General features: G+C 37.0%; 1 protein-coding gene across 4 annotated transcripts; it reads left to right on the forward strand.

Annotated features, from left to right (window-relative positions):
* Positions 1-39,321: 39,321 nt before the first annotated feature.
* On the forward strand, positions 39,322-58,931 carry LOC114281487 (oxysterol-binding protein-related protein 4B). 4 transcript variants are annotated; one of them, XR_014366032.1, is made up of 8 exons: positions 39,322-39,759; positions 45,348-45,545; positions 46,762-47,007; positions 47,456-47,552; positions 48,732-49,023; positions 49,194-49,296; positions 50,060-50,391; positions 58,614-58,931. XR_014366032.1 is itself a non-coding variant. In XM_028223945.2 (7 exons), exons 1-7 carry the CDS (start codon positions 39,586-39,588, stop codon positions 50,312-50,314), a joined length of 1,365 nt encoding a protein of 454 aa, XP_028079746.2. In that variant the 5' UTR covers positions 39,322-39,585; the 3' UTR covers positions 50,315-50,509. The 4 variants fall into 4 exon arrangements, 2 of the variants coding, with proteins under 2 accessions (XP_028079746.2, XP_028079747.2); XM_028223945.2 differs by lacking the exon at positions 58,614-58,931 and having other exon boundaries at positions 50,060-50,509; XR_014366033.1 differs by lacking the exon at positions 45,348-45,545 and having other exon boundaries at positions 39,503-39,759.
* Positions 58,932-72,089: the final 13,158 nt, after the last annotated feature.

The following is a 72,089-nucleotide window of genomic DNA, read 5'->3' on the forward strand; positions in this document are numbered from 1 at the left end:
TTTGTAATAAGATTCAAAATTCTTGATCAAATGTGTCACAATTAAAAAATTAGAGATTAAAATGACGCAAGTCTCAAACTATAAGACCTAATTCGTCATTTTTTTATTTAAGCTTGATTTTTTCTCTTTTCAAGACATAAAACAGGCATAAAACAAATTCACTTTTCATTAGGTGAATTATACATAAAATTATTAATTTAAGTGAAATATTACTTTAGTTCTCGCTGTTTTAATTTGAATAATTTATATTTTTAATTTTGTTGTAATGCAGTACTTCTGTTATTCAATATGTTAATGTTTTAAACGGAAAAAGATGACACGAAAAATTAGAGTGATCAAAATAGAATTCAAAAGAATCTATAAAAACCATCAATGTAATTTAATAATTACACCAGTGGTTTCTATAATTTCTTTTAAATTTCACTTTGGTCATGTTAGTTTTACATGTGATATTTTTCCATTTAAAATTCTAATGACAAGTGCAAAGAAATCATATTATAACAAAATTAAAAATGTAAAATTCCAATTACTTAAATTAAATTAAAATAAGGGCAAATTACACTAATAGTCCCTATAGTTTGAGGCTCATGTCATTTTACTTTTTAATTGTGACACATGTGACCTTAAATTTTGAATCTTGAATCTTGTTTCAAATAAGGACAATTGAACATACCATTGCTTAATTTCAAGGGCAAAATTGTCAATTTGATAAAATATAAACTAATTTGACAAAAATAAATGTCAAAAAAATATTTTAAAATTTTTAAAAATTATTTCTATCTACCAAAGATAAAATTATGCAAAATTGATAAAAATCAATAAAAATTACATGATTAATTTTTAAAAATTAATTTTAATTAAATTTACATGATCATCATCCAAATACGTAATAAAAATTAATTTGGTAAAAAAAATAAATATCTAAAAGATTTATCAATTTTATATAATTTTATCTTTAGTAGGTAGAAATAATTTTAAAAAATTCAAAAATAATTTTTTGATATTTATTTTTGTCAAATTAATTTATATTTTATCAAATTGACAAATTTACCCTTGAAAAATCTAATAGTATCTTTAATTGTCCTTATTTGGAACAAGATTCAAAATTCATGATCAAATGTGTCACAATTAAAAAATTAAAGACCAAAATGACATAAATTTTAAATTATAGAGACCGTTGATATAACTTACCCTTAAAATAATTAAAATAAAATTTCACTCAAACTAAGGACGGACAGTACAATGTACCCTTAATTGTTTTTCTAATACATTTTAAAATTAATAATATCACTAGCAGTTGTCAAATTCACCCGATACAGGGCTGCCGTGGAATGCTCAAGAAAATGGTTGAGGAAATCAAGGAAAATAAGATGTCTTCGCTACTAAAAAAAAAAAAGAGCGTTTTTCAGTTGGGAACGTGACGTCACAAATAGTATAATTATTGACATAAAAAGTTTTTGTGACAGCACTGCGATATAATGACTCGAGGGACGAAAATGGTCGGGTCGCAAAAAGTTTTTGAATTGACAAGTTACCAATCCAAAAAGTTTTAATTTTTTAAAAAGGTAAGTTGACAATGCAAAAAGTGGTTAAATGTTTTAAAAAATCTAACACATGATTTCCTTATTGAGACTCCCAAGATTCAAACCCACTTCATCCGAGTAACTTGAATCCAACGTACCACACTTATCTCATTGCACCACAATACTTCTTTCTAATTTTAAATGAGATATGTATTATTTATAGTGTATACACTCAATATTAATTTAAAAGTATATGTATAAACAAATATATACACAAAAAGGTCTAGCTTTTTGCGTCGGTACGAGTTTGCGGACGCAAAAGGTCTATCTTTTGCGTCAGTAAATTCAATCGACTCAAGTAATGTTATAAAATATTAATTTTTTGTGTCGACTAACGGTGTCCACGCTAAAATTTGATATTTACATCGATAACTCCGTATCGTCGCAAAAAAATTAATTTTTGCGACGACAAAATCTGCCAACTCAAAATAAAGGACTCAAAAGGCACTTTAATTTGTAGTGCTTGTAGCATTTGTGGGCTTTAAAGCATACAAACAATAACAAACATTAGGAATAGTGCCAAGTGCACAGAATTAAAATATAAAATGTATACAAAAAAATATATCATATAAATAAAATTTATTTTAATTATGATTTATATAATACATTTATGTACACATAATATTTTGTATTTTAATTATGTACACTTATATTAGTCAAGATTTTTATTATGAAATGATAACATATAGCCAGATAAAGTGCATTGTTTGTTCTTGTTTGTTATCGCTTGGAAAAAATTTCATTGGTTATATACTTTTAGATACAATTGGGTTGGTTTGGTAATTTTCATATTTTGTAATTTTATATTTATGTTTACTTAAAATAATTACAAATAAGAATTTATTTATTGTCTATTTTGTTTTTATAAAAACAAAATTTTTAAGTAGTTTACAAAATTTATAAAATTCTTATAACTATAAAGAAAATTGTTTTATTACTAAAAAGAATTCATTCTATCTCAATCTGCTGGGAAATTCTATATCCACACATCTATTTATTTCTGTGGACATCATCTCTCATTGTATATATTTATTAATTTGGTTATATGTTATTATTCTCATTCCACATGCCAGATGTTCCAATTATACCCTTAACTCATGTCCTTATATACATATCAACTAAACCCTCCTACATATCTGCTCAAAATTCTAGACCCATTCGGTTCCATCCACATTGAAGACACAGTGAAGACCCTTATGTTGCATTGTTGAAGGTGAGTATCTCTTTCCCATTCCAAAACTTTTTTATCCCAATTCATTATATGTTATATGTTATTTTCCATAAAACTCTCATTTTTTCATAGAAGATTTTTGATTTTGTGCATTCAGCACTGATTTTTCGAATATAAAAGTATTATTTGGCTTTTTACTTCCGAAAATTTTGCAAATTTTTGGAACTTGATTTCGAAATTTAATTGTTGCATTCAAAACTTGAGTTTTGACAAAAAAAAAAAAAAAATTTTGCCTCTGATTTGCCAAATGAAAATAGCGAACCCAAAAAAAAAAAAAAAAAAAATTTGTACAAAAAAACTCACATTTTTATCACTGCATTTGTTGTAACTAGGCATATTCTTATTTGAAGTTGTCAATGAACAATAAAGTAAGTGAGAAACACCGGAGGAAGTGAGAAACAATGGAAAAACTAAGATTTAATTTTTTTGAATCAAAATATGTACACTGAGATTTTATTTATTTTTTAAATGTGTATAGAGAAAATTTTGATTTAAAAGCATATCTTGGACCCATTGGGTGTCTTACTTTTATAGTTAACAGTGCCCTCGTCCTCTAGAAGTCTCACAGAGATGCCTTATTTTTATAGCTAGCAGTGCCTTCGTTCTCTAGAAGTCTCAGTTCATAGGACTCAAACACAATATTTATTTCGGACTCTTAGTTAGATATATACGAACTTCTCAAAAGACTCATCTTTATCCGAACTGAGCATATCACTTATTTAGGATTCTTATTCCTTGTCCAAATATCTCGGGATTCCAGTATTTTTGCATTATATCTCAGTAATACCGTAACCACCTCAGCAATCTGACTCGTCCACGTGACACTTTGATCAATACATCAACCACGTGGCATGACATGACACTAAAAATACATTCCCAGTGCCGGCCCTAGGCATGGGCCAACCAGGCCATGGCCTAGGGCCCCTCAAAATAGATCCAAAAAAGGGCCCCCTCCTATTATGGTATAGTGTAATATATTAGGTATGTTTTAAGTTCAAAAAAAATTAAAGAAGACCTAACTAACTTAAAATAAATTGACCCATTAAAAAATTAAAATGCCCATTCAAAAACATTACCATTGTTATCTATTGAAAATAGACCCAAAAAAAGGGTCTCCTCCTATTATAGTTTATTGTAATATATTAGGTATGTTTTAAATTCAAAAAAAAAAATTTAAGGAAGACCCAAACTAATTTAAAATAAATTGACCCATTAAAAAATTGAAAGGCCTAGTTAAAATAATTAGCATTGTTATCCATTAAAAACGATTTTGCAAAAAAACTAAATTATGCAAGTATGATTGATTTATTTGCTTCTAAAAATACAAGAAAAGCGAGAATCAAGCGACACTTATTAATTGTTGATGTAATACTGAGTATTTTTTATGATTTTGACATAAATCTTTTGTCTTTTATCTTCTTTTTTTTTTCATTCAATGAAAAAAAATGTGAATGGCCCTAAAAATTTATTAGTTGATTATTAACTTTGGACCCCAAAAATCTCAAGACTGGGCCTGTACATTCCCACAATTATATTTCATGTGTGGGTGATTTTCTGACCACACTGCCCGTTTAGTAATAAGCTAGAGAGCACCGGCAGAATAGATGGCTTCAGTTAACCTGTAACAGAAAGAAAAGGCTCCGGCGGTGGCTCTTCCACCCGGGGGCACTCCGACGATCAAGTCAGTATATCTCTCAAAGATAAATCAAGTGCTAAACTCACTACTCAAAGCATAAATTGCGTACCTTAGACCCACGGCGGTGCCTCTCTTTTATAGTTTACTTAATCCTAGTCCCACTAGAAGCCTGACTTCTATGGACTCCTGTTCGGTACTTACCTTGGACTCTTCAAGAGATAAAGATAAACTCTCTAAGAGATTTATCCTTATCTTGGCTAAATCTCCTCTTTATTCTAGGACTCTTGTCCCTTATCTCTTATCTTCTTATCTCGGATTTCGATATCTTCGGAGATAACCTCGACCTTGCTGAGATAACCTCGGCTTCACGATCAGGACGTGTGGCACCTCGACCGAAACGTCGGCGTCACCTTGCCACGTGTTGGTACTCAGAAAATATATCCCCACAACTGCCCCTAGGTTCTATTACCTCGGCATTCTGAGGTGATGGAACCTATATCATTCCGTTTTTCCAGTACGTCGGTTTTCAGTATCTCAGCCGAGATCATTATTTTGGCCGATATCCTTTTATTGAAGAACAAGAACTTCAAGAACCCTTCCACGCGTATGAGCTGTCATACACCATAACTCAACCGTTTTTAACCACGCGTTTCTTTCTCACTGGTTCGCACCTGTGACGCGCCCGTAAGCCGTCTCTTTCTCACGTGCGTCGTCTGACGTATACGTTCTTCTAGGCGCATTGATTATTTTTTGCCGCCGTTTTCATTTTTGACAAAATTTCCCCATTTCTTCATTTTTCCACTTTTGCATCTGATTTCTCTTGCTTTTTCTCTCTCTAAACTCTTTCTTTCGAATCCACCATTGCTCAAGCTTCAAGCTCTATAGTTGTCTTCATTCGTCTTTCTGGTAAAGCTTTCGCTACTCTGTTACTCCTGCAGCCATCGTCTGACTTCGGCGAACCTTATTTCGGTCTTACTTCTTCTAGTAAGCTACTGTTCCTTTCGTTTTCAATTCTGTTGATATTCTTCATTATTTGTTGCCTTTACTGCATCTGTTGAAACTTTTAATTTGCGATTCATACACATGAATGTGTCCTTCCCATGATTTTGCCCTTGCCCATATCTTGAACATACGCATTGTTTCACTACTTCCCTGTATCTTTGTCACTAATCTTGGCCCTGTATTTCTTGTATTCTTTATGCTCTTGATAAACCATCTTTGTTCTTGATTCTGAAATTCCATTCTTGCTTTCTGTTTTTTGTGTCTTTTTCAGATCTGTGCCTTTGATCTTCATCTCCATAGTTTTAGGTTTGGGATTTGTTTGTAGAACCCACGATTTAGGGCAAAACTGAAACATTCCTTACAAATTTCTGTACCAGCCCAAACCTAGGTTTTTGCCGAGGTCCCATCAATAAGAAACATCTTCTTTCTGAATTTCAACCCTTCTAATTCAAGCCGATATCATGGGTATGTGGAGACATAGGGTAGATACCCCGACCAAACTTGAGTACTTTAGGCAAAAGTTCTCCATCCCTGCCGATGTCCATCTGAGGCTGGCTGGGGATGATGACTCCATCATGCCTACAGAAAACTCCATGCCCTTTCCCATTGTAGCTTTTACTGAGTGCGGACTCCGGCTCCCACTCAACATCCTTTTTCGCGAGATTCTTCACTATTATAAGTTGAACCCTATGCAACTGGCAATCAATTCCTATCGAGTGATCTTTGGCATTATTGCCTTAGCTAAACAGGAAAACGTTAGGATCACCCTAGCCGATATCCAGTACTGTTATACCATGTGTGTCCTTAATTTGAAAGAAAAAGGCTATATTTATTACCTCAAGCCAAGGTCTACAGAATTCAAAATCGTAGCCAACCTCCCAGACTCTAACAAGAGGGCTAGAGATGACTATCTCATTACCTCGGGAAATTGGGAGTTTGCTCCAGACGAGGACATCCATCTCTACCCTCTTCCCCGATCAATTTTAGAAGGCAAGGGTAAGAGCCCAGTATTCAGCTTTGCCTGTTTTCTTTTGAAGTGTTAAATACTTTGTCTGTTTCTGACGTTTGTTCTTCTTGTAGTTGTTCGTTAGCCACTGAAAAATTTTCGCCAATCCTTTGTTTCCAGCAAGGATTTGAAGAAACTTCTAGACTTTCCAATCCACAAAAGGAAAGCGACTGTGCTTCTCAATTTTATTCCATCATACAAGTCAACTTTGCCCGACGTTCCCAAAAGGAAGAAAAAAAGCCTTTCTTCACCCTCTGCTACAACTCCGTTGACTGCATCCACATCACGAACAGATCAAGGATCAACATCTGATCTAGCTAATCAGCCATCAACTTCGGCTTCATACCTGGTCCCAATATCAGAACGAAAACGTCGGCGACGACTTGTCCTTACTGCCGAGATGGGTCGTCCTAAGCCTGTTGCAAAAGATCTTTTGGCCAGTATTCCATCATCTGTTGATGAGCAGCTAACACAAACCCAACCTCCACCGAAGCCGAAAAGAATAAAGAAGGCTCAGCCAAAGGCCAAGATAGCTCAGGTTGAATCTGAAGACACCTTGCCGATCTCAAAGTTGGCTGAGAGTGATAAATCTCAGCCATCTGCTGGGAAGAGGCGTTCTGAGTCTCAACCACCAGAATCCCAAAACCCAAAAAAGTCGAGGTCTTCCTCTGCCACAACCTCGGGATCAAAAAAACCTGATGCCCCATAGACTCCCTCAATTACTCTGGAAGACAAGCCTGTTATGGCAAGTGATAGCGCCGATGATATAAACGTCGGCGTCACACTCAGTACTGCTCTGCTTCTTCCAGGCAATTTGGAACGAAATGCCCAGTACAGTGAGTATGAGAACTACGCTTTAATGCTTCAGCACTCCGTTCAGGTAAATGTTTTCTATGTGGTAACTTTCTTCTTTCCTTCCCTTTATTTCATACTTTGAATATTCTCTAATACTTCTGTTTCTTTCAGGCCATCCAGCATGCCCACTCTTTCTCCATGCAGTCTTTTGAGAATCGGGAAAAGCTTGTCGAGATGAAGAGGGAGTTCTCTTCTCTCCAAAAGATCAATAAAGGCCTTCAATCAAAAATGAAGAAGCTGGAGGATCAAGCTGAGGCTGTAATTAAAGCTCAGAATAATGCCGAAGAGAAGGTTGAGGCTGCTGAAGCTATTAGGAAAGTGGCTGAGTCCCAAAGAAAGGAGGCCGAGGAGAAGATGGCCCAAGCCGAGAAAGAGCTTCAAGAAGCCTTGGCCACCAAAGAGGCTGAAATAAAAGATGCTGATGAAAAGGCATATGCCCAAAGCATGGCCGACGTCACAGATGCTTACGAACAGCAAGTGAAGGAGGCATGCAACAAGGGTTTTACCCTTGGTTGGATGTCCCTTCTGAAGAAACTTAACGTCCCAGAGGACTCGCCATTAAGAAAACCTGATGCCATTCCTCTGCCATTTCTTCCAATTCAACCTCCAAATCAAGACGTCGGTGAATCCGAATCCGAGGAAAATGATGAGGATGAGGATCAGGCCTTGGTGAGAAAATCCAAGGATGTCGATGGGGCCAAGTCCCCTCCTCAGAATGAGCAAGTCCTAGACTTGACTCAGGATGAGGAAGGTGATGAGGTTCCCATAGAAGCTGTTCCCGAGAATGCACTAGCCGACATCTCTTCTGCGGACAAGAGTGTTGAAGAAACTCTGCAAGAAATTGATGCCGAGATAGCGGCGGATAAGGCTGTTGGGACGTCTTCTTAACCAGCATCTGATCTTCTAATTCAACCAACTGATGGAGAGGAGTCTTAGCTTCATGTTTTTCTTTTGCTTACTTGTATTTTGTTACTTCTTTATCTCTTGGAACAATGTATGCTTTTTTGTATGGCCGATGTGCCCTTTTCTTGGTGAATGAATATAATTTTTCTTTTCTTGTCTTCTCTTTATTGCTTTGTGCATCATTCTATACTTAGAACATTTTGCATGTCTTATGTACTCTTCTTTCTTTGTGCAATCTTCTCGGGGTGACACACCTCGGTTATGTCACCTGACGATTTACCTCGGCAAGTACCTGTCCTGCAAGTTGCTTATAAATTTCAACAAGGATAAACTTATACTGGTTTAATCTCAACTTTATAAACTTTTCTAAAGCTATAACAAGTGTTAAACAATGATCTATTTGTAAATTGCTATAAATTTCCACAAGCGTTAAACAATATATATTGGCTTAACTTCGACTTGTAAATTGCTACAAATTTCAACAAGTGTTAAGCATTACTTCGGTTTAACTTCAACTTGTAAATTGCTACAAATTTCAACAAGTAAAGATAAACAATTATCTCGGCTTAACTTCAACTTGTAAATTGCTACAAATTTCAACAAGCGTTAAGCATTACTTCGGTTTAACTTCAACTTAGAACATTTTGCATGTCTTATGTACTCTTCTTTCTTTGTGCAATCTTCTCGGGGTGACACACCTCGGTTATGTCACCTGACGATTTACCTCGGCAAGTACCTGTCCTGCAAGTTGCTTATAAATTTCAACAAGGATAAACTTATACTGGTTTAATCTCAACTTTATAAACTTTTCTAAAGCTATAACAAGTGTTAAACAATGATCTATTTGTAAATTGCTATAAATTTCCACAAGCGTTAAACAATATATATTGGCTTAACTTCGACTTGTAAATTGCTACAAATTTCAACAAGCGTTAAGCATTACTTCGGTTTAACTTCAACTTGTAAATTGCTACAAATTTCAACAAGTGAAGATAAACAATTATCTCGGCTTAACTTCAACTTGTAAATTGCTACAAATTTCAACAAGTGGAGATAAACAATTATCTCGGCTTAACTTCAACTTGTAAATTGCTACAAATTTCAACAAGCGTTAAGCATTACTGTCTTCTCTCTGCCCCCAATGTGAACTTGAGTTCCACTTGGGTTCTCATTATTAAGTGTTCCAGGGTCTTGGCAATGCTTTGCACTCATTATCTTCAAGCCGGTATGCCCCATTGCCCAATACCGAAGTAATTCTGTAGGGTCCTTCCCAATTTGGGCCAAGCTTGCCTTCTCTGGGATCCTTCCTGTTGCCAACAACTTTTCTTAGGACTAGGTCGCTGACCTGGAAGTCCCTTGGATTGATCTTCTTATTGTAAGCTCTAGCAAGCTGCTGCTGGTATGCTGCGAGCTGGATTGCAGCTTTCTCCCTTCTTTCTTCTAAGAGATCCAGATCTTGGGCTAGAAGTATATCATTAGTCCCATTCTCTACTCCCTGGGTTCTGATCCTTAGGATGCCGATCTCTAGTGAGATGACTACTTCTGTGCCGTAAGCCATGGCAAATTGGGTTTCCCCTGTTGATCTTCTCGGCGTAGTCCGATATGCCCAGAGTACATTGGGCAACTCGTCTACCCACTTTCCTTTTGTTGCCTGCAGCCTCTTCTTTATCCCATCCAAAATTACTTTGTTGGATGCTTCGGCTTGTCCATTGCTTTGGGGGAAACTTGGTGTTGAAAAGTAATTCTTTATCTTGAATTTCGCACAGAAGTTCTTAATGAGTTTGCTATCAAACTGTGTTCCGTTGTCGGCAACTATTGCTCTTGGAATGCCAAATCTAGTGATGATGTTTCTCCATATTAAGTTCTTGATGTCCACATCTCGGATTTTGGCAAGAGGTTCTGCTTCTATCCACTTTGTGAAGTAATCTGTTGCTACCAGCAAGTACTTCCTTTGCCCAGTTGCTTGGGGCAATTGCCCAATGAGATCCATGCCCCATTGGGCAAATGGCCATGGACTGGATACAGGGTTCAGGTCAGCAGCTGGCTAGTGTATCAAAGGTGCGAACCTTTGGCATTGTTCACACTTCTTCACGTAGGCTTCTGCATCTTTTTGCATGCAGGGCCACCAATACTCTTGGGTAATGGCCCTGTGAGCTAGTAATCTGCCCCCAGCGTGGCTTCCACAAATCCCTTCATGAATTTCATATAAAAAATCTTCAACCTGCAAAGGGTGTACGCACCTTAAAAGGGGTCCAGTGAAGGACCTTCTGTAGAGATGTCCGTCCGCTGTCAGACTGAATCTTGCCGACTTCAATCTGACCTTGTGTGCTTCCTTATGGTCTTCAGGGAGCTTTCCCTCTTTTAGGAATGCAACAATTGCACCCATCCAGCTTGGTCCCAAGTTTACACACATTGCTTCTTTTTCTGTGATCGGTGGTTCTATGCTTGGGCTTGACAAATAATCAATCATGATTGTCCTTGTTTTTCTAATTTGTATTGAACTTGCCAAGTTAGCCAATGCGTCGGCGTGGTTGTTATTATCTCGGCTAACTTGCAGAAGTCGGCAGTTGCGAAACAAGGCCGCCAGTCTAATGACTTCTTTTGCGTATGCCGACATCCTTTCATCTCGGGTTACAAACTCCCCTGTTGTTTGATTTACTATAAGTTGTGAATCACAAAAAATTATTACCTCATCTGCTTTCGCTGCCACTGCCAGCTTTAGTCCTGCAATCAATGCTTCGTATTCTACCTCATTGTTTGAGGCCTTGAACCCTAATCGAATAGATTGTTCCAATATCTCCCCATCAGGAGATATTAACACTACTCCTGCCCCCGTTCCTTGTCGGTTTGAGCTCCCATCGACAAACAGGCGAAAAGAGTCGCCGATGTAAATGCTGCAAGGTCTGAGTTTTTTGTTTCCTTATTCTTTTGCCTTTGGCTGGACTTCTCCTTGTTTGTTTGGACGTCGTTCATTTTGGCTCAACAGAGCCCGATGTTCGATGGATTCTGACGTGAATTCGGCCACGAAGTCGGCCAAAACTTAGCCCTTAATTGCTGTTCTCGGCCTGAACTCCAGGTCATACTGGCCTAAGGCCACTGCCCATCTCGCTATTCTTCCAGTTAAGTCTCCTTGTTGCAACAAGGACTTCAGTGGGTGCTCTGTTAGCACTATAATCTTGTGATCTTGAAAGTAATGGTTCAGCTTCTTTGAAGCCATTACTAAGGCCAGCATTAATTTCTCTAGTGGTAGGTACCTTGTTTTTGCATCGGCCAAGGTTTTGCTTACATAATAAACAGCCTTTTGATCCCCTTTTTCCTCTCGGATTAGCACTGCACTTACTGCGTGTTCTGAAACTGCTAAATATAAAAATAGTTCTTCACCAGGTTCAGGTGTTGAGAGGACTAGAGCCGTGGTTAGATATTTCTTTAGGTCGGCCAAAGCGGCCTCACATTCCTCAGTCCATAGGAAGTCCGTGGCCTTCTTCACCAGGTTGAAGAAAGGTTTACATTTGTCTGAGCTTCTGCTAATGAATCTGTTTAGGGCTGCGGCCCTTCCAGTTAGCATCTGCACCTGTTTTGCCGACGTCGGGCTCTTCAACTCTATGATGGCCTTGATTTGATCTGGGCTGGCCTCAATGCCCTTTCTTGTTACCAGGTACCCCAGAAACTTACCTGATCCAACTCCAAACGCGTATTTCGATGCGTTGAGTCGGAGCCGGTATGTTTTGAGTATATCAAAGACCTTTTTTAGGTCGGCAAGATGACCTGCAGGTTCCTTGGTCTTCACGACCATGTCATTGATGTAGACCTCTATTGTTCGGCCAATCAGGTGTTTGAACATTTTGGTTACCAGCCTTTGGTAAGTTGCTCCTGCGTTTTTCAACCCAAAAGGCATTACTCTGTAGTAGTACAGGCCTTTTGGGGTGATGAATGCGGTTTTTTCTTCGTCTGGGGGGTACATGGCGATCTGGTGGTACCCCCTGTAGGCGTCTAGAAAACTCATTCTTCCATGCCCTGAAGTGGCATCTACTAGCTGGTCAATTTTAGGCAGGGGAAAGCTGTCTTTGGGACAGGCTTTGTTGAGGCTGGTAAAGTCTACGCAGACCCTCAATTTACCGTTCTTCTTCTTTACCACCACTGTATTGGATAGCCACGTTGGGTAGTGTACTTCTCTAATGGCCCTGGCCTCCAGAAGTCTGTCTACTTCTTCTTCTACTGCTTCGACGTGTATCAACGTTGGTCTTCTGGCTCGCTGAATTACAGGTTTGGTCGACCTTTCGACATTCAGTTTGTGGCAAGTGACCTCGGGATCAATGCCAGGCATTTCGTAAGGTGTCCAAGCGAACACCTCAATATTTGCTCTTAAAAAAGTCTCCAACTCTTTTTCCTCTTCTTTGGCTAAGCCCGAGCCGAGAAGAAAGAAGCGTTCTTCATCCTCACCCTGGACGAGGATTTTCTTTAGCGCCTCTTCGCTCTTCTCGACTGGTTCTTTGCCGACGTCTTCTAGGACTTCCACGTCCTCATCTTCAATTTCTGCCTTCTTTGGCTCTCGCACGGTGCAGGTAGATTTCATTGCTGCCATGGAGCAATTCTTCGCCTGTAGCTGATCGCCTCTAACTTTCTTTATCCCATGCTCTGTTGGGAATCGCAGTAGTTGATGCAATGTTGAGGGAACTGCCCCCATTGCATGCAACCATGGCCTTCCCAAGATGATGTTGTAAGGGGAGGGTGTGTCAATCACCATGAATTCTATCTTGATCTTCTTAGTGCCGCCTTGCACTTCCAAGCTTGTTGCACCCAGTGGCCACGTCGACGTTCCATTGAAGCCGACCATCGGGCCATTGGATTGCTCCAAGTCATCAGGATGAAGGCCCAACTCTTTGTAACATCTAACATACATGATGTCGCAAGAGCTGCCTTGACCAATCAGGATGCGTTTCACTTGGCACTACCTAACCTGGAGGGATACTACCAATGCATCATTATGTGGATGTTGGACCATCTCTAGGTCGGCTTCAGTAAAGGCTATCGTTGGTCCCTGGTATTCTTCAGGCCGAGGTCTTTTATGTTCGACCTGGTTTACGTGCTGTAGGTGTTTTACCTTCTGGGTCTCCCCTCGTATGTCGTTTTCGTTCACCTTTGAGTGGATTACATTAACCACCCGTGGTCCTCCTGCCTGCGGTTACTGTGCTGGAGGAGGCGGAGCTGTTGGTGCTTAAGGCAATCTTGCCTGTTCTTCTTTTGTCCTGGCCTCATCGACAAGGTCCCTCAGATGGCCTTGCCTCACCAAGTCTTCTATGTGCGCTTTTAGGGCTCTACAACCCTGAGTTGGGTGCCCTTCTTCATTGTGGTAAGCACAACGCCTACCGATGTTTCTTCCCATAAATTCCCCTGGTGTTTTCGCTGGTGCTCTGAAATAGGGTTGGTTTCGTATTTGATCCAGGACTTTGTGGATTGGGATTCGGAACACAGTCATCACTGCCTGTTTAGCCCTCAATTCCGTTTCTTGTTTGGTTGATCCATTGTTACCTCAGCTTTGCTTCGGCGAGCCGTTTCCTTTCTCCTGCTTTATCTCTTTGTTGCTCGACGTATCCTCCTTAGCTCTGGCGTACTTTTCGATTCTCGCCATGAGTTCTTCCATGCTTTTTGGCAATGTCTTTGCCAAAGATTTCCGTAGCGGGCAGTCATCATTCAGGCCGTTCTTGAAAGACACAATCGCCACCTCTTGGTTGCATTCGGGTATTCGATTGAACACCTCGTAGTACCTTTTTGCGTAGTCCCTAAGGCCTTCATCCTTGGTGATTCTTAAAGCCATCAGAGCGTCGACCCTCAAGGGCTGTAGTTTGTTTGTCACAAACCTGACCACAAACATCTCGGCCAGGCCTTCCCAAGTCTTTACGCTTCCCTTCGGCAGTTTATGGAACCAATCTAATGCAATCTCTCCAAAGGATGAGGGGAATACTTTGTAGAGCAACGGCTCGTTCCCACTATATAATGCCATTGAATTCAGGTATAGTCCAACGTGAAAGTTGGGATCTGACTTACCGTTATATATTTGGAACCTTGGCATACTAAATCTCTTTGGTGCTCCAAATTTGTCCAGTTCCACCGAGAATGGTGTCCTCGGCTTAACCAGGGAAGTTACCTCAGCTTCAGCATTCTGTTGTTTCCTCTTGAGATAATCTCTCAAGTCTTCTTTACTCCTCCCTAGAGCTCGGCTATCTTTGGACTTCAATCTTTCCAGCACACTACTTTCGGTCTCGTGGTGGGCCCGTTTTGATCTTTCTCCATGGGTTGTGTCAAAGCAGAGCGCGTGCCCTTGAACATGCCGATGTTCTTTAGGCTCTGGGTCCTTCGTGTGATACGTCATTCGGGACTCCTCTTGTCTCGGCTTCTCTCGTCTGACTTCCCTGGAAGGTCGGTGAGAGGGCCTTCCGCTCCTGGTGTGCTGAGGAGCTTCGGGGATTGTTTTCTTTCCTCCCTTCTGGGTGTTAGTTGCTGGAATCGGCGTGTCGTGCAGCGGGTACTGTGGCTGCATGACATTGTTTTGCATCATGAAGTTGACGACCGACTGCAGGTCTGCCAACTTGTTTGCCAATTCTTTTACTTCTTCATCCCTCCGTAGGCACTTATCCCTCCATACATAGAGGTTATCTTCGTTATAGTACCTGCTTTGGTCTGTCTTCTTCGAAGTGTCACCCTCCTGGCTGACGTCTTTCTCTCCGTGGCCCTAGTCATCAGTTTCTGCATTGTAGTTGTCTCCTTCAACATCAAGGTCTATAGGTCTGCCACTCCCAGCAGGAGTGTCGTCCCCTATCTTTTCCTTCTGTGCGTTACTGGCCATCTATTCTTTCTTCTTCTCACAGACGGCGCCAAATTGTGTGGGTGATTTTCTGACCACACTGCCCGTTTAGTAATCAGCTAGAGAGCACTGGCAGAATAGATGGCTTTAGTTAACCTGTAACAGAAAGAAAAGGCTCCGGCGGTGGCTCTTCCACCTGGGGGCACTCCGACGATCAAGTCAGTATATCTCTCAAAGATAAATCAAGTGCTAAACTCACTACTAAAAGCATAAATTGCGTAGCTTAGACCCACGGGGGTGCCTCTCTTTTATAGTTTACTTAATCCTAGTCCCACTAGAAGCCTGACTTCTATGGACTCCTGTTCGGTACTTACCTTGGACTCTTCAAGAGATAAAGATAAACTCTCTAAGAGATTTATCCTTATCTTGGCTAAATCTCCTCTTTATTCTAGGACTCTTGTCCCTTATCTCTTATCTTCTTATCTCGGATTTCGATATCTTCGGAGATAACCTCGGCCTTGCTGAGATAACCTCGGCTTCACGATCAGGACGCGTGGCACCTCGGCTAAAATGTCGGCGTCACCTTACCACGTGTTGGTACTCAGAAAATATATCCATACATTTCATTAAATAGATACATAGAGATAAACAACCTCAGACATTCCTATAATTATCCATTGCCTATCACTATTGTTGGCTATTCGTGACTTCTTCCAACCATCGACATCAACAATCTCTTTTAACGGCTAGCTACCTCTTATAAATGTCACTAATTATTAAGGCACTACATCGTTCTATTGGGGTGTTTGTTTGGGCTTTTTTGAGCTAATTTATGGCTTCTGGTTTTTGAAAAGTTATTTTGGACTGTTTGGTTAAACTTATTTCAAGCAGCTTCTGGTTTTTGAAAAGTTATTTTGGACTGTTTGGTTAAACTTATTTCAAACAGCTTCTGATTTTAACAACTTATTTTAAGTCCAAAAAGTTGATTCTAAGAAGATGCTTATCCTTTGCTTCTGATTATCAGCTTCTGCTGTGATATGTTAATTTACGTTTATACTTTTAAATTTTTTTTTTATTTTTTATTTTTAAAAAAATAGAAAAAGACTCAAATGGCCTACAGAATATTATATTATTTTTAATGAGAAATGTAGATAAGTAGTGAATAACAAAAAATAAAAGTTAATTGAAAAAGTTATTTCACAGCTTATTTAATAAACACTATTCAACAACTTAAATATATAATCTAACCGTTACACCAAACAGATTAACAGTTTCTAATTAAAGTCATAATCTATAATCTATTAAGTTATAATCTATAATTTGTTTTAACAGCTACACCAAACAGGGCCATTAAGTGGTTACTCACTCCAATCACTAATAATTAATGACATGGGTAAGCCCATTAAAGATATAGCCCACCACTTAAGGCCCAATCCATGACTCCAATACTAAAACTCAACGTTCTTGGAATCCAATGCTACACCAAGTGCTAATGACATCTGGACACTTGGCAGGTGAAGAACTAGCCACTTCAGCAGACAAAGATCCTACAAAGTTATTGCACCACACATCAGCCATTAATGAGTTACCCTACAGCATTTATTACGATAACCCTTTACGACGGAACATAACTAGCCTCACCATGAACAAGGCAAGCTAGAACATTGACTTTCGGCCAACATGACGGCTCAGAGTGGACAAGGAAATGATGAGCAAAGGATATAAGCAGGCTTCTAAGACAAAGAAAATGTTAAGTTCTCTATCACCATCCAATCTTCACATTCCATCATCCTCTTTCTTCTCTAACTTGATCGTCGGAGGGTTCGCTGGGGGACTCCCCGTTTCCCACCGAACTCTTGTGCAGGTCTCTCTGCGGACTTGACACTCGGGCAACGATTTGAGAAGCGTGGATCAATCCGACCCGTTCTATCTGGAACAATCAATATCATTAGTTGGCACCATCTGTGGAAAACTTTTTCGCTTTGTGTGGCAATTGTGCTCATTGTCGCCAGAGACCCATTCTCGATAATCCCTACTTGCCACCCGCCAAGGTGAATGGTCACAACTAGATCCATGGCTTCTCAACACAACGTTGCCGACCCCCAAGCCGACCTTCTTAACCCAAACAATCCACCACAGTATTTCATAGAGCTTACCAACAACATTAATCGCTTAGCCGAACAAAACCAAGCCCTGATCAATGCCTTGCTTCAAAGAGACCTTCTCATTCCTTCTCCACCACCTGAAGATGTCCCACCCAACCGAGAACGAGCCCGAGCCATCCCATCCAACAATCCCATCCATCCAACTTGGAAGGCTTGCGACCCCCTCCCCCAGATATAAACCTACCGCCTCGGGCCCCACTTCCATCGGTCTAAGCGCCAGCCCCCGAGGGAGAGGCCAGTAGCGTCCAGCCCCCATTGCATTCCAGTGGTGACAATGCTCCTCTTTGGGATGTGGAACTCCGAGCCATGAAACTCCAGCTTTAAGGAGTCATGCAGAACATACAAAATAAACCCTCTACCACAGCCAACTCACCATTCGTTGCCACCATTAGGGACAAACCCCTACCTCCTAAGTTCAAAATGCCCTCGATTGACTCTTTCGACGGTACAACGGACCCAGTCGATCACTTGGAGACCTACAGGACCCTCATGATCCTCCATGCATTCCCTGATGAAATCATGTGTCGGGCTTTCCCCGTAACACTTAAGGGGTTGGCCCGACCGTGGTTTAGTCAGCTGCTGACGGACTCTGTTTGTACTTTTCAGCACCTAAGTGACTCATTTCTCAGCCACTTCATTGGTGCCCAGCGCCAGTGGCGTTCGGCGACTCAACTCCTCAACATCCGTCAGACGGAGGGAGAGTCGCTGCGCAGCTTTGTCACCCGCTTCAACACTGAAGCCTTGCAGGTGGCGAAAAACGATGACAAGGTCATTCTCACGGCTTTCATGGCCGGTCTACGATCATCCGATTTCCTTTTTTCTCTCTCAAAAAACCCTCCAACCTCTATGGCAACCCTCCTCTCCAAAGCCCAAAAATATATGAACGCCGAAGATTCCTTAGCCGCCCAACAAGACTCCACAACCAAAAACCCTACCCCTAGAGAGAAAATAAAGGACTCTGAAACCAAAACCACCCAGTACACACAGCAACACCTCAGTATACTGACCGACCTACCCGGGCCGACCGGTCAGCACCTGCCTGACTGCCCGGTCGGTTTGAACGGTACACTCCCCTCAATTCCCCCATGGAACAAGTCTTGAACTAGATCCAACATGATTATCCCCTGAAATGGCCACAACCATCACGGTCTCTTTCCAACCGGTGGGACCAGTTCAAGTACTGTCGTTTCCATTAGGACCACGGCCACAATATTGAGGAGTGTGTTAACCTTAAAGACCAGGTCGAGAGCTTAATACGCCAGGGACGTCTCAGTCGGTTCACAGCGGCCCGCCCTCACCAACGTCCAATGACCAAACCTACCAGAAACAACCGCCAACACATCCCTCCTCGACGACTCGCCCAACCTAACCAAGGCGATGATCGACCCCCACAGCAACCCCGAGCACAAGGCAACCCTGCCCCCCTGGTTGGAGAGATCAGAGTTATAGCCAGCGGGCTGGCATGTGATGGACCATCATGTTCGGCCCAACGAGCAGAACTCAGAAAAATCCAGCAGGGCGCCGATAAAGAGGTCGCGACATTGGACCGCCCCTTCAAACACCCCAAGCAGTGGATGAAGCCCATCACCTTTACGGAGGCCGATTGCATAGGCATCCGTTACCCCCATGACGACCCCCCCGTCATCTTTGCTCTCCTGTCCAATTACAAAGTCAGACGGGTGCTTGTCAACAACGGTAGCTCTTCAGACATTATCTTCCAAAACGCCTATCGTTAGCTCAAGGTCGGAGAAGAAAGTTTGTCCCCTCTCCAAACACCATTGGTCTGTTTCACTAGGGATAGGGTAACCTCCATAGGCTCCATCGACCTCCCTATTACCATCGGAGAGTACCCAAGGCAGACCACTAAGTTACTCACTTTCCTCGTCGTTGACTGCCCCTTTGCTTATAACATCATCCTCGGCCGCACCGCCCTCAATGCTTTTCAAGTTGTCACATCCACATACCATCTGGCCATGAAATTTCCTACCGGCCTTGGAGTCAACATCGTGAGGAAAGAGCAGACCGTAGCCAGAGAATGCTACGTCGCTTCACTCAAAGAGGTCAAACTGAAGGAGACTATGATCATTGAAAGACTCGATGTTAGAGACGAAGACGAGTTAGTCCGCGGGGAACCAGCGGAAGAACTTGTTGAAGTCCCAATCGACCCCACCAACCCAACAAAAACAGCCAAGATCGGCAGCCAACTGTCCCCCCAGGCCAAGTCCAACCCTACAACCCTCCTGACCGAGCACAATGATGTGTTTGCCTGGACCTATTCCGACATGCCGGGTATTGATCCCTCCTTCATCACTCATTGTCTCAGTATCGAGCCCTATTTCTGACCTTTCGGCTAGAAGCAGCGCATCTTTCACCCGGAACACAACGCTCTTATTGCTTCTGACGTGGATAAGCTACTGGAGGCACAGTTTGTCAAGAACGTAGACTACCACAGATGGCTGTCAAACGTGGTCCTGGTTCGTAAAAACAACGGTAACTGGCGACTCTGTGTCGACTACTCCGATCTCAATCGAGCTTGCTCCAAAGACAGTTATCCCCTTCCTCGCATAGATCTGCTTGTTGACGCCGTGGCCGGACATCAAATGCTCAGTTTCATGGATGCATTCTCTGGCTACAATCAAATTCTGATGCACCCGTCTGACCAGGAACATACCTCCTTCATCACTGACCAGGGAACCTACCACTATCGTGTCATGCCATTTGAGTTGAAAGCAACTTACCAACGGTTAGTCAATGCCGTTTTTCATCACCAAATTGGTCGGAACATGTAAGTGTACGTCGATGACATGCTTGTCAAGAGCAAACTCTCCTCTGATCATCTGGCAAACTTGCGGGAAACCTTCGACACCTTGCGTAAGTATCAAATGAAGTTGAATCCGGAGAAATGTGCCTTCGGCGTCAGATCTGGAAAATTCTTGGGTTTCATGGTCAGTCAACGGGGTATCAAGGCCAACCCTAAAAAGATCAAGGCCCTGATAAAAATGCAGTCACCCAGAACGGTTAAAGAGGTTCAAAGGCTTACTGGCAGAGTCGCCACCCTCAATCGTTTTATTTCCCGCACAACAGACAAGTGCCTCCCTTTTTTTAAAGTCCTTCGACAGGCTTTCGAGTGGACTATCGAATCCGAAGAGGCCTTTCAGCAATTGAAGCAGTGCATGGCTAACCCCCCCTACTCTCTCAGGCGCTCACGAGCGAACCCCTTTCTCTACTTAGCCGTATCGACCACCGCAGTCAGTCCAGCGTCCGGTTTATTACATTAGTCGGGCTCTCAAGGGAGCAGAACAGAACTACCCATTGCTGGAAAAAATGGCCTTGGCCTTGGTCATAGCCTCAAGACGACTCCAACCTTACTTCCAAGCTCATTCCATAGTGGTCCTCACAGACCAACCTTTGAAGAAGATAATGCAACAACCAAAGTTGTCCGGCAGACTTATGCAATGGTCTGTCGAGCTCAGCCAATTTGAAATCTCCTACCGACCTCGAACAGCGATTAAAGAACAAGCTGTCGCCGATTTTATCTTGGAATTTACCAATCCCACTCCAACCACGACCCCTCCACCGAGGCAATCTAACACTGTGGCAGAAGATCCCCACTCTTGGACCCTCAATGTCGATGGCTCCTCCCGTAAAGAAGGCAGTGGGGCTGGTCTCATCCTCACCACCCCCGAGGGTGGTTATTTCAAGTGTGCTCTTTGTTTCTTGTTCGACGCAAGCAATAATGAGGCCGAGTATGAAGCCTTGATAGCAGGTCTTCGCCTAGCCTGCGACATTGGTGTCAGCCATATCCAGGTGTTCAGCGATTCTCAACTGGTCATCGGACAAATTACGGGGGAATTCGACGCAAAGGAAGACACAATGCAAGCTTACAGGGATATTGCACTCCCCCTTGTTCGTCTTTTCAACACTTTCCACATCAAACACATCCCTCGGTTAGAAAACTTCAAGGTAGATAAAATGGTTCAATTAGCTTCGGCCGAGCAGTCAGACCTTAGCCGTGGCGTCCGCCTTGAATACCTGTCCCACCCGGCCATTTCACCAAACTAGTAGGAGGTCCACTTCCTCCAAAATGAACCTATCCCATGGGCGGCAGACATCCTTCTATTTTTAACAAATGGGGAGTTACCAGGCGACAAATAGTAGGCCGCCAAAGTGAGGGCCTGGTCGTCCAATTACATCCTCATCAGTGGCCTCCTGTACAAACGTGGATTTTTATGACCATACCTCAGATGCCTCAATCCTGCTCAAGCGACCTATGTGAAGAGGGAAGTCCATGAGGGTGTATGTGGTAATCATTCGGGTGCCCGGTCAATAGCCCATAAAATACTTCGCACCGGTTACTTCTGGCCCACCATCAACCAAGATGCCACTAAATTCGTGCTTAAATGTGATAAATGCCAGCGCTTTGCCAACATTGTCCATGCTCCTCCTACAAAACTGATCACACTTTACAATCCCTACCCATTCGCCAAATGGGGGATCGACTTAGTTGGCCCATTGCCCACCGGTAGGGGCCAAACCAAGTTTGCTATCGTCGCCATCGACTATTTCACTAAATGGGTGGAAGCGGAACCCCTCACCACAATCACCGAATGGAACACAACCAGATTCATCTAGCAGTCGATCATATGCCGATTTGGCATCCCTCAAGCCATTGTCTCAAACAACGGCAAGCAATTCGACAATGCCAAGTTCGGAAAATTCTGTGCAGAACTTCACATTCAGCCATATTTCTCCTCTCCAGGTCATCCCCAAGCCAATGGGCAAGTTGAGGTTGCCAACCGTTCTCTTCTGAAGATCATCAAAACTAAGTTGGAAGCCGCTAAGGGACTCTAGGCTGAGGAATTACCAAACGTACTCTGGGCCTACTGCACTACCGCCCGAACGCCCATTGGGGAGACCCCCTTTCGTTTAACATACGGCGTTAAGGCGGTCATCCCAGTGAAAATCGGCCTGCCAACCCCGAGGGTTTTGCACCCAGATCTAGAACTAACCGATGAATTGCGACGGGCTGACTTCGACTTGATCGAAGAGCTCCGTGAGACCACTGCCGTCAGAGGGGCCTCATATCAACAGAAAATGAGAACACACTTCAACCGCAGAGTTTGACCGAGGGAGTTCGCGGTGGGGGACCTAGTTTTGTGCGAGGCAACTCTTGCCACCAAAAATCCTATCGAGGGCAAGCTGGCAGCCAAGTGGAAAGGACCTTACGTTATTAAGGCCAGACCTCGCCCAGGCACTTACCGACTCCAGGATATGGAAGGCCGAGACCTCCCCCACCCGTGGAATGCCGAACACTTGAAGCGTTATTTGTAGTAAAGTGCCATGTCCTATTTTTGTGTTGATCAATTGCTGTATTTTCTTTTGACAATTTACACACTTGATTGTTTCTGTCCTTTTCGTACATGGTGTAAACTGGTAATCAATTGGCTACGCCTTAAATGACATGATTTTACGTCTCTGTTATCTGCGTTGTGTTTCAATAACGACCTTTTAGACTGAGTTGACTAAAGCCTCAGCCAGACTGAGCACGAAGAGCTCAGCCAGACTGAGTTGACTGAAGCCTCAGCCAGACTGAGCACGAAAAGCTCAACCCGACTGAGTTGACTAAAGCCTTAGCCAGACTGAGCACGAACAACTCAGCTAGACTGAGTTAATTAAAGTCTCAACCAGCCCGAGCACGAAAAGCTCGGCCAGACTGAGTCAACTAAAACCTTAACCAGACTGAGCATGCAGAGCTCAGCCATACCGGGTTAATTTAAGCCTCAGCCTGGTCTCAGCTACCGCTATACTTAGTTACAATCCAGGTTCATGCCCATTCATTTTTAAACTTTTTAAACATACACGTCATCCATTTTTACAATTTTGACATCACAACTTACTTACAAATTACACACTTCATACACAAGTTTCATTTTTACAAGTTTCATTTTCTACTAAACCATTTTCATTATTCCAAGTTTACAACTCAAAAGCTTAAGGACAACAATAATGCAAAAGAAAACTCTTTATTTTATTAACAACCTCACACTTGATTACAAAGACCATTCTTCTACAATTTGTTGCAGAAGTTTCAAAAAAAAAAAACAAAACCCACAACAAACAAAAACCAAGCTTTTTACACTAAATTACAAAAGTCATTCTTCTTCACTAGAGACCAGATCTCCTTCTTTAATCCCCTCGTCTAGGGAGGTCTGGGCAACGTCGTCTTCGCGTATCTTCACGCGGCTGAAGTCCACGTCTGGGAACAGCTCTTCCGCCTTATTCTTGAAGGTCATCCAGCCGCTGTCCCAGAACTCAGCCATTTCATGCTTGTTGGAGTCCGACCGCTAGAAGCTCTGGATTACTTCCTCTTCACTCTTACTTCTAGCGGCCGCTCCCGACGGCCCAACCCCCCCATTCCCATCTCTCGCCAAGCTCCTAGTGACTGCAGCATCCATGGCTATCTGAAATTCGGCGGACTCCTTGAATTGCTCCAACACCGCCTTGCACAGGTTGGAGTACGCTGCTCTCTCAGACACCAATTTGGCACTTTCCTCCACCAGAGCCTTCTCCAACTCAACGATCCGCTGATCTACTTCTTCCTTGTCCTTGATCGACTGAGCGCGCAGATCCTCATTATTGGACAGAGCCTCTTCCCACCTTTCATTGACGGTGGTGCAGGCTTGTCGGACTAACTCCAGCTCCTTCTTCTCGCCTGCCAGTTCGAACTCCAACGATATCACCTTACGGCGCTCCACTTCCAGTTCTGATCTGGTTGAAAGGAGCTCCGCCCCAACACACTCTGCTGAATAGCCCTGCACCACTGCCAACACTTCCATTTTCTTCGCCCTTTGCACACTCTCCAACCCCTTTGCGCATATACTTCGTGCGGCTTTCTTCCAGCCCGCTATCTCCTCCGTTAGTTTCTGGAGCTTCCCCTTCACCTCTTCCAACTGAACCCTCAGCGGCTCGACCTCCATCTTCACCCGCGCTGCTTTATTCAAGAGGGCGGCCGCCAAGGTCGCGACTTCTATCTGGGCTGAGCACAACTCTCTAAGGAGGTCGGCCTCTCCTAACCATGCCATCGAGCGCACGACAGCGTCCTCCAATACTCCAACTAGGCAGTCGGTTGCCACCCTGGTTTTGCCCCCTTCTTCCACCGAGCGACTCACCAGCGCGCGCGCGTGGTACAACGCGGTCGTCAGCGCGGCGTTTGTCCCTGGAGTTCTGGTCCCAACGACACTCGTCCTTGGAGTGCTGGACCCAGTCTTCCCTTCGCTTGGACTGGGGGTTACTTCTAGCGCAGGAACCTCCACCACCACCTGGACAGTCCCCAAGTGTTCTTCTAGCACCTGGGCGCTTGGACCCTTGTCTTCCTTCGCAGCTTGGACGGTCTTCTTTTCTGGAGCCCCCCCTCACCTTCCCCTTCTCCGACTTCTCCTTTTCTGGAGCCCCCTCCATCTGACTCTCCTTCAACTTCTTCAAAACTAGGGCATCCTTACTCCCCTCAGTGGCAGCTTTCTTTTTGTTTTTCTTCAGCACTGCCTCCACCTCTTGTCAGCCCTTTTCCTTCAGCGGGTCTACGAGTGGTGGCAATGGGGCAAAGGCAGTCAGATTTTTGTCCCCCAATGGCTTGGAACGAGGTCGGACCTGCTCCGTCATCACCAGTTTTGGGGTAGGCCCTAGCTTTATCTCCTTATACTTGTCCGCTTTGGCGAACAGTCTTCTGTCCTTTGTCTCCTCCACTTTCCTCCGCGCCTCCAACTCCTCCACTGCAGAATCCTCTTCCATCAACTGCAGTCCTAACCCTAAGGCATATAAAGTGGAAGGACAGACCAGGTCGTCCCATCTAACACCCTCATTCTCCCTCCACTTCTCACCATTTTGACCTTATCTTTTGCCTCTGCCCCCAACTTCGGCTCCATCGACTTCGTAGGGACCTTCCATGTCATGCGAACTCCCTCCGCCCCATTTGTCGATATGTAGAACCACCTCGGCCTCCACCCTTTCACAGACGAGGGATGCCCGGCTACTAAGCCCTTGCCCGCCAACGCCTACAGGGTCACCCACGTCTCTTGCTGACCAGACGCTTTATAGCAAGAAAAGAACTCCTCCATTGTCATCACCGCTTCATCTGTCGCCCACGGCCATGTGATCGCGCAAGCCATTATGATTTTCCATGTGTTCGGCATCAGTTGCCTCGGCGCCGCCTCCAATCTGTTCAGTATATCTACCACTACCTGGGGAATTGGCAACCTTAGGCCTCCTCGCAGTGCTTTCTCGTACAACGAGAATTCAGCCGGCCGCGCATCCGACGCCCTCTCCTTAGAAGTAGGCACCCTCAACTCTATCTCAACCAGAATTTGGTACTTCCTTCGTACCTCCTCCAGCTCCTCCACCGTAAATGTGGACCTGTCGGCCTTGGTATGCCAGTGGTCCGGCTCCACTTGGCTAATTGGCCTAGCGGCAGCGATCATCGCCGTCGGACGCGCCTGCACCACCTACCTTGCTTCCCTCTCCTCCCTCCGCTCCGTTCGATATTGTTCTGCCAATTCCACCGCGTCATCGTCTCCCAGCGAGTCAAGCCTTGCAACTGGCACTTTGTCTTGTGCCATCTCTTCTATGTGTCTGCATATAGATTCTGACGCTGGCACAAGGAAGTTCACAAAGTGTTGCAGAGGTGTATCACGCGAAACAAATGAGTTTACTTCTGGAACGTGTTGGTTTTTTGCAAAAAGATAGCTAAAGCGAATAACCCCAAACACCCACGGTTTGCCTATATTCCAAGGGTCAAAATTAAATTTCGCCAGTTTGAAAAATTTAGAAAAAATCCCGCCCCTGCATTTTCACTACCCTATATTACCTTGTCCCTTCACTCCTTACCAACGCGTCACCTCCCCCCATTAAAGGATTATGCCACGTGTATGCCTACGATCCCCTATTCCTTTCCCTTTCCTTGTCTATTCCATTTCACATCACCACGTGCCCCACCATTCCTCGAGCCCCGCGCACCGACATTTCCGCTCCACTCGGTCACCTTTCGCGGTCAGCCCTCCCCGCAGTTGGTCCTTCCCCTCGACCACCCCTCGTGGTCGGCCCTCCTAACGGTCGGTCCATCCACTCAGCCACCCTTCGCGGTCGGCCCTCCTCATGGTCAGTCTCTTCACTCGGCCACCCCTCGCGGTCGGCCCTCCTAACGATCGGTCCCTCCACTCGGCCACCCTTCGCGGTCGGTCCTCATCATGGTCGGTCTCTCCCCTCGGCCACCCTCACAGCCCTCGTTCTCTTCCTTATTCCCTTCGTTGGACTGAAGCTGCACTTGGGAATGAGAGACTACTGACATGGGTATGCCCATTAAGGATATGACCCACCACTTAAGGCCTAATCCATGACTCCAATACTAAAGCTCAACATTCTTGGAACCCAATGCTACACCAAGCGCCAATGACATCTAGACACTTGGCAGGTGAAGAACTAGCCACATCATCATAAAAAGATCCTGCAAAGTTATTGTACCACACATCAGCCATTAATGAGTTTCCCTGCAGCATTTGTTACCTTAACCCTTCACGACGGAACAAAACTAGCCTCACCATGAACAAGGCAAGCTAGAACATAGACTTTTGGCCAACATGACGGCTCGGAGTGGACAAGGAAATGATGAGCAAAGGATATAAGCAGGCCTCTAAGACGAAGAAAAGGTTAAGTTCTCTATCACCATCCAATCTTCACATTTCATCATCATCTTTCTTCTCTAACTTGATCGTCGGAAGGTTCGCTAGGGGACTCCCCGTTCCCCGCCGAACTCTTGTGCAGGTCTCTCTGCGGACTTGACACTCGGGCAACGGTTTGAAAGCGTAGATCAATCCGACCCTTTCCATCTGGAACAATCAGTATCATCAATTAGCATGCATAATTTTAGGTAAAACATCAACATAAATGTCATAAATTTCATTATAAGAAGTGGTTTCCCTCTAATCTATTATTTGGACTGTAGGGTCAAATTCAGCTCGTTGTGGACTCATTTTTGTCCATTCATTTGAACCGAATAATTGAAATTTAAAAAAAAATGAAATTGATCAAAAATTGCTAGCTGTACATTTCGATCATATTTGTCTTTAAAAAAAATAATAAATATAATTTCAAAAATAGATTGGTCTATTTTTAAAGTCAAATATAATTTAATTAATTATTGATATCTAATCAATTTGTTATTATTATTTTTTTATGAATAATTTATTCAAAAGACGTTAAAGGAAATAATTTGAATTAATGAAATGAAGTCAAAGTGGGTTCATAATAAATTGAATCCAACCCTCTAATTCAATTACCTCACAAATATTCTTGAAACTATTTAAAATTTACATATTTTGAACATATCACCAAAGAATATAAATAGGAATTTAATATAGAAGACAGGTAAGAGATCCATTTCAATGACTAGGACAATAAAGTAAAGACAAAATATGCTTCAAATCTATATATTCGGCACTATTGCAGATTCACATCCATTGTTTAAAATTTTCAAAAAGTAAAAGAAAATTTCAAAATATTTTTAAAAATTACTAAAAATACAAAACTATGAATTAAAAACTCATAAATTATTTTTAAAAAATTTCAAGCCAAACAGAGTGGCTATTGCCAAAACAAAATGATAAATAAATAAATTCATGGCTTTCTCACTACAAATACCAATAAACTAGAACATTAACACTCTTATTAACACATTTATAAATTTTGTGTGAGTTTCACTATCCACATAATAAGATGAGTTTTGTTAGCGTAAAGAAAATTAAAAAGATTATACATTTAGAAAGTGAGAATAATGTATATATTTTTTTTCTTCTAATAATGACTAGAAGATTAAAAACAATTATAAAAATTGTGAACTAGGAGTTAGGGGCGTAAGTAGTTTCTATTTGATTGGGGATAAGGGAAAGTTTAGTAGCAAATGGAACTTTTTTTATTTTGTTTGTTGAGAAACCAAAACATACTACATGTTATTTTATTTATTTTTTATTTTTGTGTTGTTGGTTTTATTGGTTTGGTGTAGGGAAATGATTCAAAGGAAAATTTAAAATTTTATAAAAAATTGTAAAATCTCATATTGAGAATAAATAAAAGAAAATAAGATAAAAGTTTCTCTAAAAATGCCTCTCATGCTAATAACACCCCCGTAGGGCTGGCGTTGAGGCAAGGCGGGCAAGGTTGCCACTCGGGCCCCCGAATTTTGTTTAAAAAATGGGGTCTCGAAATAATTTTGATCTTAAGTTATGTTTGATTAATTATTTTGGTCTTAAGTTATGTTTAGTTTATTGAAATGAGACTGAATAAAATAATTATTTCATTATACTGTCCATCCTCACCTTTGATTTACTAAAAAATATTATAAACCAAATCACCATTTTGAGATAATGGTCATTCAATAAAGAAATTAAGAAATGATTATTCTATTCTATTTTATTTTATTTTAGTGAACGAAATGCTAAATTAGTAGTTTAAAAATGAAGTTTTATATTTAAAAAAAAAAAGTTGAATTGGTGAATTATTTAAAAGTTTTTTATGGTTGTTTATCAAATATATGAATTATTTATAAACTATAGTTTGACTATATCAGTTACAATTGTTTTTCAAAAAATAATTTTTTTTAAAGTTAAAGTAAATTAAAATTTATAATTCAATCTATTATGCTAGGAAAAAGTGTGAATATATTAATAATGTTAGCAATAAAAAAATGTTCAAAATTTATCTCAATAATTATGTTTAATTCAATCTCAATGACTATGACTTATAATTTATGTCCACTATAAAAATTATATGAAATTACTTACGAAATATAATATTATAACTATTGTGAAAATTAAATTATAATTGATTCACTAAAACAATAATTTAAAGGGGTTTTTTTTTAAGGTCCCTGATATTAAGATTTTATAGCATAAAGAACATTCCATATTTTAATAATGTCTAAGGTCCCTCAAATTGATCCAGAGAAAATTCGACTTCATAGAGAAAATCTTGCCAGAATTTCTTTGGACTCACTTTAACCTAGAGAAATTCTCTCAGTCCAGAGAAATTCATTTCAACCCAAAGAAATTCACAAAAACTCAGGGAAAATTCCCTTCCAAACCAGAGAAATTCACAAAAACTCAGAGAAAATTCCCTTCCAACCTAGAGAAATTCACAAAAACCCCAAAAATTTCTCTTCTCTCCAAAGAAAGACTCACCATTTCCAAAACTCTGAAGCACCAAAGCTTGGGAATGGGCAAGAAAACTTAAATTTTAGACATTATTAGCACTTCAATTCAAGTAGACTTTAACAACTGTCTAGATTGTTGATCATACATACATATAAACAAACCTCCTACACTGTATTGTACAGTTAAAAATATGTGTGGTGTGTGTTTCACACACAAATCGATATATAAACTCATTGCTCTAGACAACGTAGCAACCCTTTCTTCGAGCAACCTTTGCTATTGCTGGAAATCCCAAGAAAGTTGGAAAAGAAGAGGTTGCACTCGTTGGGGGAAGAGACGGTGGAGGTGTGGTTGATGGAGGAGTAGGGAGGCGGAGAGGCTTCTTCAAGAACGCGGTGTGGCTCGGTGCGCCGGCTAGAGTAGAAGTGGTCTCAGATCTCGTTGAAGTCCTCTTGTGGAGTTCTGAACTTTCTGGCACCGAGATTGCTCCAAATCACGACCACTGTGAGGACGAGACATAGGAGAGTGAGCTTTCCCTTTCGGAGAACTCGTTTGATCTTCCATAGCTGATAAGAGCTCACTTCATCTCCTTTCATTTCCACATCTCGATCGAAATAGAGAAGGTAGGGAGAAGAATGCGTTTGATTTGAGAGACTTAAATTTCTCTGTGATACATGGAAGGGACCTTAAACATCATAAAAAAGTATTGTGGATCTTTTCCATTACCGAAAATAGGAGAGGGACCTTAGACTAATTTTTTCCAATTTAAAATTGGATCTATTACTTAATATTTTAAGTGATTTCCATGGGTAGAAAAATAGTAATTTTAGTTTTTATACATACAACAAATTTTGCATAGGTACTAGCAAAAATAATTAAAAATTATTACTTCTTTACTAATATATGTTTTTCAAAATATATATGAAGGTCAGGTCTCTGGTTCGCCTTCGGCTCCAAACACTTATGTTCATTATAAAAAATGAGGACCGATTATTTATTTATGTTCATTATAAAAATGAATTAAAAAACTTAATTTTTTTAATCTAAAAGTAATCGATTTAGTGTTATCGATTTTCTTAAGAAGAAAATTATCTATTTTCGCAAAAATCTATCACAAAAAGTATCTCTTCATAGATTTTGATTGGTAAAAATTTAACGGTACAAAGTACGTGAATAAATTTTTAATAATTAGAATTTATAAATAAATATCTTGTTGGGGAATTTTTAAAATGATTTTCAAAATTTATAGTTTAGTTTTTAGATGTTTTCAAAACCTTCCCTTTTTTTTTTCTTTAGAAAACTTGAAATAAGCTTGAGAATTTTGTTCCACATTCAAAAAAGAGGAAAACAGGAGTACCTAATAAAGTAATATATAGAATATTTCTTTGAATATGGAATTATGGAATGGATGCTAGTGCGTATGAACTCACACTACAAGGATGGTACTTCGCACCATCCGCACATACTCACACACGTGGTGTAGGCAGTGCGGCGTTTGATGGCGCACTTTGCACTTAGCACAGACGCATCAGCGCCATCAGCCGCTTTCCTATACAGATGTGATGTATAGCTATTCTGGTTTAAACCCGACAAGTTCATTGTTTTGGATCCGGGTTTTCTTGTCTTGATGGTTGTTCATTTTTTCTTCCATCTTATTCCTTGTTGAGTTTGGTTATTGGAGAGTCTTGGTTGTGTTTGAAATAGATTGGAAGTTAGTTTTTCAAAATTGTGTTGCCCAAATTTTGGTTTTTTTACTCGAGTGAACTTTGAGAACTTCAAGTACTTTTGTAGGTCTGCAAAACTACTAAGAGTATGGAATTCTTTACTCGAGCTGTTTTGGCTTGAGCGGTCCTTCTTGCGCTCGAGCGGTCTTTTGGAACTCTCAGTACTTTTGTAGACCTGCAAAAATACTGGGAGGGTGGTGTTCTTCACTCGAGCGGTCACTTTGTTTGCTCGAGCGGTATCACTTTTGTATTTGGTCGCTCGAGCGACCATTCTTACGCTTGAGGGGTTTGCACGTATATCAGTTCGTAACAGCCACATTTTACTTTTGTCATATCTCTCTCTCTAAACACCTCCAAACCCTAAATCTAAACACTCTCTCTCTATAACTCATCTTCTATCCTTAAATACACCTTGATCTAGTGGTTTCTCAACCATTGTCCTTTGGAGAAGAAGGTAGAGCTCACCTAGAGCTTCCATTTGATCGGAATAAAGTTCGTTTTCGGCTTCGTCAAGTTTCAACTCTTGTTCTTCTTAGCCCTTGTCTTTGAGGTAGAGATTTCTCCACACTTTAATATGATTTTTAACTTAGTTATTTGTCTTTTCAAAGAAATCATGAGGATTTGGGGATTTTGATAAAAATCTAGGGTTTTGGTGTTGAAATCAAAAGAGTGGTTTTCAAATGGATCCTTGAAAACGGTTGTGGAATTGTAAATGTGGTTAAGTTGTGATAAAATGATGTATTTTTATCCTTAGAATTGCTTTATAAAGAAAAGAGGTTTTCCCTAAAATGTGAATATTTGATTTTGTAAAGAGAAAATGGAATTGATGTTGGTTTTATGAAATTAGAACAATGATGATCATGGTGGTGGAGTTGGATATGAATTATCACTCCTATCTTGAAATGTTGGAAAGTATATCTTTATTAGAAATTATTTATCTGTTTAGAGATATCTAGTTCGGGCTATCGGTGAAGAATAGCTATGATTGTTGTAGAAATTGGATGAGAATTAAGTGAATTGAAACTAATTTCTCATTCTTTTGCATTGAGCATTGTAACATATTTAACACATTGAAAATGTTTACTGTTTTGAGAAAAATTGGTGAATATATTGCTGAATCTAAGTAGGAAATGTAGTTATGGTATTGAGTTGGCTTGTATGTCCTTGCTGAAAGTTCAAAAATACGCGCAGATAGGTGCTGAGCCTTCCAATTAGTACCGACAAAAATGGCAATTGGTAGTGCATGTAGCCTACTTGCACATATCCTAGAGATTCCCAGTGTCGTATCTACTGCCGTGTTTTCTATTATAAAGGAAATGATTTCATGAATTATGATATAATTTGGCATTGAATGGTTTTGGAAAGAGATGTAAAAATTTTCGGCATGAGTATTGCATATGCATTCATCTTATAACTCTATTAAGATTCATACACTGTGTTAGAGTATCTTTATTGGGTTTTGGCTCATCCTATGCAGAAAACCATTTTTAGATGCTGATGATATGCCTCTGTCAAGGCAATAGCTTAGAAAGACTTAGAGCCAAGAGCTTCTATTTTGTTATTGTTATATTTATTTTGCACAAGCTTAGGGTTTTATTTGTATTGAGTTTAAACTCACTTTTGTTATAACCAAGCGTCGTCTTGTAAAGTTGTAGCCAATAGGGCATTATTATATCTGTTTAACTTTTATTTCACATCTTTTGTTTATAACACATGCTATAGATTCGGGATTAGGGCTTATGAATGTATAAATGCATATGTTACTCTTTTGTACACTTGAAGTATATGAATGGAAAGGCTTTATTCTCAGATTATGGTGTTGTTTAATTAATCATTACTCTCGGATTATTGTAATTATTTCAGAGCGTTACAAAATGGACGCCATCAGGGTACTTTCCTATACGGATGAGATGGATGGATAGGATGGCATCCGACTGTGATCAGGTATGATCAGATGTATCAAGGCCTGTAAATAGGCTATGAAATCAACCATTTCAATCATCTAGAAAGCATTCCTGCAATTCTCTCTCTCTCTCTCTCCCTCTCCTTCTTGATTGAGAATTTTTGATCAAGAGTTTCTTAAGTAAGTTTCTGATTTTCTTATTGGTAATCAAACTCTGTAGACTTGATTATCAATGTCTTGATTTTCTTGATTATATCAAGAGATTCTGATCTACTGTGGTCAGTGCAGATGTCGGTAGACTTGATCTTTAGATCAGGCTTCATTGTATCCTGGAGACGAATTTACTGTAACCCTCTACATATCTTTTGGTGGGTGCAAATATTGTCTTTAGGAAAGTAACTACGTAACGCGACTTGAAGCACCCAATTTGTGTTCTACATAGACAAGATCATTGCCAAGTTTTAATGACCCAAAAATCACCAATTGAAAATTCAAGACGAATTGTTCCAACAATCAAAAGACAATATTTAGATATGGCAATGTCAATTTAGAAAATGACTCAAGATTTTATGAAGCTTGACCGATTTGATAGAGGAAATTTCCAAGGCTGGCAAAAGAAGATGCACTTTTTGCTCACCACTCTTAAAGTGGTCTATGCGCTGACTACCCTCTATCTAGCATAGCAAGAAGACGAAACTGTGGAGCAAACCTATACCAGAACCGAATGGGAGAATGGAGACTACATTTGCCAAGGACACATTCTAAATGCGCCGTCAGACTCTCTGTTTGATGTGTATTAACATCTGGAAACAACAAAGCAACTCTGGGACGTATTACAGTCAAAGTACCTCACCAAGGATACCATCAATAATAAATTTCTTGTTAGTAACTTTATGAGTTTTACTATGATTGATACAAGCCCATTATGGAACAACTCCATGAGATCCAACATATTCTGAGTCAGTTTCGACAAAAGAATATGAACATAGATGAATCTATTGTAGTTTCATCTATAGTAGAGAAACTGGTAAATTCTTGGAAAGATTTTAAGAAAACTCTGAAACATAAAAAAGAGGATCTAACTTTAGAGGAATTGGCTCAACACCTTTAAGTTACAAAAAAGTCAAGAAATCTTGAAAGTAAAGATAACCAATTGGCTCAGACTTCCACGATTCACATGGTGGATGATGGCAAGAGGTTCAACAAAATGAAGAGTAAGCACGACCCCCAACTTGAGAAAGATGCTAAGAAGCCAAAAGGCGCTTGCTGGCACTATGGCAAGCTACGGCACTTCAAAAATGAATGTCGATCATACAAGAAGAAGGCAGAAGCATTAAATGCCAAGAACAAGCTCGTGGCTGTTGTATCCGAGGTGAACATGCTCGAAGATGCTGGTGACTGGTGGATTAACTCAGGAGCAACAAGACATGTTTGCAACGATAAATAGCCATTTCACTACTTATGAACAAGTGAGTGATGGAATAGTTCTCTACATAGGCAACTCTTCAACTACTGCTATCAAAGGCAAAGGGATGGTAGATCTAGAGTTCATATATGAAAAAGTCTTAAGTCTTAATGATACTTATCATGTACCTGATGTCAGAAAAAATCTTGTATCTAGAAGTCTGCTTAATAAGCATGGTTTCAAGTTAGTATTTGAGTCGGACAAATTTGTTTTGTCTAAGGGTAAATTTTTTTTTGGGAAGGGCTATGTGTATTAGGGAATGTCCAAACTTAACGTTATCAATAATACATATGTTTCTTCTTAAATTGTTGATTCTCTTTCTTTATAGCATGCTCATTTAGATCATGTTAATGCTAGGAAAATGCATGATATGGTTAATTTAGATTTAATTCCGAAGTATGACATTGATATGTTTGAAAAATGCAATTTTTGTGTGCAATATAAAATTACTCATATTTCATTTCCTAAAGTAGGTAAAACCACATATTTGCATAAACTTTTGCATAGTGATGTATGTGACATGCATAACACCCCTACTAGAGGTGGTAAGATTTTTTTTGTAACATTCATTGATGATTTTTCTAAGTACTGTCATATCTATCTTTTGCATTCAAAAGATGAGGTACTTGATAAATTGAAGATTTTTAAGACAGAAGTAGAAAATCAGTGTAATGTCAAAATAAAGAGACTTGGGTCTGATAGAGGCGGTGAATACCATTTTCTAAAATATTGTGAAAATATTGGTATTATTCATGAGAAGTCTGTACCCTACACACCACAACAAAATGGAGTAGATGAAAGAAAGAATAGGACATTAATAGAAATGATTAATGTTATGTTTTCTTACTCTAGTTTAAGTTCTGGTTTTTGGGGTGAAGCCTTGTTCACTGTACTCCTTATGAACTTTGAAAAAACAAGAAACCTAATCTATGTTACTTGAAAACGTGCGAATGTAGAGCAATGGTTAGATTGCCTGAACCTAAAATGAAGAAATTAGATGAAAAATGAATTGAATACATATTCCTTGGCTATGCTATACATAGCAAAGCATATAGGTTTTTGGTAGTAGAGCCCAATAGTTTAATGGAAACGTATACCATTATTGAATCATGTGATGCGTTATTTTATAAGAATCGTTTCGCAATCATTCCAAGGTTTGGATTCTAATCGAGGAAATAACTCAACTCCTTTGATGTCTAGAGAGGAAAGTGAATGACATGAACCCGTTGAGCCTAATGAACCTAATGAGCCTGTTGAGCTAAGAAGGAGTAAGAGGGCTAGGACTGAGAAGTCATTTGGCCTTGATTTCATTGTCTACCTTGTAGAAAGAACTAGGAAAACTTATTATAAGCAAACAATGATTTATTTGGATATGGATTTAAATCCATCAACCTTTGAAGAGGCTATAAAGTCTCAAGATGTTATTTTCTGGAAAGAAGCAATAAACAATGAGATCGATTCTATTACGGGTAAAAATACTTAGATACTTGCGGATTTGCCATCTGGATCCAACCAATTGGTTGTAAATGGATTTTCAAAAGAAAAATGAAAATTGATGGCATAATTGACAAGTTTAAAGCAAGATTAGTTGTTAAGGATTTTACTCAAAAGGAGAGTATTGATTATTTTGATACATATGTTACGATGGCCAGAATCGCCACCATTCGAGTGTTGATTGCCTTAGCCTCAATCTACAAGCTTGAAATCTATTAAATGGATGTTAAGACTGCTTTCCTAAATGAAAAGTTAGATGAGGAAATCTACATGTAACAACTGGAATGATTTTTTGTACAGGGTCAAGAACACAAAGTGTGTAAAATTGTGAAGTCACTACATGGACTGAAACAAGCTCCAAAACAGTGGCATGAGAAATTTGTCAAACTAATAGTGTCAAATGGTTTTAGGATACATGAATTTGATAAGTGTGTATACAGTAAGTTTACTGGTAATAGAGGTGTAATCATACACCTATATGTAGATGACATGCTTATTTTTGGTACTGGCAATGATGTCATTGAAAGTACTAAAAGTTTATTGTCGTCTAGCTTTAGTATGAAAAACATGGGCTTGGCTGATGTAATTCTGGGTATTAAGATCAAATGAGAGGACAATAATTTGATTCTTACCCAGTCGCACTATATTGAGAAAATTCTTGAGAAATTTAATCAATATAATTGTATACTCATGTCTACACCTTTTGATTCAAATTTGAAATTGTATCCTAATACTAGAAGAGTTGTTGATCAGCTAGAACACTCAAGAGTGATAGGTAGCCTGATGTATGCCATGACTTGCACTAGACCTGATATTGCATTTGCAGTGGGAAAACTTAGTAGGTACACTAGTAATCCTAGTAGTGTGCATTGGCATGCTGTTAATTGAATACTTGGGTACTTGAGAAAAACGATAGACTATGGAATAGTCTATAATGGCTATGCAGCAGTGTTGGAAGGATTCATGGATGCTAGTTGGATAACTGACCGTGAAGATCACTAGTCAATGAGTGGTTAGATTTTTACTCTTAAAGGATGAGCTATCTGTTGGAGTTCTAAGAAGCAAACATGCATAACAGACTCAACCATGGCGTCAGAGTTTGTAGCATTGGCTTCTTGTAGCAAAGAGGCAGAGTGGCTTAGGAATCTCCTGTTAGAGATTAAGATATGGCCAAAACCTATGCCATTAATATCTTTTCATTATGATAATGAAGCAACTCTATCACGACCTTATAGCCATGTCTATAATGGAAAGTCTAGGCATACAGGACTGAGACATAGTTGTGTCAAGTAGTTAATCACAGAAGGTGTGATTACCATTAGTTATGTAAAGTCAAGTGAAAATTTGGTTGTCCCCTAAAGAAAGTGACTCGCAAGGAATTTGGAAAGGAAAACATCAAAGGGGATGGGTCTTAACCCTACTTGATATAATCACTCTTGGTGAAAACTCGACTAAACGCTTGAAGAAACATCAAATCTTAAGTTCAATGAGCCTGAGTATACCATATGTCGTGATTGCAAGCACTTAGTTTTATTTCATTTTCATACCAAGGTTGAAGTGATTGGTACTTGTAATGTAAAAAGAAGAGAATGGGTTAGCAAACTCTTAATAAGCTTACAATTGGGTTGTTAAGGTACTGTAAATCATAAGAGTACTCTTAATAGGCTTACCTATGTGAGTGTAGGAGGTGATGCCGCTTCTTATGAGTTTAAGTGCTTGACTTTACAGTACTCATGAAACAGGATAGAGACACGAGGCCAATCTACGTGTCAGTTTGTTTGAATACTTGAGGTAACCTATATTGTATATGAGACATATCCGGTTAGTCATATAAGATCGCTAGTTCAAAGACAACTCTACTGTGCCATCTTGATTAACTTTGAGGCGTCTTCACTAAGTGAATGATTCAAATTGTACAATACCGTCACCCATGCATAAGGTTGCCAAGTGAACCAAGAGTCATCATCTGGTATTTTGAAAATGATGGGGAAATGTTGGGAAATTTTCAAAATTATTTTCAAAATTTATAGTTTAGTTTTTAGGTGTTTTCAATACCTTTTTTGTTTTTCTTTGGAAAACTTGAAATAAGCTCGGAGACTTTGTCCCACATTAGAAAAAGAGGAAAACATGGAGCACTTAATAAAGTGCTACATGGAATATTTCTTTGAATATGGAATTGTGGAATAGATGCTAGTATGCATGTGTTCACATCGCAAGGATGGTGCTTCGCACCATCCGTGTGCGCACGTTACGCACACGCACACGTGCGCACGCGTGGCGTAGGCAGTGGATTGTGTGACGCTTGATTGCACACTTTGCACTTAGCACGGACGCATCTGCGTAAGGAGCCATGAGGGCGCTTTTTTATTTGCATCGGACAGATTAGAGCGATGATGTGAATCCAACGTGGCATCTGCACAAGGTGCTATGAGGGCGCTTTCCTAGTTGCATCGAGCAGGTTGGAGCGATGATGTGGATCCAGCGTGGCATGGATGACTATGGCATACAGTCAGCACCGCGTGGCAATGATGTGGCGCTGGTTGGTAATGAGTCAACCAATAGATCAAACGGTTTCGTGTCCGATCTAGACGAGTTTGGTCATAACTGTTGATTGGAAATGCGCGCGATCGTAGGAATAAGATGGCACCCATCCTTGATTCGGTATGATCAGATGCATCAAGGTTTATAAATAGGCTATGAAATCAGTCATTTCAATCCATCCAAAAATTCAAAAAGCATTCCTGCAATTCTCTCTCTCTCTCTCTCTCTCTCTCTCTCTCTCTCCCTCCCTCCCTTCCTCTTTCCCTCTCTCTTGATTTAGAGTTTTCGATCAAGAGTTTTTTATGCAAGTTTCTGCTTTTCTTACTAGTAATCAAATTCTGCAGAATTAATTATCAGTGTCTTGATTTTCTTGATTATATCAAGAGTATTTTGATCAATTGTTGTTAGTGCAGACGCCGGTAGACTTGATCTTTAGATCATGCTTCATAGTATCTTGGAGATGAATTTGCTGTAATCCCTTGCATACGTTTGGTGAGTACAAATATTATCTTTAGGAAAACGACTAAGTAACGCGACTTGAAACTCTAAATTTCTATTCTACATAGACAAGATCATCACTAAGTTTTAAAGATTTGAAAACCACCAATCGAAGAATTCAAGACGAATTGTTCCATCATATCTTTATAGGAGATTTTTGTGAAGATGTAGCACGACTGTTTTTAGACTTATTTTGAGAAGTGCATTTTTTTTTAATTTATTGAATATAAATTAAATAAACTGATAAATTAATTTTTTTTTAATCTTCTCAAACGAGGGGTTAATAATGAAGAAAGGCGTTAATAATGAAGAAAGCGGGGAAGGGTCAAGCTGCTTACTGCGTTTGTTAAATACTGTTTGGACAAAGAGAAAGAGACGGCTGGCTGCTCGAGGTTCCTTGTGGAGATAGTTGCAATTAAATAGTCAACAAAACACAATTTTGGACTTTTGAATTTAATTAAATTTATTTAGTTTTTTTTGCATCTTTTGAACAACTTATAAGTTTATGTGTCATCAACACTACTCCCAATTAAAATTTATCTAGACCATTCTCTCTCTTCCCCCTCACCCCTCTTTATTTATGTATGGAAAGCTTCTAAAAGCTTTCTTTGTTCAAAACAAGCAAACATCTGTTCCAAGACAGACAGACCTTTCAAAAACCATCCTCACAAAAACAACTCTGTTGCCCAGCCAACCTCTGCTCTGCTCTCTGCTCTCTGCTCTCTATATGCTATCAGACCCATCTCTTCAAATGGTATCTCTATCTCTATCTCTATCTCTATCTCTCTCTCTCTCTCTCTCTCTCTAAAGCACTTTTTCGGCTACACACACACATATATAGACATACCCATCTCTATATGTGTATATAGGCATACCCATATAACCCATCTCTCTATGTGTCCTGGTATTGATAATTACAATCTATGTTCCAGATATTAATGAACAGAAATATATATAGATATATATTATTGTCTTGTTTTGATATAAATATATATGTCTATGGGTGTATATACATATATATTATTGGTATGTAAACGCGATAGATTTGTAATTTGATTTTATAGTTTGATGATTGAAGTGTGATTTGATGAATGACAATTTTTTGTATTTTTAATTATGCATTAAACTTAGGTTTAGACTTTATATAATAATAATAATAATAATAATAATAATAATAATAATAATAAACATAATATATATTATATAATAATCTCTGAATATATAAATGGTATTGTTGATTTAGATTGGAATATTGAAATTTTCATTATATATTCTTTTTGTTTTGGATGGGATAAGAATGTGACAGCCAAAAGGAAAGTAGCAACTGGGTTGGCTTTTAAATTTATTTATTTATTTTTGTATTTTCTTTCTTGAAGATGCAGACTTTGATAACATGCGCACGTCTCTTTTTAAATTTGGGACTGTACAAAAAAAAGAGGATATGCTAACATGGCCTACTTTGGATGGTCTCCTTTTGAATGACCGAATTTTGGTCAGCAGTCCTTATACATAAACATATTTAAAGTTAGGTCCTTCAAAATTAGTGAGTGCTTTTTTTTTTTTTTTTTTTTTTGATAAATTATCAATAAGTTCTAATAATTAGATTTAATTCTCATCAAGTTCTATTAAAAATAAGTCTTGGTAAAATTATCGCTAACAATAATTTTTTTGTGATAATTTTTTACATACGTCGCTAAAAATTAATAATTAATGACTTTTTTATCATAATTTTTATAAATTATTACTAAAATTTACAATTAATAACGTTTTTTATGATAATTTTTTTTTCATAAGACGTTATTAAGATTTACACATAAATACTTTTTTTCAAAAGATGCTACTATGAAATTACTTGCAACTTTTGTCTTTTTCTAGAAGATCGGTAGACTGTGTAGTCAATAACTAGGCAATTCATGTTCTGATATTTTAATTTGGGGACACTTTTTTGATAAATCTCTTTTCACCTATTTATATTTTATTTAATTTATATTATTTTTTTATATTCTAAAAAGTTTTATAAGTGACATAGTTACTAAAATATCTCTAATAATATTCACATTTATAGTGTGAATGTTCTGTGATATGAATGTTCACACCGTCAATGTGAATGTTTACACTATCAATGTGAACATTTGCACGTCAATGTGAATATTTACACTATCAATGTGAATATTCAGATTGTAAAATATGAATGTTCACATCACCAAATTGCTAACTATTCAAAAAATATTTGTAAAGGTAGAAATGTCTATAAAATACTTTAAATATGAGAATTAGGATTTGATAGATCATATGCTCAAATAATAAGACTTATTGAAATACAAGAATATTTTATAGATTAATTGGGATACATATCACTTGAAAAAAGATTTTCTAATAAATCTCTCATTAATGAGGTAGGATTAATTACATTTTTATTCCTTAAAGTTTGTAATTTGTGTCACTTTGATCATTAATATTTTAATTGTGTCAATTTAATTTTCAATTTATAGAAAGTATTTCAATTTAGTTTAGATTCCATCATTAGACCTTGTTAAAGTTAGCAATTAATGTAGAATATAAACGCACTTAAAATTCAGGATCCTTTGGTTTAAATATATATTTAAAGTTAGGTCATTCAAAATTATTGAGTGCCTTCTCTATTATGAAACTACTTGGAACTTTCGTCTTCTTCTAGAAGGGCTGTAGACTGTATGTAGTCAATTACTAGGCAATTCATGTTTTGAAATTTTAATTTAGGATTAATTACATTTTCAGTCCCTCAAGTATGTATTTTGTCTTATTTTAGTCCTTCAAGATTTAATTATGTCAATTTAATTCCTAGGAAAAGTGTGTTAATTTTACCCCCCAAACCTAACTCTACATTGTTAAAATTGGGGATTAATGTAGAAACCTATTTATAAAATTGTACTTTTAGTCTCCAAAATATGTGATGTGTCATTAATGTGAAAATTTACTTAACAAATTGCACTTTAGTCCATGAAATAGATGATCTATTTTATTTTGGTCTCTTAAATTACACATTTATCCCTGACTTTAGTGGTGTCTATTGATGGAGTTAGGTTTAAATTGAAACACTTTTTATACATGAAAAACTAAATTGACACAATTTAAATTTTAGAGACCAATATGACACAAAACTCATACTTTGGAGCTAAAAAATGCAATTTAACCTTATAAAAGTTAATTTTTGTTTTACCTGGAAATAAACAAATTCAGCAGCTGCCATTGTATGGTGTTTATATTAATTTATGTTATTTTGGGTTACTAAAAAATTTAGGACATGCCATTATATAAGGATTGTATAGATGCATTAATTCTTAAAAAATTAGTTAGATTAGAAGAATTTTGACCCTTTTTCTTCAAACAATTTTGAATTTTTCTTAAAGAAATTCGAATGTTATTATTAAAAATAAGGATTGTAACCATTTGTTGTATATAAAATATAATGTATTTAGTTCCTCTACTTCATATTTCTCTCTATGAAATGAATTGTGTGTAGAACATTTTTATGCTATGGGTTTGTCGTATTGTTTGATCAATGTGATGTACTATACCACAAGAATGAAGTGAACGTGAATGAACAAATCTAGAAAATTTCTTCTCAAGGTTTGAATTAAATTGCAGTCAAAGTTGGTATATCCAAAGCTTTGACCATTATTATACCAAACATGCACTAGTCAAAGATAAACATGTTCATCAATTGCTTTCAAAAACATTGTAAAGATGGTTTGAACCATCAAGGCATGAAGGTCTCGCCATAGAAGTTGCTTCTCTGGGGAAATATCTACTTGGTAATTAACATGATCTCGCTCCTATAAAAATAAAATTAGAAAAATATTTAATGAGTGAAGCTTCTATAATATCAATAAAAAATTCTGTATGCTCTGATATCAATTGAGAAAAATATTAGATTTGTTGATATGTATGTGTTAGGTTTTATTTTTGGCAATCCCATTTGACAAAACTCCTTTCAGTTGTATTTATTTTCGCACTTTTATTTCAGTGAGGCTATGAGTGTTTAGATACGAATCCAACCCGAATTGTGCCTTTCAGAGAAGTTTGTGATACTAATGCTTTCAAGATTGCCACTTCGCTGATTGTGACGGGGATCGAGCTGCCCGGTCAGCTCGCGGGGGTCCAGGGGGCAGCGCCCCTTGGCGGGTCCGGGGCAGCGCCCCCGAAGCAAAATGCAAAAATGCATTCCAAGCTGCCCGTCCGCTCGAGCGGACGCTACCCCGCTCGAGCGGAGAATTCCTGGTTCCAGCAGTTTTGGTCGCCTGTAAAAGTACTGAGATGTGTAATTTTGCGCTCGAGCGGGTTCTCTAGCACTCGAGCGGACCTCTGTTATATCACGCGCATATTTTGCTGAAGCCGCTTGAGCGGGCTATTGGGCGCTCGAGCGGAGATCGCGGGACAGATTCTATAAATTCGCGTGTTGGGTCAGATTTTAGGATTACGACTCCAGATCTTCTTTTTGGGTTCTAGGGTTTATATCTGGGGATACTTTGTGAGTTTTTCTTTGATGTTTTATTGAGTATTCAACTCATGGTTTAAAGAGAGTACATCAAAGGTTGTGTTTTGTTCTACAAAAGAGAGAGTTATTCTTCGGTGGATTCTGAAGAATTCGAGCCTAAAGCTTTGATGGATTCCGAGGTGACTCATCGTAAAGACAATTCCGAGGTGAAAACGGGTTGGAAGAGGCACATAGAGGTTGGTTCAATTAGGCTTGGATTTGCTAGGTAATTGAGAGTATATCTGTGTAATTCCTTTAAATCTTCTTAGTGGATTGTTTTGTGGCTGTTGCCCGTAGTTTTTTTATCACAGTTGGAGGTGTCCAATTGTGATTTTTTTCACATAAAATCGTTGTGTTTCTTTGTCTTGATTATTTGATTGGGATTGTTATATTCTGCTTAAACTTGATACATAATCACAAATCAATATTTAAGAAATTTCTAGATTTTTTCAGTATGTTGTTTTGGTTGATTAGTTTTTTTAATCACACAATCTAAATGGCAAAAATAACAATAAAGCAAACACGTAAGATAGTGACTCGCTATTTTTAATGTGGAATATCTTACGTATAAAAACAATGGGACCTAGTTCACCCAACCAATCCACTATAAATAACAAAAATACAATTTGCAACTTACAACCAAAGCTTAAAGGAATCCGTGATTTAAAGCCACAAAATTGCTGGCCATGAACTTGTACTGACCGAATTCTACGATCTCCATCAACAATGGATGGTTGAGTAATTGAATCCACACTACTTAAGGGATCCACCACGGATTGAACCCAATCTGCCAAAACACCTTTGAAATCAGCCAAAACCCTTGGAATGCACCAAGCCAATCACCATTGTATGAAAATGATGTAGAATAGCTTAGAGATGGAATGATTTTCAGCCCAATAGCAAGTGATCCTTATCTTTCCTTTTGACAATTCACTTTTTTCTTTCTTTTTGGCCAACTGAGCCAGTTTAGTTATTTTTCCAATCATCTCGCCCTCACTTTTCTTTCAATATTTTGATTTTTGTGATTTTTGTATCTAGTTGTGTTTAATTTTAAATTTAAACAGTGATTTGTATAAGAAAAGGAAAAGGTGGGGGGAAAAGTTATAAAAAAAAAAAAAAAATTGTATTTCATTCACTTTTTTCTTCTCTTTGCCCCTTCCCTCTACAAATATTTTCACAAATAAAACATAAAAAAAAAAAGGTCTTAATAGTACACATTAATGTGTGTTTGGGAGAGAAAGATTGGATACACACCTAACTTTTGGCATAGTGCACAAAGTGATTGTTCCGAAACTTGAACCCGTAATTTCAAGATTATTAGGCCAATATTTTATCATTGAACCAATAGTTACCCCTATACAAATTACTTCACAAATCCAAAATTTTAAAAAATTGTTTGGTGTTGCTTTTCTTAAGCTAAAAGTTGATAATTAAAAAATATAATCTAAAAACATTCTTCTCCCAACTTCCAGATAATCAAAATTTTTTAAGTTTGTTTACCCTATTTTGTCTCGTTATAAACAGCGGTTACGCCAAAAACTCTAGCACATATATTCCCAAATTTTTAAAAAAAAAAAAGTTTTAAACAACTCTAATAAGATACACTAAATTTCTAAAAATAAATTGATCTTTCTTTTTACTATTGATTTGAACATTTTTATTTGTTTTGTAGAGATTAGAAATAACTCTCTTTTTCTTTTTTCTTTTTCAGTTTTTTTTTTTTCCCTTCGACCATAATTGATGAATTGTATAATTTCATTACTCCCTTTTAAATGGAAAAATATTTTAAACACAACATAATGGGGTATGTATGTGGTGTGTTGCAGGTGAAGGAAGAGGATGTGAATGGGAATGGGGATGTAATTGGGACAGGGACGACAAGGACAAGGGTGGCTGTTCTAACACCACCATTGAAATTAGAGGGGGAATTGGATGGTAATGATTACAGAGCCCCAAATTTTTTCCAACGTGTACTTAGTCTCTTGAAGAGTGTTCGCCCCGGAACTGATCTCACCCGCTTCCCGGCAAGTTATACTATAATGCTCATATTCGCATACATATATTTATGCTATACATAGCTTTCTTTTTCATTCAATTTTTTCACTCTTTTAAAAAATATTGGTGAACCCCTAAAATTATGAGGAATTCACTCACTCATGTCTAAAAATGAGATAACATAGTCAGAATTATGTCCAAGATTTTTCATAAAAAATATTTAGTTAAAATTACCTATGTGTTTTTAATTTGGATTGTCCAATTGTCTAGACAACCTAACTTTTGTTTGGCAATTGTATCCTCTGTATGAAACAAATGACATTGAGGGGCTATGCTTTTTTTTTTTTAGCAATAAGGCCACTATTGCAATTTAAATAGGAATGTATGCTTCTTTTTGAGAAATGATATTCAGACACCTCTTTTAGTCTCTTACACTTCCCTTGTGATTACTGCTTTAAAGTTAAAAGAAATTTAATATCAAAGGCTACATTTGGGAAGTATTGGATTTGTATTATTGGGTATACGTATTCGATATGAAAATTGCAGAAGTATTTTGCGTTTTATATGAATACGATTTCTCTGAAAAATAGTTAGTAAACAATTTTGTCAGCATACTGATGTGTTCATGTGTTCTCACAGTGCCTTTGCTATATCATATTGTCATACAAATTGCACACAAGAATCTGTCTCATTTTCTCCTGTATTCCCCGTCCCAGGCATTCTCTTTATCACACGATGTTTCTCTTTGACTCTAAGGCCATGTTTGATTCACAACACTAATAGTGAAGTATTAATAATCCCATCAAATTAGTGTGGTATTAACTATCCCATCCCTACCCCATTACTAATAATCCTACAAATTTGTTGGATTAATTATCCATTGGATTAATAATCCTAAACCAAAATGTCAAAACAAACATAGGATGATTGGGCCCACGGATTAATAATCCTAATCCCATGCTTTAATCCTTCCAATCAAACATGCCATAACAGTACAATAGAGAGGAGTCCTGGAACAGGGAGACAAGGACTAATGTGCGGAGAGGACGTGTTCTATACAAATAGACAAATCGAAATTTGTTACCATTAAATATAGTGGTTAGAATTTTGTGAAACATATCTGTCTGAATTTTAATAAACCGAAGCAGAATGTTGTGGCACATTAATTGTTGATAATAGCATTGCTGATGTGAAGATTTGTTTTATTTATTTTTATTTCTTTTGGGGTTCTCCCTACAAGTTCAGGTGCCACCACTCTTCAACATCCCAAAGACAATGCTCCAGTGTTATGGGGAGTCACTTTATTGCATCAGTAAAGACATGTTGAGTCCATGTGCCAATGGGAAAACCCCACTTGACAGGCTTATATCTGTTGTTGCATGGAACATATCTACCCTGCGCCCTCTCATGTTTGGTGTTGCTCCTTACAATCCCATTCTTGGAGAGACTCACCATGTCTCTAGGGGCACTCTCAATGTGCTTCTTGAACAGGTATTTGCTATAGCACTACATTTTCATTTCTATCTGTACTTAATTGTCTACTCTACCAGGTGAGACGTCAAGGGTTTTATAGCTTATTGAGCTTGTTTTTAAGCTAGTAAAGCCTAAGCCAAGCTCAACAGACCCTGTTGAGCTTAGAATGAGTGGACTATTGGCATGACGAACTGCAAAAACAATGGGCCATAACTGCTCCTAAAATCGTCTTGTACATGATCAATTTGAAGAATAATAAACTATATTTTATTGAATGTGTAATTATTAGAAGAAAATTGCTCTCACAGTTAAAATTACCTTAAATTCCAATAGACCTACTCCATGTTCCCGTTCCTATTCCTCATAACATAGGTCCAATAATAACCATGAAGAGCTTGAAGTAGTTTGAATAGGAATTATATGCTTTTGCCTAAACTGTGTGAACTTGTGTGAATAACGCTTGCAGGTTTCTCATCACCCACCAGTATCTGCACTTCATGCGACTGATGAGAAAGAGGGTATTGAGTTTATATGGTGCCATCATCTTGTCCCAAAATTCAATGGTAGTTAACTTTTCCACCCTAGCTTTGATTATGTAACTTGTGGCATTAGTGAAATAGTACAAACAATTATTGATTTGCAGCTAAATTAATCTTAAATAGTTTCAACTACTTGACATAGGTTTAATTGGTTAGAAGGGTCAGAATTTCGAGTGCTGTTGAACTAGTCTGTGTTCAGAACTTATCATGGGTTTATGCTTGTTCACATATGATCAAATGAGTTCATGGGCTGTTTGACACTAGTAATAAAAATAAAATAAAAATATGGTGCTGAAATATTTAAGCAACGAATTTTTAAGATTGAAGTTCAGATTTCAGATTGCCCATTAACATTTAGATTTCAGATTGCCCATTAAAATTGAGTGCCTTTCTAAGAGGGTTTTCAGTTTTTAGTGGATTATCAAATGCAATAAATGAAACTTTCACTGAAAATCTACAGATTTAGCACTTAATGGTGTTATCAGACAATTTTTTGTTAAGGTTCATCAATTCGAAAGTGTTGTTCATTCCTATTAAGCATTTTAACATTTTGGTTTGGTATGACTGGCTACATCTGCAAATTGAAATTTTGAATATCAAGAACTTTGTACATGCTGTTGATAACATCAGTAACTGTTCAAATAAGTTTGGATACTTGCAAGAATTATTACTTCGGAAAGGAATTAGAATTCAAGAGTAAGCAGCTATTCAATTTATCCAAATAGGTTTTGATAAAATATTAACATCTTTTACTTCATATTTATTTTAATACTCTTATGCTTCAAATTCAACTGCAAGTTATATTTCATAATTATGAAATATTGAATTCAAATTCAGTATTGAAATAATAAGCTTCGTCACTTAGGACCTATTTGGTGCGGTTTCTTGTAAGTTGGAAGCTCATAATTAGAAAGCAGAAGCCAAAAACACCCCTCTTCTAACTATCAGATAATCAGCATTTTTCAGCTTATTTAAGCTATTATGAAATATTGAATTCAGATTCGATATTGAAATAATACTCTGCATCACTTGGGGCCTGTTTGGTGCAGTTTGTGACCATTAGGAACATAATTTTAGTCTTTTAGATCAAAATGTTATGGATCATTCAGGGATAAAAAAGTCAGTTGAGGCCTTGTAATTTTCCATTTGATAGTGACTTGGTGTTAATTTATCTTATGTTCCCAAAATACATACATGGTGCAGGTACTACAGTAGAAACTATGGTGCACGGTCAGAGGCATTTGAAACTCGTGAATAAGGGCGAAACCTACGTAATGGACCATCCGAATCTTTTAATAAGATTTCTACCCGTGCCTGGTGTTCATTGGGTGGGCAAGGTCAGAATCCATTGTCAAGAAAGCGGCCTTGAAGCCGAGTTACATCTTGGAGGCAGTTCTTTTATAAGCCGTAGAGCATATTTTAGATCCATTAAAGGAAAAGTGTTTATGTCCTCGTCAATGAAGAGCATTTACGAGATTAATGGCCATTGGGACAGGTAATTTTTATTCGTGATATCAATTTGGACCGTGCTTAATTTCATTTTTTTATGTCTCTATGATTGATGGTAGACTAGTTGAAAATGCAAATTAGCTCATGTCCCTTATTTTAATATTTTCATGATAACTCTTTTAATATTTGTTTTAATCTCAATTAATTTATTTGCAGAGTTGTCACAGTTAAGGATGTCAGCAATGGAAAACAAACGGTGATATATGATGCCAAGGAAGCACTTTCAGGACTCAAAACTCCCATCTTAAAAGATCCAGAGGTAATAATCAATCTCTGCCTTTCGCTCTTTAACTTTTTTCGTATGAAGGTAAAATTGATGCAAAGATAAACTAATATCATAAAAGACTTGGGCTTCTTGTATCAGTATTTGGATCTTGAATTTGAGTAGGTATTATTTGTGAAAGAGAAAAGAAAATTGAAGGAAATTAGTCTCCCCTTTCTTTCTCCACAAATCCCTTCTCAAATTATAATCCAAATACAAACCTTACTGAGCTGACCATATCGGTCAATTAAAAGATGCCTCTAATTTTGATCAGTTTTAAATTAGGGTATGATAGGAATTGATCCAATCTGCTGAACAGACTATATTGGCTACTATATATTGCAGTTCTGCTAAAAAGAAAAAGGGAAAAAAATATCAGTGAAGTCAGTTATAACTATTATTTTCTAAAATTTTATCTACTGTGGAAAAAGCTTAAATAAAAAATTTATATACATGTAGGTTTCTTTTGCTTGGCATATCTATTCTATTATATAAACAACGTAACTCAATTGGCAAAGCTATGTCACGCATTCTGTATGCCCAAATTACCCTTATATAACTACAATTTCAAAATTTGATTTCTTCAGCTTATTATTTTCTTGCATCGACATCTGTTTTTTTTTTTTTAAATCATATAACAGCAACAACCATCTTTCATTTTTCCACATGCTTTGCATGTGTACATAGCCTTCTTTATATATGGTTATTGAAGATTCTGTGAGGTGTATGTGATTTTTGTTGTTTTTTGGTGTTTAAATAGAGATTGTGGGCAAGTGAATCAAGCGTAGTGTGGGCTGAGGTAAGTAAAAACATCCTGAGCAAATGCTGGGACAAAGCAAGGGAAGCAAAGACAGCTGTTGAGGAAAAGGAGAGAGAACTTCTAAGAGAGAGAATGGCCAAAGGAGAAATATGGGTTCCTAAGCATTTTACAGTCTCCCAAAGCAAGGAAAGTGGTTGGGTTTGCTTACCTAATCAAGAATGGGTCCCAACTGCTCCAATTGTTGTCCCTACTTGATCTTATATTTTGTATAGACAGCGGTGTCAAGAATACAGATAAATTTTATAGAGTGAGACACATATGTGAAATAAAAGGTAAGTTTTACAAACTTACCATTTCTCTCACATATGTTTATATGAGAATTCATATTTTATCATATTGTGTTTCATTCTGTAAAACTCATATGTGCATTTAGACTTATTTTGTTTTGTATTTACACTTGTTTGATTAAATTATATTAGAAGTAATAAAAGCTTATGTAAGATACAGATAACATAGTGGGTAAAAGGATTCAAACCATACCTTGTGTAAAAGAATCCCAAACGAAGAACCTTATGGGTAAATTACGTGCTTGACAATCACGAACTATGAACTCCTAACAATGGAGTGATACCACAGTATGAGTGTCACCCTCTCTAATCACAGTGCAAAGGCTTGATCGTTTTACATGTGGGAGAGAGTTAAAGAGAGAGTATGGGAAAAAAATTATGGGTAAAACTACATAACATATATGATGTCTTATATCATTCAGATATATAATCAAATATATAACCATATATATCTATTTATCTATTCATATCTCTTAAGGATAAGATAGATGTAGATAAATAAAGGGTTATCCTAATAAATAGGATAATCAGGAAATCAAATTCAAATTACATGGGTAATTTGAATGGGTTATGAGTCATGACACATAGGCACCCAAATCCGGGTCCAATACCCATCCCAATTTCCAACATCTCCCACTCGCACATGAGTTGGTATGACACTGCCACATCTCTATCTCAATCTCTCTAAATATTGAACAATCTCATACTAGCTAATGAACCATGCGACCGCTGAGAACACCTGCATGTGGGAGCTTTATACTAAAAACTCAAAATGAGCCAGCATAGGGATATATCAACCCAAAAAGAATAGAAATAGTATCTCATATACCCTAGACCCATCTAATTACACTGGTCCAAAAAATATTTCTAATTCTTCAAAAGTGCATATTTGACCCTCTCAATTCTTGTAACATATTCACACTCAATCCACCTCTCATATAGAGCGATGTCAGTTGTCGGTAGTGAATATACAACAGTGGTGTAATACTAGATTATCTTCATTTTGCCTCATGCCATTTAATTTAGGATTGACCGCTTTCCCAGTCATGTCCCTTAAGGCCGAATCATACATGACCGCAGGGAACATATCAAAGTAGCAGAACATCAACCCCTTACCTTGTGACATAGTCAAAGGTCACAAAAGAGTACATATGTGAAAGTCATATCAATAATGACACGTAAGACTCACACGGTGAGCAAACAAGGATCCGTTCTCTCACCTCATTACTCGGTCGCAAAGCACATGTAGTCTAAATACATGCTACGATGGAATAACTTTTCCAAAAGAGTGATGTCATACTCGATACACCATACAAATCTTAGTCTAGTCGCTTTCTAACATCTAACCTGAATTCTCTATTTGCTCGTCTTCCAGGCGCCAAATGAGATCTCGCATCTGGCTAATCATAACAGGCACAACATGGAAAGTGGGTACTAGCATCCATGTTTGGTCGTTAACACAACCTCATCTTGGTTGTAACCAAGGTGACATACATAGTGGATAATTTAAGCCTCTCTTGGCTTCAAATAAAAATAAACCACTAGTCTCATCGTTGCTTGCTCCCAAGCACCAAGGGCGATTGCTCGTGTGAGTGAGCCAATCTTACCTACTGACATCATCATCTGCTAATCATTATAACATAAACCATAATAGTGTCATCGTCCCATCATCTCACAACAAATAAGTGATCAATTTTAAAAAACACGACCACAGTCTGCGCAATTCTAGATTCCAAGCATAAGCCTTATCAGTACCTCTTGCAATAAGCATGTACAACAGAATCCACCATGTGCACCTCACATAAAGTGGTTCAAGATTACTACCTCTTGTGCAATTACCTCTCTAAAGATATTTTGGTGACCAATCTGCATTCATTCAAGATGAGCCTAACTAGCTCATTGAATCTTACAATGGGTAAATTTATATACTACTAGTAAAGCATTCTATCCACAGTCTAATGAGCAAGGTCAATGTCTAAACTACTCAGTTGACTATTTACCAAAGATAACACTCATCATGCCGAATACGCCCACATAGCATACTTCGGGCTCCCACAACAAAAAAGATCAAGGAATATAGGTCATATGTTTCTTCCAAAGACAATCCAATGATTCACTCAATAGTTAAGGCTCTGGTTTTTACCGATAGGTAAGTCAATGGGTTTGCAATTTTGCATCTAGAATCATTCTAGGATATTCCTTACGTAAGTCATCAAAGACAAATCGGGAATTCTCCCAAAATAATCCCTAAGGATCGTACATCCTAGCATATAAATTACATCACCCATGTCCATCATATCTAAAACAGAGGACTGCCCACCCTAAGTGGCGACAACCTTATAAATTCCTGGATCATAATGACTAAGTAAGGAAAAATTTCTTTTGGACCATTGATCATGCCTTAGTGGTCTTCATCGATCATCGTTGGCCTATCATGGCTCGACGAAATCTAAGAACCACTATTTGGATAACTGTTTTAGGCTGTAAAAGATTTATTGGAACTAGCAATCTTTTTGCGCTCCTAACTTTTCACCATAAAAGCAGAAGGTAAATCCCTACGGATCTACTTATCCAATTCTCTAACGATAAGTTGGGTCACAACGTCCACAAATCAATGTTCCGAACTTATGTCAATCATAGCCTATGTCGAAATGACCTCACTACCCAAGAGGAAGTTTTCTCATGGTCTACACATTCTTCAATGGTGCGACTTTTCAGTATGTAGCGAGCCTTATGCCTCAACAATGACTATCCAAATTGCGCATAACTTTAGAACAGTTTCGCGTCATAATGTAAAGTCAACCAAATTATAGAAATAGTTAATCCTCAAAGACTTTGTCTTAAATTGCACAACATTGATCCACTTTCTAAAAACAGGAGACTAGAGTCTTTGGCATTATCCTAAGCTCTTTATCATCTTGCGGAGTAATCATAAATGTTTCCCTTTCAATCATCCAGTGATGACTTGGAAAATTTTCACATTCACTACCATGCAACAAAGAATGTAGAGTATTCTTCTCTAATGGAGTAATCCACTAGTAGGTACATCACTCCCACTGTCCCTAGGATATTGAAAATTTCTTTCCATTCTCAACTAGGCTACATAAAGCACTATACTTAGAATTCTCTATCTTATAGAGTTCCAAAACTCTATTCACGTCACCTTTACTAAAAAAACTTTATGTGACTTAGTTACGCTATCATAAAGCTGCTTACCTATATGCACATGACCCAGAGGGTTTACATGATAGCATATAATAATGCGCCACATGACCTTAAGTGTTTACAAGACAGCATACAATAATGCACCATAGAACCCTAGGTCTTAACTTTGCAACCTTATGAGAAGTAAAATAAAGATAAACTGCTTAATGGTTACAGATCACCCATAGATGGCTCTCTGCTAACCCATTACTCAAATGGAGTGTAAAATCTGATATGGAGGGCACTTAGTTAGGGATATAGGCAACAAACTAAAGTGTAATTCTCAATTGAAAAACATTTTGCGCCATCATCCACCCAACATTAACAATACTTAATTCCTTATCTCTACTACACCATTGTGTTGCTGAGTACTAAGAATAATCAATTTTCTAAGCATTCATTTCTCTTCACAGAGCTTTCTAAAATAACTCAAATAGATACTCGCCACCTTAGTCAAAACTAAAAACACGAAAACTATTATCTGATTGATCTCGACCTTATATGTGCAATGTTAAAAATCATCTCAAAACTTTTAACTTATGGGAGATCAAATAGTCTTGACTCAGATGCGTATCGTAATCTATAAATGTGTTGAGATTGAGGCTAGCTATCATGCCCTTACACATATCCAGTCACAAATATCATAGTGAACTAAATATGCCAATACAAATGCCCTTCTACGGCTTTCCTACTTACTTATGCGCAACCATTGCGAATAAAGTTACATATTCACATGAGTGCAGGATGTCACAAGTGAGTGGGCCCGAGAGGGCCTACTCAAACCATCCATGTCATCTTCTCATTAATGTGATTAAGTATAATAAGCCACCGGTTCATGACCAATGTCGTAAACTAATTCCAATCATCCTAATGTGTGAGTTCTCGAAAACAAGTTTTAAGGGTTTAGGCCCAACTAGGTAATGGCTCACGACTAATTCATGTTCACTAGATCATAAAAGGATGTCATGGAGATATCAAGTGTGCCTAAGTCGCAAATTTAACTAGTAAGTGTTAATCTCCTGTACCTTCAAGTCAATTTTAGTCTCCATACATTTTACTGCATCTAATTGAAAGATGACAATACTCCTCTTGCCATCTCTATTTGTCGCTTCATAGTTACTTGCAATTAATTCTACTATCCACAAGAAGGAGATAATAAGCTATCAATCTATGACAACTCCCAAAGTAACTTAAGCGCGAATTAGGCTAAAGAGTCTAATTCAACACAATGCTCTCATGAGCCATGCGTCAAATTTTTAGAGTCATAACAACCTTGTCGGCCTTGACCTTTTCATCACTATGCTGCAACGTTTGCACTTAGTAGTAAACGTTATTCAAAAGCATTAACCTAACTAAGGAATCATACAAAGAAGCACCTCTGCATGTCTGACACTCAAGTGTGGAAATAGTAAGTGTCTAGACTTAGACAAGTTGGCAATGTTAATAGATTTTGTAGCCACCTGGAGCTAATCTTTTGACTTAGCGTTAATAGATTTTGCAGCCACTTGATACTAATCTTTTCACTTCGTATTAATAGATTTTTTGCTGCTACTAACCGCTAATCTTTTAACTTCAAGTGATACTTTAATGCACACTATTATAGTGCATGAAATTTTGCTCCATCCACTCCCAACAGTTGGATAGAGAGCAAAACACTGCTCATACTGGCTACTCGTCTTACACTTAATGTCTAATTCATTTAAGCTCGCATTTCTTGGATGATGTGACTCTTGAATGTTACTTCATCCAATGATGCAACATTATTATAAGTCAAATTACAAAGTCATTCCGCGCAGCTCAATAGTCAAGATCATATACAGATCTATTTTAGACTTACTAATTTCACAACTCCAAAACTTGCAAATCAAAACTATGTAACATGCTACTAACCATAGCGCACACATTAGTTTTTATTGTGCCAAACAAGGCAACAAAACCACGGGAATTTTGAGTCATGTTTCCTTACTTTGGCTCAATTAAGGTCTGACCTAAAGTCTCCAAGACTTTTTGCTCATCTAAAGAATATGATTTCATTGTTCACATTTGAACATCTCTACTAAATCTAGGTCAACCAAATTAGCTTCCATAAGCTAAGTCAATTTAGAAAGATTGAGATTAATTTGATTAGCATAATATAATTTTGCCACAAAAATCTAAATTAAATAGTGACAATATTACACAAGTCGCAAGATCGAAAATCCATTATGCTCGTAATCATCTTTTGCGCCATAGGTGACAATTATCCAACATTTAATTTAATTCATCCACAAAATATTAGTTTTTTTGAGTAAATCTACAAAGATATCTCTCAACTGAACAACCTCCCACTGACTATGGCATGTCTAAAGCATGATAAAATATTCTAATTCTATACAATAGCATCTTAATGTAGATTCACAATCAACTCATGCTATGTTACATTTAATAATGGAATTTAAATAAATAATAATAATAAATTAATCATGCTATTCTAATCATAATATATTAGAAACTCTTGACAAAAAACAACAATATGCTGTGTTTAATATTCAGATTATGCCATAACATAAAGTACATCACTTCTGAATTTTTTTGAAATTTTCTGGTATTTTTTAGAATTTTAAATAATTAATAAATACAAATAAAATCAGAAATAAATATTCAAGAATATGGAAAAATGCAAAAATTATATCAGTAAATAGTAAACCATTACAGTAGTCTATTGTAAAAATTTCAACCTCAGAAACTTAGTCATGCAACCCCAGAAGCATTTTAAAGTAGAAATAATGAATTATTATTTCAGAAAAATTATTTTTTATTTTCATAAAATTTTGAAAACTTTAAAGTAGATAAAAAAAATTAATTCTGAGTCTAACAGTACCAACCACGCTTAAAACAAAGCTATAACGAATTACTTATGACCATTTAAAGTAATTCTGAATTTTTTAAAACAAACAAATAGAGCCTTAAAAACCAACAACCAAGCCGGCGCGCAAAACGGCAAGGCTCAACTCGGTGCGCACATGGACGGCACAAGACGTACGTGTGGATGACGCGGACAGTGCGCGTGTGGGCAACGTGTACAACGCGTATGCACTGGTGGGACGCATGGCAGGCACGTGGCAAGCACTGGCGGCGTCAGCTGGTGTGACGACCGGCCGTCTTCCTCCCTTCCTTTTTCTTTCTTCACTTCGTTCTCTTTTTATTTTTGTTGGATTGAAACGTCTGGAAATGGTTTCCTAGTTTTTTTTTCTTCTTTCGGTGTTAAAATTTTGATTGTTCCGGAGGGTGCACGGGGGAGTCCAAGGTGCCCGAAGATGAAGTTGAAACTTTGAGCAGCTGGACCAGGGCCGCACGTGCGGGGCCCTAGGCCTCACGTGCGGAATTGGGCCGCTCGAGCGGTGAAGCTTGACACCCAGAATTTTGCATACTGTCTAAGAGCGCATGAGTAGAGAAAGTGGGTCGCACGAGCGGTCAAGGTGGGCCGCTCGAGCGGTGGGAAAGGCTGCACGAGCGCCCAACTGGGCAGTCCGAGCCCTATTTTTTTTACACTTTTTGGTCCGAATGTATAGTCCCTTTTGCTCATTTTTTTTTCTTATTCTAAACCTAATTTCTCTCCCACTTCTCTCTAGAAAACACCTCAAACATCCAAAACACTCTTTGATTCTTGTGATTCTTGGGTAAAGATCATCACCATTTCTCACAAATCTTGAAGGTCCAAGCTAGGGTTTCACTTGGTGTAGAAGAGGTTGAAGGATTCTCCATTTTAAAGCTAGGGTTTCTTTCTCTCCAACTTCTTAAGCCTTTGAGGTAGGGTTTTCTTGAGTCATATATACAAGTTTTGCTAGATTGATATTGTTTTAAAAGGGTTCTTGAAGTTTTGTGTTGATTTCTTTGATTTTGATTCAAAATGAAGAGGGCTTTGAATGTGGGTTTGGTATCTCAACCTTTTACTATTATTTTGAGGGTTTTCCTCTATTAAACTCTTAAAAAATGGTGTAATGGAGTTTCTCTTAGAAATTGATGAAAGTTTGTTATTGATGAAAACCCTAGAAATTGGAGATTTTTGGTAAAATGGAAAATGTCTTTGATATTTATTATTTTCTTGTGTTAAAAAGATGAATGAGAGGGGTTTTATCAATGTTTAACAAGATGGCAAATTTACTTGATGTATGAGAAGGAGGTGTTATTTAAATATTAGTGCTAATACTTGATTAAGCCAGCTTGTGTGTGATAAATTGTTGAATGTCATAAATGATGGGAAAATTGTAAACATTGGGGATTTATATTTGAAATATGTCACTTGTAGCCATGGAGAAACTAATTTGTTATGGCATGTGAAATGAGAATTGTGGCAATATGTTGATGACACATATTAATTTTGTGAATGAATATTGAAAGAGGAATATGAGAATGTGAATGTTGACATTGTTGTAGAGATATTCAAAATGGAGAAATGTTATGAGATATGGGAAAGATCTTTGCATTGCATGTTATTTCATTTATCATTGTGCATTGTGAACTTAAATCAAAGAGATTTACATCATGAAGAAAAGTATTATTGTAATGAGAACTATGAAATTGTGTAAGGGGTAAATACATTGGTAAGTCCGGATAGGAGGTGTAGATGAATTTGTTAAGTTAACCTGGGTGTCCTTGGTGAAAGACTAGAAACCGTGCGGATAGGCGTCGAGCCTTCCGGTTAATATCGGTAAAAATGACAATTTGGTTGTACTCGTATAATCTACTTGCAGACACCCAACTTAGGGATTACCAGTGTCGTATTTACCGCTCCTATTGATTTAAATACTGAAAGTTTGAAATTGATGAGATTGAAAATATTATGGAGAACGTGGTGATTTTCAACTAGTGCATTGAAAAGAGATTCTTTTTTATCATTGACATTTGCATGAGATTACATATGCAATTTTTTTTTTAAATGTTGAGGAAACATGCATAACTGTATATACTTTGTGAGAATTCTCTAGTGGGCTTTGTGCTCACCCCCATGGGTTTTGGTGCAGGTAAAGACGTAGTGATCCCGCCAAATTGAAGGCGTGGATATGTTCTTGAGAAGAGTAGATCGCTCTCTATTTTTGTTGTGAAATTTTTTGTAAAGCCAAGGGCCATTCTTGTATGGGTCCGAGAGGCCACTTTTGTGTAACCAAGCTTAAGTCTTGGAAGTTGTAGCCCGTAAGGGCATTTTATTTATTTTAGAATTTTATACTTCACATGCTATAGATTCATGTGTAAACTTACCTATGATTGTGTAAATTGCATGTGGAACCTTTTGTATAAACCTTGGAGATTAAGATTTAAAGGTTGGAGAATGGTTATATTTATTTGATGAATGTGGCTAGATGTATTAGATATGTTGGGATTATTTTGGGGCATGACAGTTGGCACGAGAGGCACACGCACTGCCTTCCGGGGTGATTTCTGGTCCAATTTTGGTACTACCGGACTCTATTTTTCAAAATAAAAATATTTGTGGACTCAAAAATGGCATTTAACAAACACAAATAATGGAGTGTAGCATACTCTCTCTCTAATGAGAGTAGAAGTGCAGAAACTTTGCACTTGGTCTTCTTCTTTAAGCCACCAAAAACACAAAACAAACCAAATTAAGGTTTGCTTTTTCTCATCAATCGCAAGTCAGAATCAGGCTCATAATATACCATTTCGAAGGTATCGAAACAAGGATTCCAAATATATAATTTTCATAACATAAAAACAAAGCATGTAAAACCAGCATGCAGTCAAAGTTACGAAAAATTAAATATGAATCTTCATTTTTCTCAAAATTCGACCGTTGGATTTTCATGAAACTTTGCAGATATATTCTACATGAAATATACTACAACATCTGTAAATTTCATGTTGATCGGAGAAAGTTTGGAAAAATATTAATTTTTTCATGCATATATCATGTATGTATATATATAATTATGTACATATTTTAATGCACAAAAAAGTACGAAAATACTCATTTAAGGCTCTAATACCAATGTAAGATACAGATAACACAGCAAGTAGAAGGATTCAAACCATACCTTATGTAAAAGAATCCGAAACGAAGAACCTTGTGGGTAAATCACGTGCTTGACAACCACGAACTATGAACTCCCAGCAATGGAGTAATACCACAGTATGAGTATCACCCTCTCTTGTCATAGTGCAAAGGCTTGATCGTTTTACATGTGGGAGAGAGTTAGAGAAAGAGTATGGGAAAAAAATTACGAGTAAAAACCACATAACGTATATGATGTTCTATATCATTCAGATATATAATTAAATATAAAACCATATATATCTATCTATCCATATCTTCTAAGGATAGGATAGATGTAGATAGATAGAGGGTTATCCTAATATATAGGATAATCAGGAAATCAAATTTAAATTACATGGGCAATTTGAATGGGTCATGGGTGGGTCACGCCACATAGGCACCCAAATCCGGATCCAATACCCGACCCAATTTCAAACAGCTTAATTAGTGTTTGTCACTCTTCACTCTTTCAGTTTATTATTAGTGTTTAAATTGAATTGAAGTGCCCAGTTTGAAAGCTTTGTTTTTTTACTCTTATCTCTCCTGTACGTGGGTCAATTTGGTTTAGGTTGATACTAAGAATCAATCCAAACCAATCATGTATGTATTAGAACCAACTCAATCCAACCCAACCGAGTATATAGCTCGGGTTGAAACCATAATTTCACTATACAAAACTATGTGAATCAACTACACTTTATCCCGTTTATGTTTGACTACTTTCTCATTTTGGCTTTAACATTTGTTTTTTCTTATTTTGACTCTACATGTTTTAATTTTTTTCTCAATTTACTCATAAATATAATTTCTATTAAAAATTAAATAAAAAATAACACATTTGCAGTCCCGTGGCATAAAAATATATATAACTCACATATTAACACAACCTCAAATCTCAATATAATAATATATATATTTTATATATTATGTGACAGTTATCGTGATATTTTATATCAAATTTTGAACATAAATTAGTTTTAGAAGAAAATTGAGAAAAACTTAAAAAATAAGGGTCAAAGTAGAGAAAAATAAAAAAACAAAATATTGTTTAATACACGTCAACCACCGTGAATAGTATAATGAAGTTCAATTCAAGCTTAAATGCAACAAATACAAATTAAATTCAAGAAGATTTTTCTTACTTGAGAAATTAAATGTAATCAAGTCTATTGTAATATCTTAATTAGGTAAAACATGTCAAAATAAATAAGATTTTACATAATATATGTAGGTTTGGTTTAGACAAGATCTAAACGAATACTCAATCTAATCCTATTGAGTTAGTGATTTAAAAATCCAAAACAGAACAAATGTACTAAAAAATCGAACCAAGCCAACCTAAAGAGGTCGGATTGGTTGTTTTTTGGTTTATTAGATATTTAGGGGTTGTTTGGGATGTCCTAAATAAGTGTACTTTTTGTCTTTTTGGACTAAAAAGTTGAGAAAAAAAATATGAATGTTTGGGTTAATTTTTTAACTTTTTATGAAAAAATGTGTATTAAAAAATTGTATAAAGAAGTGTGTAGGAGAAGATTAGAAATGTGGGTTGGCAGCCGTACAATCTGTGCAATTGAATTGATGGTAAGAAATTATTGGTCAATCTAGGCATTGCACTAAACGGTTTTGTTCGGCCCGTAGGGGCCATCACGGGTCCCATTTTGATAATCTAAACTGTTCAATGTGTAGAACTCGTCGAATACTATATACCTATAAAAAATCACGTTGATCAGATATTGATAGCTATCTGATCAGATTTGTTTTTTTTTTCAATCGTTAATTATAACACCATTCATTTTTTTATACAAAACCATTTGATTATATAGTTATCAATATCTAATCAATGTGATTTTTTATAAACATATAGTACTCGACGATTTCTACACATTAAACGGTTCAGATTATCAAAACGGGACCCGTGATGGGCCCCCATAGGCCGAACAACAGTGTGTTCAATTGCACCCAATCTGATCAGATTTGTTCGGCCACACACAGCACATAGCAGTGATTGCTTACATCACTGAGTTGTACTTGGCTTGGAAAATTAATTTTTTAATATTTTTTTTTTGTGAATAGCGATAACTTTTTAATTTTTTGAGTAACTTTTTGACTTTTTAACTTTTTTGGGAGATGCCAAACTTGGTTTTGACAAATAGTAAAACAAAAAGTCTAGAGACCCATAAAATACCCAGAATGCTAAATCTATGGTGTATAATCAAAGTTGTGTGCATGGGACCTGATCGACAATGAATCTGGATCTTTGATTTCAAATTCTAAGTAGTTTCTCTAGTTGCTTAGAAAAATATAATTGGTCTACTAATTTGAAATAATTATATTATTTATTTTTATAATTGCATAATACTTACTCCTATTCCAAAAATTGCCATTTTCAATTGGATTAAACCAATTGACATCATCAATGTTAATGTGTGAACCAAAATGTCAATCTTCTCCAACTTTTCCCCACCAAACCTGCCGACGCTGGACCTTAGATTTAGCATATATTGTAGCTTCATAGATTCAGATGATGAGCAATAGGATTTCCAGGGATTGGGTAATCATGCACGGTATTCAAAATGATAAAACATGCAAACACATATGTTGTATATAGCAATTAAAAAGTTTGGTAATAGAGAAAACCATCATAAAACTCGACACAATCTTTATTTATTTATTTAGAGGGGGAGGACACAATCCTTGTACATACATTACTACTTGGTTGCATAATAACATCTCTTTTTGTTTACAGAGAATAAGTAAAAGAATAAAAGTCTATCTTATAACTCAAATTCTCTTTTAGAGTCTCCAAAAGATTGAGTTTCTTGTAAATCCTTTTCACTTCTTCGATTAAATGACCTCTCTCTAATGGTGTCCAAAAACGGCTTCCATGACTGTGCCTTAACGGACCCAGAAAGCCGGTTATGACTTGTAGCCAGTGAACTCCAAACCGGACTCGAGCCAGAAGAAAGAAAATTTCTTAGGGGCGACTTGTTAGCCAATTGGGGGGGCTAGTTTTTGCAATCCGGTTGAGCTTTTTAGCAATAGAGGCCAAGTCTACTGGAGAGACATCAGACTGAATAGTTGAGTACGGTAACATGAAGTATACATTGCCAAGTTCAAGTTGAGTTTCTTGCTTGAGTGGCTTGGGTTCTCCGGACACGAGTTGAGCTCGAGTACAAACAAAATGCCTCGGTGGCTTGCCGATGACTTCACCGACGGTCACCGAATGCTCAAAGTCCTCCACATGACCATTCATGTGTACCACTCTAATGGTCTTCAACAATGTTGTAGATGATGATGATGATGATCTGCTTGAAAAACAACTACCCATATTAGTGTTTGTTTCTCTCTTTCTCTATCTCCCTCTCTCTAATGCAAAGAAGATTGGAAGAGATACAAGGCGTGTGTATATATATATGAGATCTATATTAGTGAGTAGACTTTTGTTGGAATGTCAAGTGGACATGAATTACAAGCTACAACCACACCCCCCCCCCCCCCCAAAAAAAAAAAAAAGTGGATTAAGACTGGCCAGCTACTCTTGGTGTATTATTTACTTTCTGAAAAGTCAAGTGGATATTAGATAGATATATAAATCACACCTTTCACCTATGCATATGCATGACCTATTATTGGTGGGCCAATTCCAATTGGACTCAAATTTAACCAATTTTGAACTTGTCGTAGTCGTGGGGTTGGGAGTTGGACAGCAGCGGAGTTAAGAAATTAAATTAAAATGAGTATTTATTATTTATAATATTGAAAAATTTTATAAAAATATTTTATATAAATTTTTATGATTGACTTCAAAAAAGATAATATATATATATATATATATCTATATATATATTATTTGTAACTAGCATATCATGAATAATAAAAAAATAAAAAAATAAAGTCATGGATATAAGTATAAAATATAATTTGATTGATTTCAAGAAAGATAAATAATTTGATTTAATCTAGTAAAAAATATAGTAATAAAATATAATTTTTATAAATTAAGGAAATATTAAGTTGAAATCAAATATTTTTATAAATAATTTTTTTTATAGAGATTAATTTCATTAAATTTAACTTGTAAATAAATTTTTAATTTTTTTTTTCACACATTTAATATTTTTAGTTAATAGTGAAATATGACACATTAACACGACATGATAACACAAAACAATAAACAGGTCGGATTAGTATTGAGGTAGTTCTAACATGAACATGAGATGACACTGTCAACATAAATTTCAGAACATAAACCTTACACTTTGAATCGCTTACCATGTGTATTATTAAGAAATCAAGACAAAATGACATACCTGAATCCATTGATGAACGGTTAAACGGAAGCGTGATTATCAATGAACTCTTTGTTATTGATAATGTTATTGCCTTCTAATCCTTTCCCCTTTGGTGCCTTATGTTTCTCCTTGAGAGGATTCAGAAAAAACAATGGCAGTGTTCTTATTTTTCCACTTGGGAATGAATAGGGACCATAACCTTTTAAAGGTTGTAATTGGTTTTCAAAACTGAAAGGTTGTGGAAGTTCAAAAGGAATGAAAACCAACTTTAACCATTATTAGTTTTAATATCTATTTATTGGTTTTCAAAACTGAAAGGTTGTGGAAGTTCAAAAGGAATGAAAACCAACTTTAACCAATATGTTTTAATTTCTATTTCTGCCCCTCATAGAAATAGAAATTATACAACTAGTATCTACACATTAGGTCCATAACACATATACCCTTAAGCCTATTAACTAAATTGAATCACTTAAATTGTAGGCTTCTTATAAATGTTAACACCACATTTTATTATGTGGTCCCATTGAGACATTATCTAACAATCTCCCACTGGACCACATATGTATCCTGAAAAATGTGCTTAACTTTAGTGAGCTCAGAAATTTGTTATCATAACTTGAGGGTATCCAAACAATCTTGTTCATTAACTATATTAATATAGGATCAAAGCGGTCTTCGTTACATCAATCGTAACTCGACCCACCAATGGTCACGTATACTAATACAGCTAAATGACATAGATCAATCATGGATGCGTAGCATGGAAATTACATGTGATGTGATCCATACATGCCTATTTCCAACTGGTCCTACTTAACTTTATTGAGATCAATACTTCACAATACGTAACAGAGCGTAATAAACTGAATATTTCATTTCTACAGAAATTAATCTAATTACATAGATAAAACTCAAGGCTGACATAAAGCAGTAATATAAATACAAACTCCCAATAAACCAGAATGTTCTCAAATAGAACAACACCCATCTGAGCAGTGTGTTCATGAAAGACCTTGGGTGGTAGTCCCTTCGTAAGTGGATCCGCTATCATGGAGTTTGTCCCAATGTGCTCTATGGAAATCTGTCCACTCTGCACTCTTTCTTTTACAACTAGGAACTTGATATCAATATGCTTTGATTTTGTCGAGCTCCTGTTGTTATTGGAATATAAAACTGCAGACTTATTGTCACAATATAACTTAAGTGGTCTTGCAGTGCCTTATATTCTTCATTTATGGCTTCTATCCACTTATGAGAGTTGGAACTTTCCATGGCTTGACGAAAGTTGATTGGATCATCTTTCGACATTCCATTTTCTACCTCATGTTCCTGGAGATATACAATATAATCATCTGAAAATGTAAATCTCCTTTCTCTGGTGAATCGCCTTAATGGCACAGATGCTTGAGGTTGAGGTTGTAGAGTTTGCTCCTCAGGAACAATTACCTCATCTTGAATGGGGGTTTGAACTATATTATCTTGAACAACATTGTCTGGTTGAAGATCCGAAATTACTTCTCGAGCAATGACAGGTATAGGAACCTGTGGTTGGTCAAAAGTAGTAGTAGGAAGTGGGATTACTACTGCTTCCTCCTCAAAGACAATGTCTCTAACTGGATTTCTCCCCCCAAACTCAACATCCTCAAAAAATGTTGCAATTCCCGTCTCAAATATTGACCTATTTGTGGGATCATAAAACTTGTAGCCCTATGATCGTTCGGCATAGCCAATAAACTCAAAGACAATGTCTCAAGATACCTAGCACAACATTAATACCAAGCCTTTGGGTAGTGATATTAACTGTAAGTGGTATTCTTGTTGTAATGATCAAACATTGACAATAAGTTATGTCAAATAACAAATCTATCTTTTGATGGATTTATTATTCACATTAGGTTTTCTTGACAATTGGCACATGTTTATCACCACAAAATGTGTGTGTAATTCTGCCAAGTCTTAATCATGTCTTTGGACCGATAAATACCCGCATGAGATACACAAACATGAACTTCAAAACATTCCATATAAAACAATATAGACAAGAGAGATCACTTTTGTGACATTTTGTTTGAATTGACATATATTGAGAATGTTAGAAAATTAAATTTCTGTAGACGTTGTATGAAATTACATTAAATTAAAGATTTCTAAATTTGTGACCCCGTATATGTTATATAATCTGCAGCAATATATAAATAGAATTGACAGGTCCAAAAACAAATAGTTTTTTTTTTATGATGTTCAAAATTAAACCGATCAAATCGCAAGATATATCTATATATATATATAAATACATGATGTTCATCCATTTGAGAGAAAAAAAAAAAAAACTGTCCACCGAATCATTTTACAATTCCAGAAAACAGATTGCCATTTTTACAGAACAAAACAGGGAAAAAACAGAATTTACTATCCATAAGAAAATTCAGAATCTGATTACAAGAAACTAAATAGAATGAATAAAGCATATCAATTCTGATAAGACACATGATATGCATGCTCTGATACCAATTGTCAACATAAATTTCAGAACATAAACCTTACACTTTGGATCGTTTACCATGTGTATTATCAAGAAATCAAGACAAAATGACATACCTGAATCCATTGATGAACGGTTAAACGGAAGCGTGATTATCAATGAACTCTTTGTTATTGATTATGTTATTGCCTTCTAATCCTTTCCCCTTTGGTGCCTTATGTTTCTCCTTGAGAGGATTCAGAAAAAACAATGGCAGTGTTCTTATTTTTCCACTTGGGAAGGAATATGGACCATAACCTTTTAAAGGTTGTAATTGGTTTTCAAAACTGAAAGGTTGTGGAAGTTCAAAGGAATGAAAACCAACTTTAACCATTATTAGTTTTAATATCTATTTATTGGTTTTCAAAACTGAAAGGTTGTGGAAGTTCAAAAGGAATGAAAATCAACTTTAACCAATATGTTTTAATTTCTATTTCTGCCCCTCATAGAAATAGAAATTATACAACTAGTATCTACACATTAGGTCCATAACACATATACCCTTAAGCCTATTAACTAAATTGAATCACTTAAATTGTAGGCTTCTTATAAATGATAACACCACATTTTATTATGTGGTCCCATTGAGACATTATCTAACAGACACGACACAAATACGATCCAACACGACACGACACCCGCTTCAAATCTAGATTGATGCACTTGTCCTCGTCGGAGTCCACCCCCTCGATCATCATCTGACCACCTCCATTGCCGTATGGCCAAAACTGTCCAGGATTGATCCCAGCTTTGACGATGAGATCTTTCAGTAGGGGTTGTGTGGTTTGCGAGGATGGAGGTTTGTTAGGCCAAAGGATTGCAAGAGGTAGGTGTCATGGTGATGGGGGAAGGCCGGAGATAGCTGACAACAAATATGGATGGGGTTGGAGAGTGGCGGAAGTGAATGGGTGGAACACAAAATGTATATTAATAGATAAGATTTTATAAAATTTATTAGCATAACTCGCTTTTAAAAATTCTTATCTATCCATATCTCTGATCCTACGAGCAATTTCTGTATTAGTAACCTTCAGGTTATTAAACATTACCTTAACTAAAAAACCCTAACATACGGCAGAGCCAGCTGGGATACCCATCTAGTGAAAGTAAACAACCTAAGAGGAGGACTTCCTTTCCAGTCACAAAGTGGCCAAAGGGAAACAAAACATAAGAAAACAAGGTAAACAAGAAGAAGAATTTCCAATAATGAGTCAAGATATCAATTATTTGAGCCGTATGATTCAAGATTGGTTTTGTTTTCTCTTACCCCTTTTTCACGTTGAGCCTCTCTGATGAATCAATCCTTGGTCAAAAATAGAGAAAAATATTTCTTCACAAAAATGAATTCAAGAAAAGGTAAGAAACACACTATTAGTCATACAATATATTATAGGGTTTAAATTACATCATTAGTTCTAATAATTTAAGTAAAGTATTACTTTAGTCACTGTAATTTCAATTTAAATAATTTAACTATTACATTTTTATTTTCAACAGTGTTATATCAACACAATTTCTTTTCTCCACAATTCCTAATGAGGTGGTAAGACAAAATGCATGTAAAGAGAGTTTTAAAGGAATATTTGAATATAGATCAACTTTTTAAATTTTGCTTGTCATGTCATTAGGAGATTGTGGAGGAAATAAATTGCGTGGATGAATAATTTTTCTTTAACTTTATTGCGAGTGGTCCCTCTATCACTTAATGTTAGAATATAGAACAGAAAAAGACTATTTGTAAAATTAGAGAGATCAAAGTAGAATTCAAAATAAACTAGTACTATGTGGACTACTGGTGTAATGATGAACAAATTATATTAGTGGTCTCTATAGTTTCTTTGAATACTATTTTGGTTCTTCTAATTTTGCAAGAGGTTTTTTCCATTCAATATGTTAAGCAACACATGACAATGGAATCACATTGTTCAAATTGAAATTATGGAAACTAAAGTGAAATTTCGCTCAAATTAGAGAGACCGCTAGTGTAATTTACCTTCTATTATATATCGAGAGACTTGGAATTTGTGGGGCTCATTACGAGTTTTATTTCAATGTTCTCTATGTATATTATTTATAAAAAATAGTAGATCAATTCAATAATCATAATATTTTTATTTTAACGTATTTATTTCTAAAAAATAAACAATATTTGAAAATACATGATTTATTCTTATTTTTTTAATTGTACTATAGGTCTATTACTAAACTAGGTCTCCATTCCTTTAAAAAAAAAAAAGAATGTGTTATGTGGTAATATGAGTCCATTTCGGAGTCTGTTTTGATAATCTGAATTATTCACATTTTAGAGTATATCGAATATAACATACCTGCAAAAAATCAAGTTAATCGGATATCGTTAACTATTTTATCTATTCACATTTCAATTAATTTTTATATTTTTGTAGATACAAATGTAATTTGATGAAATGGTTAACAATGTCTATTTTTTTTAGGTACATTCTAGTCGATGTATTCTAAAATTTAAATGGTTCTGATTATCGAAATAAATCCCGAAATAAATCTATATAATTGTGGCGCACAGCAAAGCCCCATTTATGGTAGGTAATTGTCACATAGATACTCAATAATCCACCCATTCCTTTTTAGCCACACGTGGATTTTAAATAGTGAGTTGTTTGGTACAATTTATATGACCTATTTGTTATTATTATTATTTAATTCTTTTTTTTAAAGTTTGAATGAGACTTTTTTTAACTTATTAGATTTCAGTCATTTAAATAAATTAAAAGAGTCAATTACTAGAAAATTGAGAGAGACGTGTTTTTAAAATCTATGGTTGCGTTTGGTTGTGTTTTGTAAATGTGATTTGAGAGTATGAGTTGTATTTTGAGTTTGTGTGTTGTAGAATTATGATTTGAGTGTAGAAAATTTGTTTGGTAAAGAGTTTTGAAAATAGTTTTGGAAAAGAGGTTTGATTTGAGTAGGGAATTGTTGATGTGATATATGTGATACAAAAATTTACAACTCGTAACTAAACATACAACTCAAAATTATTTTAAAGCACATTAAAAATTAAAAAAATTTCAGAAAATATTTTTCCCAATTATATAAATCAATTGCAAAAAAAAATATATATATATATATATATTTTCTGAAATTATGTACAACAGAGGACGTCCGGGCGGATGACCCCAAGGACGTCCGGGTGGTCTTCCCCTGGCCAAAATTTTCACAAAAAACGCGGCTGTGATACAGAGCTCTCTGCAGTGGTTTTGAAAGTTGATTCCAAACTCACAACCAAACATCATACTGAAACACACTTGTGGAATTACGTTTTGAATTCACAACCAAACAAACCCTATATTTTTTATTATCAATTCTTAACTTGTAAAAGTTGTGTCAAACACATACAAATAAATTTTTAAAAAGTTCCGTGCGTTTATCTATACTATATATTAAGTAAAAGGTAATTTTTAACCCCAAATCTTGTGAGAGGTCCAATCTTTCAATATAATTTTTTTAATTTTTTGATTTAAAAAAAAATATTAGCATTTATTAACTTCTCCCAACTCCCAAGTCCTACCCTCATAATAACACTTTAATGTATTAAAAACAAACATAAAAAAAATTCTTTGAAATCCAACACATATGAATTTCTTGAAAAGTCCCAACACATATGATTATTATCCCTCATAATAACACTTTAATGCATTAAGAACAAACATAAAAAAATTCTTAAAAAGTCCAACACATATAATTATTATCAAAATATTAAACTTTAATATAATATAATAAAAAAAAGACATTTAATTCCTTGAAAAGTCTAACACATATGATTATTATCAAAATATTAAACTTTAATATAATACAAAAAAGGAATAAAAGAAGGCATTTAAAAAAAAAAGACATTTAAAAATCGCAATTCACATATATAGATAATTGTAAACACAATCCGTGCATAGCACGGGTGATATGTTAGTACTATATATTAAGCAAAATGGAGTTTTTAAACCCTAAGGCTTGTGGGAGCTTCAATATCCCAATCTGAATTTTTAAAATTTTTTATTTTAAAAAAAAAAACACAGCATTTATTAATTTGATCAAAATTTCCTTATCAACATTTATTAATTTTTTTCAATCCACATGTCTTTCCATATGCCTGCATTTATTGATTTGGTCAAAAACTCTTGATCAGCATTTAAAATCACATTATACAAATAATTATAGATACAATCCGTATATAATTACTGCAGTACCGTTTTTAACTTCTCCCCTACACTATGGTTAGTGATAAAATTATTAAATTATTTTTATAAAAAATTTTAAAAAATATAATTTATATATTAAAAGAATCTAAAATAAATATAAATATATAAAATTATCTCGTGCACACTGGTAATAGGCTAGTTTGTTATTACGAGAAATAGGGAATGGCTTGGGTATTTATACCAAAAAGAGCCAGCAATAAATAAAAACAAAACAAAATAGTTATTGGAGTAAGCAACAGGTTTCAAACGAGCAAATTTCAAAGGACTAGTATATTCAAGTTGAATTGGAGAACTTGACGAATTTTAAATTATGTTTGTGTTCGACTTGTTTATAAGCTTACCGAGTTGGATAATAAGTCATTAAAGTTTAATTTTAAAAATTGACGAATTTTAAAATTTGTTTAAATTTAATTTGTTTACAAAATAAATCGATTGCAAATAAATTCTTAACAAGCTGAACAAGAAGCATAAACAGTCACCCAAAAAAAGGGACAACTTATACCCGTGGCCCCTATATTTTATCCATTATGTTATTTTAGTTTTTACACTTTCAATTGACTCGATTTTGACTATTAATTTTAGATTTTATGTCAATTTGATTTAATTGATAACATCATTAGCATTTTTTTACAAAAAGTATCACTAAATTGGTTTAGATTAACTAACTGAGTTAGGTAAATTTATAATTTTGTCCTTAAAAATATGATACATAACATTTATGTGCATATTATATATAATAATAATAATAATAATAATAATAATAAAAAGAAGAAGAAGATGATGCTTAGCATTGTAACCAATCGAACTAAATTGAGATTAAATCATAAATTCATAATCAAAATCAAACTAATTAAAATTATAAAAATCAAAATGACATAAAGACCAAAATATAAATACCACTGTCATAATTTGCCCCCCAAAAAATTACTAGACCCCAACTTGGAATGACTTGGGTATGAAAATATACTATGCCCAAACTTTGTCCAGGGCTAGGGGAGTTGCTCTCTAGGGCTATGGACCAGACTAGATTGGGGTGGGCCATGGGCTATTTTTCCATACAACCAGATTGCATTGTACACCAGATGGACAAGCCTGGAGCACTTGGTTTGCAGTCATCTGTTGGCAAATCTGGAAAGAGAAATAGATTCATCTGTTGACAAAGCAGAAATCAAACCTCATGAAAGCCTAATGAGGATTCACACTTTTGTCAAAGAAATTAAGGAAGCCTTTCTGTTTTGAACTTCAAAAATACAAATACCAAAATTAATTACATGGTTTTGTCCATGTGCAGGAAAACTGAAGCTAAATATTGATGGAAGTGCAAGAGGGGAACCAGGAAAAGCTGGATTTTGAGGCTTATCCTTGGATGAAAAATGCACCTGGATTCAGAGGCGGAGGTGTAG

The sequence above is a fragment of the Camellia sinensis genome, chromosome 4 (assembly GCF_055761805.1).
Source record: "Camellia sinensis isolate YWXY chromosome 4, ASM5576180v1, whole genome shotgun sequence".
NCBI classification, from domain to species: Eukaryota; Viridiplantae; Streptophyta; class Magnoliopsida; order Ericales; family Theaceae; genus Camellia; species Camellia sinensis.

What these genes read in the sequence shown, in the direction of transcription:
- LOC114281487 (XM_028223945.2), top strand. Translation starts at nt 39,586, where the DNA reads ATGTATGGAAAGCTTCTAAAAGCTTTCTTTGTTCAAAACAAGCAAACA. An exon ending in TCTTGTCCCAAAATTCAATG is followed by an intron (nt 47,553 to 48,731) that starts GTAGTTAACTTT and finishes TACATGGTGCAG; the next exon opens with GTACTACAGTAGAAACTATG. An exon ending in CCATCTTAAAAGATCCAGAG is followed by an intron (nt 49,297 to 50,059) that starts GTAATAATCAAT and finishes GTGTTTAAATAG; the next exon opens with AGATTGTGGGCAAGTGAATC.